The sequence below is a fragment of the Sinohyriopsis cumingii genome, chromosome 7, assembly GCF_028554795.1.
Source record: "Sinohyriopsis cumingii isolate HCF-2022 chromosome 7, ASM2855479v2, whole genome shotgun sequence".
Lineage (NCBI taxonomy): Eukaryota > Metazoa > Mollusca > Bivalvia > Unionida > Unionidae > Sinohyriopsis > Sinohyriopsis cumingii.
In genome coordinates, this window is record NC_142967.1 from 71,665,488 (window position 1) to 71,737,576 (window position 72,089).

At 35.8% G+C, this 72,089-nt stretch overlaps 1 long non-coding RNA gene across 1 annotated transcript; it reads left to right on the forward strand.

Moving 5' to 3' along the window:
* Nucleotides 1-44,415: 44,415 nt before the first annotated feature.
* Nucleotides 44,416-46,532, forward strand: LOC149795497 (uncharacterized). Its single transcript, XR_016422115.1, has 2 exons — nucleotides 44,416-44,492; nucleotides 45,552-46,532. It is a non-coding gene; the product is annotated as an uncharacterized LOC149795497 (long non-coding RNA).
* The last annotated feature ends 25,557 nt before the right edge of the window (nucleotides 46,533-72,089 follow it).

Below are 72,089 nucleotides of genomic sequence, written 5' to 3' on the forward strand. Positions count from 1 at the left end.
AAGAAATTCTCGTGGTGGTGCCAGTGGTCACGTGGACTTATCGCGTACGATACCCAGTATGTTCCTGGACCGTCACTATTATCAAGATTTATTATACCTGTTTCTTGATGGTTTGGTTTTTCCGGTAGTTGATGTCTTATAAATACGCCTCTGAAGAATTTTATTTTTAGTTTTTTTAGCGGCGTTGGTTAAATCAAAATTTGACATCGGCGAGATACTTTGTTTTAAAAACGTTTTGGGTACCACGATGGAGGCGTTCCTGGTAGTCGAAGGCCTTTTCCGTACCATGATGGCGGGGTTACCGGTAATCTTAGGCCGTGTCCTCTTTTTTTACCGTATTTTCCTCCTGTTATTTTTTCTGCTGCCTTACTACCAGCGTATCCAGCAGTACCTAATGCAGCTGCCTTTCCTATCATTGGTGCAGCAGCGGCTATTTTTGCAATTAATGCTGGTAATAAACCTAAAAGTGTGAAAAACCACCTATTTTAATCATATCCTTGACGGCGCCCGGAGAAAGATCAATTTGAACCCCAGTATTTGCTGATTTGGCTTTAGTAAATTTTTTCTATTAAGTTTTAGTTAGCGATAATTTATTTGGACCACCGTTGGAAATTTCATCGTGTTTTAATATTATTTTTACTCCACAAATTTTTGTTGTATTTGATTGCAGCTTTTTCACCTGATTTAAATCAATCTCACATTTTTTCCATTAGAGCATCAATGATTCTCATCCGTCCACCGATACCTTCTAAAATCATAGTTCTGTCGCTGAGTAAAACAGCATTTGCCCTAAAATTAGCAGTACCCAGATTACGTATTCTAGCTTTAACATGTATGTCAACGACGGATTGTTTCGTTAAATCAATATGTTCTAATGAAAAATAATAAATCGGATATAATGCTGATAAATCTAATTGTGATATTTGCAAACCAGTATCAACATTTTGATGAGATTTCGATAAATGCTAATATCCATGATACCACCCTGAAATAATCTACGGCAGATATCAGTTGCTTCATTAATTATTTCTGGTGAATTATTTCCACCTCGCTTTCCTCCAATAAGAACCTCTAATCGTGATACATCATTAACAACATTATCGGCGCAAACAGAATTATTTCCAAAACCACTACCGGTAGCACCAGAGGATTTTGGTGTATCATAAAATTCTTCTTCTGGAGATTGTGCTCGTTGAAATTATTTTGCTCTCATTTTTTCCACATTTTTTTAAATTTTGTATATCCCGGATCTCCATCATTAACAGGTATTTTTTTAGAAGCAAAATATACAAAAGAAGGCCAGTTTTCATATTTTACTTCCCGTCCTGGTTTTAGATATTTATTTCTATCATCATATTCAAATGCAGCAATTTTAGTTAATTTCTCTTGATTTTCAAAAGTATCAAGAGCATCTTCGTTAAGAAATGTATCAGGCGATTGTTTTTGTTTTAATTGTGAAGGTGAAGGAAGTTGATATGAGGGAGATTGTGCCTGTTGTTGTTGTAATTGTGCAAGATATCTATCTATTTCATTACCAAATAAAATAAATCTGGTATCGGTTTTTCTGGCTTGATTAACTTTATAATGTACATAAAATATCCACATGTACAATGTTTCACGATCTACAGCGTTATCAGCATATTCTGGTTTTAAAACCTCTCCTCGTCGATTATGTGACACCACAGCAATTTCAGCTAGTTTATCAACGCCTTTAATTGCTCTTATACCGTTAATACTATCTTCGGTAAATTTTTCGATCGCAGTAACCTTAGCACTGGCATGTCCTGTGTAATCATCAGCTACTATACCTGTGTCATCTTCAGGTGTTTCCTTAGCAAGTTGATCCGCAGCTATGTCAGTTTGAAGATCTCGTAAAATTCTTTTTATATTTTTAGTAATTAATGCAGTTTTTTTAGCACCGGAAGAATACCTCTTTTTCTTTCTTCAGGGTCTTCAATATCTCCCAATAAAACTCTTTCAGTAGTCTTAGCAACTTTTTCAGTAGCTTTAGTTATTGGTTTAAATAATAACTCAGATGACTCCTCAAAACCTTATTTCTCATCTTCCACTCCTCGTATTTTTCGTTTGACAGAATCTCTCAATGGAAGATATTTCTTTATTGCTTCTAGTCGTTCTCGTGCTAATCTAGCAGAATTGATTTTCCTATGTCCATTTGTTATTGATATATTAATAATTTTAATTTATAATAATAAAAAAAATTCACAAATTGGTCTTAACAAAATATTTTAACCATGTAGAGCAGCAACAAGGGTTCATCTTAGTTATATTTTCAGATTTGTTTTGCTTCTGCTTAAATATTTGATCCCATAAGGAAGCCTCTATTTTAGAAAATAAAGCTTTTTCTCAACAATGTGTTAGTGGAAGCTTTCCTTTTAATGAAATAAAATATTTCAATTACAGACTGTTCACCCTCCCTGATGCTGCAGGTCTTCCAACTATTTGTGGCATTTTTTTCAGTGTTTTATTTGTTTTTTGTTTTCGTTCCACAGGGCCTAGAATAATTGTATTTTTGCAGACACTGTCAAAAACTATATATATATATATATATATATATATATATATATAAATATAAATATATATATATATATATATATATATATATATATATATATATATATATATATATATATATATATATATATATATATATATATATATATATATATATATATATATATATATATATATATATATATATATATATATATATATATATATATATATATATATATATATATATGTATATATATATATATATATATATATATAACGTTATATTGGCGCCGGAATCTCAATGGCTATTTAAATAGACAGATGATGCTTCTTTTTCAAGGTACTGTTTAACGTGACACGATTAGTGGCATTGTTGCAACCAATTTTGATGTTGAACCATTTCAAGAGGTAAGATCTCCAAGAAGGCAATGCACAGTATGTGTTTTACTCTTGCCAATTTGTGTCTGGAAATATTGTTTTTTTTCTTTAAAAAATCGCTTCTATTGTAACATAGAGTAAATTTAAATAGGTATGTGAGACATGGACCATCCGTCATGAAACCTTACTCGACTCCAAACTTGACTCTAATATATTCTGACAAATGAAAACTCTGATTTGTTGTTCATTTTCTGTTGGGTCTTTTTATATGTTTGTTTGTTTGTTTCGGATTGTGTTGTTGTTCTTATTGTTTTTAAATAAGATTTTCCAGTCTCAAGTAAGATTTAGTACTCAAAATGCTTTGTGAAATTCCATGTCGAAAGGACTTGCAATTGCACATATTAATAAAATGCTCTCGTGAGTTGCCTCCCTTACAATGCTGACTCGCCCCTACGTGCTAAATGATTGGCGATTATACTTTTTGTCCAATTTCCGAAATGCTCTTCATGGAACTTGTTGAAACTTCCGAATAAAATGTACCGTATAAAATTGTTTAAAATTTGGGTCTGTCGTCGCTTAACAAGAGCAAACCTCCCCATTCTGGAATAGCCAATAGGTGTGGTAGTGACCGTTTCGCATATGTTGGGTTTGTAAGAGTAGGTTATGATCGATAGTGAAGGTACGTGATTTTTTCTTAGGTGTTACTCTTGATTACTCTAATATAGCAAACCTTTACACCTTTAACCAGTATTCTACTTGAATTGCTAGCAGCTGCATCGTTAGCATTTAGTCTCAACTTTCCACCAAATGATATGAAAAAATAGTACGAATAATCATTACATTAGTTCAGTGTTTGTTCAGATTTAATGCTATTTGGAGCATACCTAATGCCATGATGTGATCTGTTAGACCAAGATGTGATCTGCTGGACCAAGGTGTGATCTGTAAGACTATGATGTGATCTGTAAGACCTTGATGTGATCTGTAACACAATGATGTGATCCGTAAGACCTTGATGTGATCTGCTAGACCACGATGTGATCTGTAAGACCATAATGTGATATGTAAGACCATGATGTGATCTGTAAAACCATGATGTGATCTGTAAGACCATGATGTGATCTGTAAGACGATGTGATCTGTAAGACGATGATGTGATCTATAAGACTAGGATGTGATATGTAAGACTATGATGTGATCTGTAAGACCAAGATGTGATCTGTAAGACAATGATGTGATCTGTAAGACTATGATGTGATATGTAAGAGCATGGTGTAATCTATAAGACCATGGTGTGCTTATTCTTGCTTTTATAAAATAATGTATCTACCATACCATCACATTTTCATGCAAATGCTATTTATTAACAATTTAAACTTACAAACTCTACAGGAAGAAAAACACGAATGTCTATTACAACATCAATAAATATATACGACTCTAACTAGTAGGCTGGCAGAACTCATCAAGTTTTGATTCTCTAAATTAGAAACATAACGATAATTACAAAATTCATAGGAAAAGCATCATTCAAACTATTGAAGTACTAAGCAATTGATCGCTTAACCTGAGATTTATATGACCTAATGTTTATTTCTGTTCGGTGTATAATCGGCAAGTTTCTTTTCAAAATTTTCAGTTGTTTGTTGTATCCTTTTGCTTCCATCGTTGCACAGTTTGAATAAATAATATTTTAAAAAATATTACTTCATTACGTCTTCCAACAATTAATGTCATGTTATACTGCCACGCCTTACTACCATCCTCTAAATTTTGATACTGCTGCAAAAATCTAAATCTAGAAGCATGATAAGTATGTGGGGGGGGGTCTTTTCGATTATGTATAAGTTATGTTGACTGGTGGCTTTAGTGATATGAGAGTCAGCCTCGGATGCGGAAGGTAACAGGTTCAAACTCCGGTCGAGTCATAACAAAGATTAAACAGATGGTACTAGCAGCTGCCTCGCTTGACGTTCATTTAGTGGTCAGAGTTAGGAACGGTCGGCCTGCCAGGATAATGTGACTGAATGGGATATGATGCCACATGTCTGCGGCACAATGCTCCAGTGCTAGACATCAGTATAAACTGCCACACTGCAGACATCGATATGACTGAAAAATTGCTAAATCCAAATCGCACATATACTAAGATATTTTGTCTTTCGAATCATCAGAAATATTGTAAAAGCTCACAACAAAAACATATTTTTACTATTTCGTTTCAACTCTTCACAGCCTTGCCTGGCAGTGTCTTGTCGTTCAGTGTTAGACATATTACCTCCGGTGGAATTCATTATCATCCCTCTCTGTCATATACGTCATCTATCAAATTTCATTTTTTCTGGTTAATTTGGTTCTCGCTTATTGTCTTACTGATTGTAATAATGTTTAGTTTAATTTAGTAATAGTAGGAGTTATCATATCTTCATGTTTCATAGCTTAGTTCGAAATCAATTTTGCTTGCTAGCAGCAAACCTAAGTGAAGATATTGCAAATCCAGTCAATGCTACAGGTAAAAAAAAATAACTGCCGTTGATAATCCCGCAATTACTGACCTAGCGGCTTCTACACTCATCTCACCTGTTATGGTGTACATGCTAGCTTCTACACTCATCTCACCTGAAATCGTGTATAGTCTAGCTTCTAAACTCATCTCACCTAAAATGGTGTACATGCTAGCTTCTACGCTCATCTCACCTGAAATGGTGTACGTGCTAGCTTCTACACTCATCTCACCTGAAATGGTGTATAGTCTAGCTTCTAAACTCATCTCACCTAAAATGGTGTACATGCTAGCTTCTACGCTCATCTCACCTGAATGGTGTACATGCTAGCTTCTACACTCATCTCACCTGAAATGGTGTACATGCTAGCTTCTACACTCATCTCACCTGAAATGGTGTACATGCTAGCTTCTACACTCATCTCAACTGAAATGGTTTACAGTCTAGCTTCTACACTCATCTCACCTGAAATGGTGTACATGCTAGCTTCTACACTCATTTCACCTGAAATGGTGTACATGCTAGCTTTTACATTCATCTCACTTGAAATGGTGCACATGCTAGGTTCTACGCTCATCTCACTTGAAATGGTGTACATGCTAGCTTCTGCGCTCATCTCATCTGAAATGGTGTACATGCTAGATTCTACACTCATCTCAGCTGAAATGGTTTACAGTCTAGCTTCTACACTCATCTCACCTGAAATGGTGTACATGCTAGCTTCTACACTGATCTAACCTGAAATGGTGTACATGATAGCTTCTACATTCATTTCACCTGAAATGGTGTACATGCTAGCTTTTACATTCATCTCACTTGAAATGGTGCACATGCTAGCTTCTACGCTCATCTCAATTGAAATGGTGTACATGCTAGCTTCTACGCTCATCGCACCTAAAATGGTGTACATGCTAGCTTCTGCGTTCATCTCATCTGAAATGGTGTACATGCTAGATTCTACACTCATCTCACCTGAAATGGTATACATGCTAGCTTCTACACTCATCTCACCTGAAATGGTGTACATGGAAGCTTTCACCAAGTATACCCTGATATGATGACCAGTACTTTGTCTCCTCTCTTTATAACGTTCGGTATCTATAACCATGTCGTACTTAATTTGGCTAATATTTTGCAACCTAAACTTTATATCATCGTCTGTGGAAATTGTCGATTTCTCTACCATTTATATGAGTACATTATTACATCTATATATTTTTCAAAGTTACAGTCTACAAGATTGAATGAGCAGGACTAACTGCCTGATAAATGAGCTGATTATGTCGTTTCCATCGCTCATGTATTACTGTCAAAAGACTGCAACTCTCATAACATTTTTTAAATTGGGTTTGGTGTTGATTTTGATGTTTTGTTCTTGATGTGTTGATTGTTTTTGAAATTGTTTTTGACGTACAGGAAAATTATAACTAATATAATAATAACATCAATTATCAACTAATGCCTCTACCTGTCGGAACTAATATTTTTCATCCTAATTTGTTTTGGTTTATCTTGTTTCATCTTAAGTCTTTCTCTGTTTGGTCCTTGAAATTCAATCTAAGTTTCCTTCCAAGTTCAACTCTACGTAGATTGCACTTCCTCTGTAAAGTGAAATTTTTGAACGTGTCATTCAGGCTTATTTTCGTCTATATTCTTACTTTAACCATCTCTTGTTATAGAGCCCTGGACTGAATGCTATGAAAATTAAGTTAATGAAAAATCTCACTAAGAGCAGCAGAGAGGGTGAACAGACCAATTTTTATAAGGTCCATTTTGGAAATCTAAGGCTTCCTAGGAAAACGAAAGAAAAAAAAATACGCCTATAACGTGAAACCGAAGCCTCTAACTTTCCCAGAGTGAGTCTCTCCACCGAGTTAGTTGTTTTTGTTACTTTTTTTCGCGCTAGTGTTTTTTGAAAAGGTACGCGCGCGAGTTTACCCACCGTGACACATATCCGTGGCTGCACCCTCGTTGCTGCTATCCAAACATTTTATCAAGGCCTATACGTTATCGTGATCGGGGGTCATGTAAGTTTATTGTTATAAATCCATGCAGGGTTGACTGGGCCTGACTAAATACATTTCTAACTTAATTATAGCCATATCACTGCCACAGGATGAAACCGGGTTGGGACTGGATTAGGGAAGACACCAACAGCAACTGCGTTTAAAGATGTTTATTTATAAATGCAATTTAAATATAAACAAATCTGACACCATTATAAACAAAAAGATAATGAAAATTATAAAGTTCCTAACATGGAACTATCATCAACAAAGAACTCAACGAGAGAAAAACTCAACATTAATTTAACGAATGGAATTTCAAAACAAACGTGAAATCCTATCACCGATCAACAAAATAAAAGTGATCTACACACCAATATAAAGAGTCTTGAATGTATCGTTCAAATAACGATTTAGAAAAGATGTAATTACGGATGTATTGTTCAAATAACGATTTAGAAAAGAATGTAATTATGAATGTATCGTTCAAATAACGATTTAGGAAATAATGTAATTATGAATGTATCGTTCAAATAACGATTTAGAAGAGCAGGTAAACTTGAACGTATCGTTCATAAAACGAGATTGAAAAGCAGTGTAAATTACGAACCTATCGATCGTTCATATAACGATGGGAATGAATGAAATTATGAACCTATCGATCGTTCACATAACGATATAGCAATAGGAATGAATCACATTATGAACCTATCGATCGTTCACACAACGGCATTGCAATACGAATGAATAACATTATAAACCTATCGATCGTTCACCTAACGATATAGCAATAGGAATGAATGAAATTATTAGTCTATCGATCGTTCACATAACGATATAGCAATACGTGTAATTATGAACCTATCGATCGTAAACCGATAATGAAATAGAAATATGAATGAATGAAATGATGAACCTATCGATTGTTCATATAACAACATAATAGGAATGAATGACATTATGAACCTATCGATCGTTCACATAACGATATAGCGAAAGGAATGAATGAAATTACGAACCTATCGATCGTTCACATAACGATAGGAATGAATGAAATGATGAACCTATCGATCGTTCATATAACGACATAGCAATAGGAATGAATGACATGAACCTATCGATCGTTCATATAACGACATAACAATAGGAATGAACGACATGAACCTATCGATCGTTCATATAACGATAGGAATGAATGAAATGATGAACCTATCGATCGTTCATATAACGACATAGCAATAGGAATGAATGACATGAACCTATCGATCGTTCACATAACGATATAGCAATAGGAATGAATGACATGAACCTATCGATCGTTCATATAACGACATAACAATAGGAATGAATGACATGAACCTATCGATCGTTCATATAACGACATAACAATAGGAATGAATGACATAAATGCAATTGTGGAAATAACATGGAACACTATCGTGGCGCCCATTTGCCGACCAAGATGTTAACTCCGGTTCCATGCGCTCTAGTAAATGGCCAGAGAAGCACCCATGCATGGTCCGCTCCTCTCAGTCTGCTGAAGGATCCCTCACATCACAGACCCGTTGGTCGCGAAGCCCTGGTCCCTCGCATCGAGAAAACCAGTCCACTCTTCCGATCCAACGTCACCAAAACACAACGTATACGTCACACGAAACCCCACAGAATTCTGTGACTCCACATCAAACGATGTACAAGGCATGGCAGGCATGTATAAAGCAGCTCTACAGCTGGTGACTCCACATCAAACCATATACAAGGCATGGCATTTAGGCAGCTCTACAGCTGGAGATTTGCTTCTGTAAAGTGGTAAGCTTCCTGACAAGACTTGGCGTAATGTGATTTGCTTATAGAGAATTTGCTCTATAAGTACACTAGCTGTGACAGATATGCGCAGCTAGGTACTTAGTTTCCCCGCTGCAGGCAATTAGTTCGTGCAGCATGGTCTGAGTTTCGCTCAGGATTTCGAAATAACTAAGCCAAAATAATATACCACCCTCGGGTGACGCTGTACGCGGCAACGAAACCCGAGTACATTTTTGACAACATATACATATTGATATAACTCCTACACAATTCCGTGACAATCAACGCTACACCAAGTCTTTTGAATATTTCTCAACGTATGCGTATCAACTCCGTTAAGCACAACTAAAATATTACAGTTGTCTCTGATCACTGTTAAATTCGTATGTGTTTCTTCATCTCCTTGTTTTGGAAATCAGAGCAATTAGACTTTTTCTCATCTGTCTTGCTCCACTGTTTTTCAACAAACCGTGATCACGTGATACACGCCAGTCAACCCGTTTATGCTACGATGGACCCTCATTAATTGCTTTAAATGATCACTCTTTGGCTCTCCACACTACATTGTGCTCTAGACTAAACGAACTGGGACTACATTCATCATTACCTAAATGTAAACAGAAGCGAAAAAAGAAACGTTGTTTCAAAGCTGGCCGGCGTAGAACACGAAGAAGAAGTCCAGTTATCTCCTTTATTTCGGCTCAACAATTAAAAAAATATTCGAACGTTAATTTACATAACCTAATTAAAATCCCTATTAATTCGTCAACCCTTGTTTCAACTATCCAGGAGATACCTCTGCGTATTGCATTTTTCAATGCCCAGACAGTAGGACCACCAGAAAAGCGCACAGAAATAGTTTATTTTATCAACGACCAGAATATTGACCTATTTTTCCTGACATGGCTAAAAATATCAGGCGATAAGCCCAATTGTGCGGATTTAACACCCACTGGTTACTCCATCAAGTCGTTCCCCCGTAATTCTCGCGGAGGTGGAATTCCTGTCATCAAAAAGAACACCATGATAAAACGTCTTAACCACACAACAACATTCAATTTCGACCACACATCGTTTGAACTAGTCCAAACCACACTCACACTGGAGCAAATCTCAGTCCATTTTTTCTGCCTATACCGCCCTCCTCCTAGTAGAAAAAACAAGCTGGCTGACTCTCTCTTTTTGGAGCAGTTTCCGAATCTCCTGGACTATGGAAATTCGATAGGTGGCAACCTGATTATTCTTGGAGATTTCAACTTTCACTTTGACTGTCCCGGAAACCAAAATACATCAAAACTCATAGATTCCATTACAGTTTTCAACCGAAACAGTCAGTTAACCAACCCAACCATAAACACGGTCGAATTTTAGACTGGATTCTTCATAGACCTGATGATAATATTCTACGGTCCTCCCTGGGATCCCATGACCTTGCATCAGATCACCTCTGCATTCTATGCCATCTGGACGTATCAGTCCCTAACCCTCCACCTTTATCTGCTACTAAGAGAAACCTCCGTATGATAAATAGAACCAAAATAATGCACGACATCCAAGCTAACCTAACAACTTGCTTACCTCCTACCGCAGAACAACTTGATAACTGCCTGAGTTCATTGCTTGACAAACATGCACCAGCCACCAAGTGCAGAGTATCAATTCAAAAGTGTTCTCCATGGTATAGCAGTGTTAGGGACCAGCTTCGCACTGCTAAAAGAGACCGCCGTAAAGCTGAGAGGCTTGGTTTTCCACCATTCTCACTATTCATAAGTAAATCTATAAAGCCTCTAAGAAGAATGTCACAAATATAGTTCATGCAGCGAAATTAGCCCACTACACTACTAAGATGATGGAAAGTTTCAGCTGCCAGGAGCTCTTCGAGATTACTAACAAGCTAATGTCAAGGAACAAATCTACACCACTTCCAACTATCTTCTCTCCAGTCGACCTTCCCGACATGTTTGCAAATTTCTTCCGCGACAAAGTACAAACCATTAGAGATAAGCTTGACACCATAATTTCAATTGACTCTTCGTCACCATACAGATGGGATACAGAATTTGAGCGGCAACTATTAGCAGCATTTGAACCTGTCTCTATGGATTTCGTATGTACAATCCTGATGAAGAGTGCACCACAGTCATGTGAACTTGATCCAATTCCAACATCACTGCTGCGTGAGTACTTAGATCCAGTATTGCCTTCACTAACTGATGTTATTAATACCTCTCTCTCATCCGGGTAATTCCCGTCATTTTTCAAAACTGCCATTGTAAAGCCTCTGCTTTAGAAACCAACACTAGACCATAACGATTTAAAGAACTACCGCCCAGTTTCTAATCTCCCATTCATATAAACAATCTTAGAAAAGGTTCTATCCCAGCTTGTATCTCATCTAAATTCAAAAAGTCTTTTTAGCAATGTACAATCTGCATATCGCCCTTGCCACAGTACTGAAACTACTCTTCTAAAAGTAGTTAATGACATTCTCTCTACGTTGGATAGCGGAAAGATTACAGTCCTCACCCTCCTTAATTTGTCTGCAGCATTTGACACAATAGACCATGATATAATACTTCACCGTCTCCAGCATGTATTTGGCATTCATGATACAGCCTGACTGTGGTTCAAGTCCTACTTGGTCAACAGGACACAAATTGTATCTGCAAATGGAATACACTCCCGCCCAGTTGATCTATGTTGTGGTGTTCCACAGGGGTCTGTTCTTGGACCTGTTCTCTTCATTCTGTACACTCAGTCGCTCTCAGGTGTCATAGATCATCATCCAGTGTCTCACCAATTGTACGCTGATGACACCCAAATATACAAATCTAGCCAGCCAACTGAAGTTGATGCTACCATCCAAGGTGTAGAGAGGTGCATATTCTGATGGGAAATCATGGATGACATGTAACAAGCTGCAGATGAATGATGATGAAACTGAGGCCATTCTGATCACAACACAAAGTCTTTCTCATTCACATCCTTTACCTCAAACAATAAATATCAGCAGCACCAACATTAAATTCACACAATCAGTACGAAACCTAGGTGTTACTCTGGACAGTACTCTCACATTGCACCAACATGTCATGAACATATGCAAGGCTGCATATCTTGAGCTGAGACGCATCAGCTCAATTCGCAAATATCTTTCAGTTGATGCCACTAAAACACTTATGTGTTCATTAGTACTTTTAAGACTGGACTATTGTAACTCAATTCTGTCTGGTTCATCTCAATATCCAAATCCAGAAACTATAACATGTTCAAAACACAGCTGCTCGGATCATACTTAGAGTACCACGATCAGAGCACACCTCCCCGCTGCTCTGTACCCTAAACTGGCTATCCATTCGATTCAGAATCAAACAGAAAAGTTGTTCTCTGTGCTACGTTTCACTGACGGACTCTAGTCCAACATACATATCCAACCTCCCCGAAGTGTACACACCACAAGATACTTACGCTCCTCTTCTGACAATCGTATACTCATTATTGCCACTATGAAAACAAAGTCATATGGACAGCGTTCTTTTGCATACCAGGGCCCGGCAACGTGGAATGAATTGCCCACTGAACTTAAACACAAAGACACAGTGATCACATTCTAGAGGGCTCTCAAAACTCACTTATTTCGACTGCAAGAACAAACTTAAAGACCTAATAATGTTTCCTACCTTAAATATTCTCAGCATGTTTTTTAATGTTTTCTTACTTCATGGTGTTTGTTTTTGTAATGATATCATTATATGTTTTTTATCTTATAGGTCTTGTCTAATGTTGTAAAGCGCTTAGAGCTTCTAACGATTAATCGCTATACAAAGTCCTCATTATTATTATTATTATTATTGTTATTATTATTATTATTATTATTATTATTATTATTATTATTATTATCTACAACTAAATTGTTAATATATCCATCAAGGTCATCTACAAATGGCGCTTCATTAATATCAGCAATAAATTCAATAACGTCTTTGTTTAACAACTTTGCATTTTCATTAAAATCCTTAAAGTACTTCGTAACATCTCTGATCATCAACTGACGGAGAAACTATATATAATTTATCCCATTTGATCCACCTCATTATTAATTTAAGTAACAGTTGTGTTTTGCAGACCCGGATGGGCGGATTATAATCATTCGGACAGAATTTGGTAGCGCTGGATGATGCTTGACCTGCTCTTGCTTTCGTGTCGCTAAGAAATCAATTACATCCATGATGTAGAAATATAATAAATAACATGGATTTATATTGTGTGAAATGCAGGACACGTACCCCCACAAGTTGACTAACAAATATTACAACAAAAAATAACAGATCAGCAGTTACAGGTAAGTGTGAACGATGTGGTACAAAACAACGTAAGTTTATTTCAGCAGGCAGAGTTATCAAAAAAGGAGGTGATATTGCCGCGCAGTTAACAAAGTTACCAGGAACACCATGTGCTAAGTACCCAGGAGAAAAACACCTTCTAGGATATAATTACTGTGGTCCTAGTACCAGACTTGATATCCGACTTGATAACCAAGATCAGCAAAGACCCGGTGAGTATCAAGTAAACGCTCTTGATAAAGCGTCTCACGCTCATGATGTAGCTTATAAAAGTAAAAACCTACAAGATAGACATGTTGCAGATGTGAAATTAATTCATGCGTTAAATTTTAAAAAAAATAGATCTTTCAAAGAATCATTAGCTAATTGGTTGGTTAGATCTGCGATGAAGGGTAAACTAGCATTAGGAAATAGAAAATGTATCGAGCTGGTAATGAATCAACCGATTATTATTATAATGGAGTCGATTTATTATAGTCCAAGGGGATATTGGAGGGGTAGAGCAGCGATTAGTAAACTCGCTGAAGGAGTAACTGTTACACGTGTTGCTACTGAAATATGGTTAGCACGACAGGCAATATGACAAATTTATGTACCACCACCTAACAACATTCAGCATACACATTTTGATGTTAGCGTGCCAAATGAAGTTCATCAGGTAGATATTTTGTTTTTACCACATGATACTATCAAAACACGTAAACGTCAATTAACATACAAATACGCGCTAACTGTCGTTGATGTTGCAAGTAGATACAAGGAAGCAGAGCTAATATCAACAAAGATTATGTTATGTTCCAATCTTGTTAGATACAGACAACATCATTGATAAAAACAACGGACACAACTATGCCGCGGATATGTAACGCGGTTGATAGAGCTATCGTCGTCCTTGACTCACGGAGATAGATTTCATAATACTTTTTTTTATTTGTTTGTGCTTAATTCTCTCTTCTGGAGTTTGTCTCCGGAGTTTTTCTCCGGGTCATGCACTCCTTACATCCCAGAATCTAACAGTTGAAAAAGACAATCTGGAATACTGTAATGTTAATTCGACAAGCCGAAATTGAACGCGGAAGTAGATAACTGCAGTCTGTCGAGAGCGGCTTAATCATCCTGTGTTACACAAGGAAGTACAAACAACAGTATCTACTTGAAGCGTTGACAGTTGTCTCTGTTGTTTTATAACATTCCTCCCCCCCCCCCCATTTTATCAAGGATTTTATCAAGGACTGTCAGTGAAGGTAGGTGTAATCGTTTATTTAAGATAAATGGAGTTCTTTTAAGAAACAATATTCTCGTTTTACTGAATCCGTCCGGTTTCCTGGTTCATCTGTATTTTTCTACGATTATATTTAAGAAAACATACAAATACAAACAGCAAAAAAGCCACGACCATCGCTTAAGCTATTTTCGAACTTCCAAGTATCAGTTACCTTAAATACTATACGATCCGTTCTATCATTGGGGGCCCGCCCTATATGCTCGATCTTCAAAAGACGAACAAACACCATCCCACCATGTCACCACGTGGTGGGTGCTCTTTTGCACGCTCCCGGGGTTGATTTCCGGGGAGGGTGTGCACAAATCTATTGAACACAGAGAATGGCTCCCGTGTATGTTGTGCTGTCCTTAGATAAGACTTATGAATGTCATATGGCAATCTAGGATTTCACATAGAATTGCAAAATATTTTTCTTTTAAACGTATATTTAGTATATAATGAACTATGAAAATATCAATGATATTATTTCTACTATTAAAAAATTAAAACATGACGGCATAAATATATCTGATGAACTAAATCCTGAAAAAAATTATTTCTAATTTTGAAACATTACAAGAACGTAAACACGAAGTAGGCTACACACTACCATCAGAATACAAGTTTGTGAAGCGAATTCAAGGGGTGTTTCAATCGTTGGCTACAGTAAAAGAAACTGAAGTAGGGGAATTCGTGTCTCTCTCTCGCGCGCGCACAATAGAAAAAAATTAGATTAGAACTGTCTCGTGAATACGAAGCAAAAAAAAGACAATTAAAACTAGCATAAGACAATTAAGAAGAATTATGTCAGAAACTGTCAGTGGTAATGAAAATGAAAGTTAGAGTCATTTCGTGAAAATGAAAGTGAAAGTATGTCACATTTTAGTCTTTCTCTCACTGATTTTAGTCGAGTAAAACAAATGCCCATTTGACAGAGTAAAGGATCAAGGTGGGGTATTATTATGCATTTTTTACTCCTGTTTTTCAAGTATGTGCTGGTCTTTTGATAAATTAATGGACAGAGTCAAGGATAAAATCAAGGAATCTACGGTTAAAAATCTTTAAGATTAAAAATCATTAAGATTGAAAATCTTTAGGATTTCACATATAAATTCAGACTTATAACCTCTTCACGCACACTGGATTGATCAGTTCTTGCACAATCAGATATCCGGGTGATACTTTCGGTGTAAAAGTATATAAGATATATCCTTGCTGTGCTTGATATGATATTTCAGTATTTGTCTGATAGTGCCATCGATTACCTCACATACAAGACTGAGCGCGATCGTTGAGGTTATATTTACAATTATGTCAGCCTTGACCGTGTTGATTAGTTTTGTATCTGAGAATACTTGGTGGTGTCAGTGTTTTTCTCCATTGTTCAATTATTTTAGGAAAAACCGCATCAATGATATCGTCGACGGAGTTTGTTTTAACCCGTTTGGGTTATATCCAGGAAGCTTAAATGTAGGTAGCTCAGATTCATTTATAGAATAATGCATGAGAAATTCTAGCTTGGGTTTTTCTTCTGACTTAAGTATAGTTTTCACAAAACTTTCGTGAATAAATTTAAAATCAGATAAAATTTGATTTGATATTTCTATCTGTTCGATGATTTCTTTCCTCTGCAATGACAAATCAAGAAGATATTCTGTAAAACTATGTCGTATTATTTCTTGATATTGTTTGTGTTTTTCCTTAATTTCACCGAGTAACGTGTCAAAACTTGATATACCACCACCCTCTGTATGGGTGCTACCATCAGTAGTAAAATAACTGTACTCCCAATATAAGGTACCCGCCGTGAACGATAATTTACCGTTACCATCAGATTCATTAATTATTGCTTTACGGTAATGCTTTATGTAATATTCTGGAATAGTTTCCCAGTACGAGAACTTGTCTGATGTAACATGGGCCCGTGTAGGTTCAGGTATCAGTCGAAGCATCGCCGCAGCAACCTCAGGCCATCCTAGCACTGATCTGATCGATGATTGATATATATCAACTGCATAATCCGGTGAATTTATCTCTATCGCGGCTGATAGCATTGGTTCATTTACTGTTATGGCTATCATGGATTCCCGGCCCGTAACAGATTTAATTCTAGCCTGAAATTCATCTTTGATTTCTTCGATGTGATAACTGCCGGTCGGTATTCCAATGACCTGCCAATCGGGTGTTCATCTGGTTTATTTTTATTTGCTAATACCAACGAATTATTCGATTGTAGACCGCCGAATGATCTTGACCGGATACTTAGCCAACTGTAGTATATTTGCAACTGAGCAAGGGCGATTTCTTTTACTGGAATCGCGATTGGAAAATTAATACTGAATTCAGGGTTGGTTGAGCTTACTGATATCATAGTCGTTACCAGCGGACTTGTATGTGCGACTATCTGCTGAAGTAGTTCTGTCATTATTTAAACCTGTATGATTTAAATCATGGTTTTCTAAATCAATTACTTCATTGTATTTCTTAACCATTATATCAAATTCAGGATGTAATATTGTCGTATCGTCGAGGCTTGATGATATCAACGACGACAATGTAGCGCATGCGTACGCTGCCGTGTGTAATCCCACAGAGTAATCGTGCAATTTTATGCTCGTGCACATGGATATCGTTTTTCGCGATAATATTAAAAACCTCAGCAATTGTTGCTGATGATGAAACACATATTGTCATAGCGACGCTGTGGTCACTGGTGTTAGCGTGATAATACCACGCTGGTGGACGCAACGAGTGTAGATACCGAGTATACAACAACATCAATGAGAACTGCATGTCTTCGATACTTTTTTACTTTCGTTCTATAATCGTCAATGATGGTCTTTAGCGCTGTGTGCCATTCACGTACTTGATCATATCTAAATTTTGTAACGTCCATTATATTTTACTTAATAACCAATTGAGGCGTTTCAGCAACAAATTCCAGAGACCACCTGTAAGGTGCTGCGGTTAATTTCTTATCAGCTGATTCCAGTATAAATGTTTCTTCGTCTTCGCTATTTAACACAATAGACAACCCCGGAAAACTTATCGGTTGAATGACGCCTGGGATATGTAGTGTATATACTAAATTTTTGCAGCGCTGAACACAAACAACCTGTACACACCATTGACTTCCGCGGTATGTTTGATAGTATTATGTTGCTGTGACCATGTTGAAACTCCTGATCACACTGTGTATACTACATTGACGATCTATTTGTGGGGAATTTTAATCAGATTAATTTTGTTAACGATATGAGGAATTCCACTTACGACATCTTCTAGTGTTTTTTAATCGTTTCAATATTCGTCTTTACATCACAGAGTTACACATCAGCGGTCAACGGGGTGCCAAAGATTTCATCTGAGATTTCATTAAGTTTTCTAAAGTTTCCACAGAGATTTGTAAACGCACCTACGTGAACATCATACTCGGTTCGCAATAATATAATTTACCTTCAACGGTGCTGTAGTTAACTTCTACATATTTTTTTGTTGCGGCATCTTCGTCAGATGTTGGATCTCTTAGCACGACTATTTTATTTCAGTTCATGTCCAGTTTACCTGTCATTGTGTCGCCGGTATTCTTCAAACGATTAGCAACGCTTCTTGCAATTTCATCTCTGATGGTTATAAACAATATATCTGAGTCTCTGATTCTACCGCCGTCAGTAAAGACAGGGATGTTATCCGTGGTAACACCGAGAACTCTACGAATTATATCATTCCATTTGATATTGCTCGTTATTAAAATACCGTATTTATCCTGAAAAACAGCTTCATCTCGGTCAACTCCAGAGAGGTTCATGATATCAGTGAATTCGTCTTTAGTCGCGTAATTTCACAAATCTATTTTGTCGAACTTTTTTTTTACTCTTGGTAGTATCACCGCAAGATTTTCCGTAAATATCTACCATTATTCACAAACGACGCACTTGCATAATTGTGCACAACTTTGTGAGGTGGTAACGGTGGCTCTTTGAAATAGCGTCAAGGACAGCAATTGCTTCACGGCCGCATATTGGTGGATCGGTTACTGTTTGTAATAGTAGCGTTGAATACCAAACCGAGGTTTTGTACGGCGTGACATAGCTGATGAATTCCTGTGGTGGAGCTAGCCCATACTAGTCAAAATAAACAATTCCACGGGGATCAATCGCGTATGCTTCCTAATGAGTTCCTGCAAAAGTACTATTATCAAGAATAATAATAACTGTCTCAGTGTTGTTTGGTCGTTGCGGTAACTGTTCGCGCATAAAAATGCCGTGAAGTATTTTATTTTTAATTGTTTAGCAGCATCAAGTAAATCAAAATTTGACAACGGCGAAATCAATGAATTGTTCCTGGAAGTCTTAGACCCTTTCTCCGAGGATGAGTTCCTGGAAGCTTAAGCCCTTTCTCGTTGCTTCCTTAATGCCATTGCAACAGCCGTTCCAAGAGCACCTAATGCAGCTGCTGCTGCAATGGCTAGAGCTACAGCAACTATCAGCGCTGATATTTCCGCGAGTAACGGAAATATACCTCCGGTTTTAGCGGCGTCGATGATGGCTCCGATGGAAAGTTGAAGTCGTATTCCAGTTTTCGATTGTTTGGCTTTATTAAGATGTTTAAACTGACATCCCATCAACGATAGTTTGTTATCACCGCCTCTGTCTTTATTGCTTTTTAACGTTATTGTGGTTCCGGTTTGTTTTTGTTGTTTTTAATGAGGATTGTAGTTTTTTAATCTGACCAGAAGTCAGACTGACAATAGCATGATGGTATGATGACATTTATAAAATACTCGTGTTTTTAAAAAGTTGAATGTTTTCCACTGGTGCATCAATAACTCTCATTCGACCACCAACACCTTCAAGCATCATTGCTTTGTCGCTAAGTATGCCCGCGATTGCTCTGCCACAACCAGGAATAGCCGATGGACCAACTACTGCCGCTGGTATTCGAGCTAAATGTCAGATTTTCTGAATAAATCCAAGTGTTCTAACGAGACATAATAGATTGGATACAGTGTTGTAAAATCGCGCTGAGATATCTGCAAACCAGTGTCAACATTCTGATCACGCACTATATAAGACATCAATCGATCATATACATGTGCAACATGATTGTGTTCAAAATCTAGCAATATTTCTTCCGAAGGTTCTTAATGTCCTTTAATCCTCAAAGCAGCATCAGAATATCCAAATGAGTCAAATACCATTGGATTTCCTTCCTGTCTGTTTACTCTTACATTTGCTTGAAGCGCGATAGATATATCTCGAGGTGCTATCACTCCCTGCTGTGATGCTATTTGCCTCGTAAACATCCTAGGGGCGTTAACGGGGACACTATCCGTGGTCATTGTAAGCCATGATAACAACGACTTAACCCCTGTGTTCATGAAAGAAAGTAATCGCTGTTCTTCAGCAAGCGATGGAGTCATTACTGGCATCCATAGCGACAGTTTTGTTAATATTACTTTACCAGGGTCAGCACCAGCAGGACACCATATTGCATCATTGTCAGTGGATTTTCTAACAAGTATCACTGTGTGTTTAGCGCCAAACATAACCTTTCTAACATTTCTGCAGAATCCAAAAATATGAGACAGTGGAATTGCGCATGAAAACTCGCTGGCGTTTAACATTGCCCGACGGGCAGCAAAACCCAGGTTGAATTATGGACTAATATTTATGACCACAGGCTCTACATCTGCATCATCGGCGGGGACAGTGTGCTTTTGTGGTCGTCTTATAGTATATTGATTACCATTAGGGAGGTCAGTTGTGTCTTTTGCAAACATCATCATTGGTCTGGCCGATCTCGTGTAATCGTCGGAGTACCTTGCAAGTCCAAGTATTGTCCTGGCAAAGTCAACGTGTTCAAGACACGATTCAATATTTTTTCCGTCAATCATATATGTAGCACTCTTAAATAACGCCATTATTCCGTTGTTAACAAAAATAATTCGATCTCCAGCTCCGTATGCTGTATCATCTGTTTCTAAAAGTCTACCTTCAAATTCGATAAATGCCTCCGAGGGTAAGAAGTATCTACTTGTATCATGAACCTGTAATTCGATTCTTCCACGTGCATCAGGTACACGCGCCTCATAAGAATAATATTGATCATTGCGCACAGACTCATCTTTGAGAACTGGTGCGTCCATGTCAAATGCTGTGTCGGATATGCGCTTGAACATTTTTATTATAGTTGTTATCGTCTAACAGGAAGACAACTTCCTGTTATCAAACTTGCAGTCATATTAGTTTCTATATTTTGGGATGAAGGTACACCAGCCAATTCTGCTAGTTTTTGATTTGCGCCTGATTTATCATTTTACTGACATCCGCGGACATAACCTCAGAGCTTGGTAATTTCACTAGTTGTGATTTTTATTATAGTTGTTATCGTCTAACAGGAAGAACCCTTCCTGTTATCAAACTTGCAGTTATATTATTTTCTATTTTTTTGGATGAAGGTACACCAGCCAACTCTGCTAGTTTTAGATTTGCGGCCTGATTTCTTACTTTACTGACATCCGCGGACATAACCTCAGTGCTTGGTAATTTCACTGGTTGTGGTTTTCGTCGTATTAATAGTACTATTCTGTCTTTGATTGCCATGAACGCTTTACCAGCAATGTCGCTGATTGCACCATGAGCTTTTTCACGAATAACGTCGATGGCTTTCATTGATAATTGTTTCGCGATTGTTGCTGCCTTTGGAACCATCCTTGCAAATAATCCCTGAACAACATTACTGATTCTATCTACGTAATACGCGCTGTAAACGGGTAATCGTGCGTTTACTACTCTGACAATCACGGGTCTGCGGTGACTGTTGTTGTGTATGATCATCTTATTTGTTATTTATTCGTTTAATCGCTGTGGTAACCGCCCGCGAATTCATCAGAGTTCCCGATGGACATTAATATCCATAATACCACCTTGAAATAATCGTCGACAAATATCAGCTGCTTCATAAATTATTTCCGGTTCGTTTTCCTCTATGAGAAAGTCTAGTCGTTGCACGTCATCGAGAATATTATTAGGACAACCAATAAGACCACTTCCCGTAAAACTGCTATCGGTAGGCACATCATGAAATTTTTCTTCTTTATCTGGATAATGCATTTCTTCTTCCGTCTGTTGCAGAGATGGAGAGAGTTGATAGGAAGGATCTTGCTGGTGTTGTTTGTTTTCGGTCTTCTTGCTTTATTTTTTTGTGTCTGTTGTTCTCGTTTCTGTTTTCGCTGTTCTCGTTCTTTTTGTTTCTGTTGCATCTCATCATGCAATGCTACTCCGCCTAAAACAATGTCATAAATATTGTCTTGTTTGGATATCCTACTAATATCCCGGTTTATTTTATACACCCAATCAATCCATGTATTACGACTTACATTTTTAACATATTCAGGTTTTTAAAAATTATGTCTTGATTGATAACTTGCAGCAGCAAACAAACCAAACTCCGCTACATCCTTACCATTTTTTAACATGCGCCTTTTGATTTCTCGTGTACCACCAGCAGTAAATTTTTCCGTAAAACCAATTTCCATTTTATGTTCTTCTTTACCAAGATCTTTATCCAAGACAGGGTCAACGACAACATTTTGTGGTTGGGGTTGAAGTTGTGCGACGGATATTTCAGTTGGAAGTTCTCGTAAAATCATTTTTGTTTTCTTAGTTCTCGCTGCTATTTCTTCAGTTTGCGCAGCAGTTTTTTGTACAGGCACAAGTAGACCTTCAGTAGCTGTTGCAACTCTTTCAGTAACCGTCGTGACAGGTTTAAACAATTGTTCTGCACCTTCTGTCAATTCTACCTGGGATTCTTGACGCGCTTGTAGTTTTTGTTTAACAGCATCTCTCAACGGAAGATATTTCTTATTTGCTTCGAGTCATTCTCGACCAAATCCAGCTGCGTGAGATTCCAGCGCTGGGGACATTATCTGATATAATTTTATTTTAATTGATAGCAGTAGCGAGGGTGCAGCCACGGATATGTGTGACGGTGAGTAAACTCGCGCGCGTACCTTTTTAAAAAACACTAATGCGAAAAAAATTAACAAAAACAACTAACCCGGTGGAGAGGCTCACTCTCGGAATGTTAGAGGCCTCGGTTTCACGTTATCGGCGTATTTACTTATTTATTTATTTATTTTTTATTTATTTTTTATTTATTTATTTATTTTCGTTTTCTTAGAAGCCTTTGTTTTCCAGAATGAACCTTATAAAAACTGGTCTGTTCACCCTCTCTGCTGCTCTAAGATAAAAATAATAATCGAACTTGCATGTCATGATTCAAACTTTTTCCTGCATTAGCTAAGATCATCAAATCAAATATGAATGTTAGGTTTTTCATTGGATAAGTACTAGATAAATGAAATCTAATAAAAACTGACGAAGAGTTGCTAATGCAGAAAACGAACAAATTTACCGCCTTTATTATAAATCTGTAAACAAAAAGCCGTCTAAAGCAATCACAAGAAAAGTTGAGGTTAGTTTGGTAGTACTGGTTTGTTTGTTAATAGTTATAAGTGGAATATCTTTATCAACAAAAATATTTCGTTCACAAGATTCCAAACAGAAAATGTAAGCGTGTGTTCATTTTGAGCCCCACCACCGAATCGTCATTCCGATATGGTGATGCCACCAGCTAAGTAAAGCAAGCTCAATATAGCATTCATGCGATACATGTATTTTGGTAACTAAATGAAATTTTCTTTGCTGTCGGTCAGAAAGCAATCGTTTAGTAGTTGACGACGAATTGCATTTAAATATTTCATTTCAAATTTACGAATCCTTTAGCTGCATTTTTGCTGAATCATCAACTAATGCATTCTCAAAACAGCCATTAAAAATCTTTAAAATGTGTTCACAAAGGTACTCATACAATCGGTTAGGCAATTTAGAAGACAGTGCTTCACCATTGAATGCAAATGATTTCCACCGGCATGTAATTTATCCTCAGCATTGGCAAATATTGTCCTTAAACTTCAACTATGTAGGTAGCATTGCAATGGTTTCCCATTTGGTAATTTAACAAGTTGATTTATCGTGAAAGAGGAAATGGAACTTTCGACAAGGAGCAGGAAATAAGCATACACAGCGTGCGATAGACATATAAAACAATTACTTGTTATCAGAGAATTACATAACGTATTCCGCGCTTGTAAAACGCCATTCAGTAGTTTATGACCTATGAAGAGCACTTTTCTGGGTTATCGGTTATGTGAAAGATTGCATCTATTGAAGTATCGGAAGTCAAAAAAGGCACGATTCAGTAAGATAACAAACTTGTCAGTTGCTTTCCGGTTTTAATTGTCATCGCGTAAATTTGTCATTTAGATGACATTTTAAATACTAAGAACAGAAGATAACTTTTATTGATTAATAATTCACACGTTTACCCAATGTTGTGTTTTAAGTGAAAATTTATAATGAGCTTGGCAGACCGGATATGTCACTGGTAACTATTGGCATGATGGCTCAAACATTTTCGATTAGATGCCTCATTGATGACATTGTGACTACCTATGCGTTATTTTTATAAAACGTTTTTAATTACATTTATATACAGCTGTGCGTGTAATATTGTTGAAACTTCTCTTTTCCCTTTCTTTATTTAAATTCTTCTTGCATAGCTTGTTTAAAATGTATGAGATCTGCGACTACAGAGAGAGATAGGGTATCTTTGTTTTCCTCCATGATTTTAACACTACCAGTCACAAGGTAATGAAGGATGAGTTTTATTCGAAACCTGTCAAACATTCATTCAGTATGTGTCTCAGAGTTATACTCTTTATATATCGGATTGTTGCAATCACAAAGTGTCATGCCTTTTTGCATACTTCAAAATCAGTCAATTTAATTATTGCCAAATATTAAAGGATCTTAATGCAATCTTTCTAAGATGCACCGGATCTTTGAGAGATCATTTTCATCAAGGAAAACTTATAGTGGAATTAACATGACAGAGCACTGTGTAGCAAGTCTGTGAAACTGGCAAAGCGGTGTGGAGATCTACGGATCACTTTTTCAAGGGGGACGATGCAAATAAATAACAATTACAAACACAAAACCGTAAATAAAATATACATGTCCATACTGTTGAATCATTGTAACCAAAATCAAAGAATAAAATGCTTATACATCAAGAGAAAAACGGACGTACTTTGATCTTTTACATTTACATTTGATCTCTTACATTTTTCAGATCAGGTATTTCAATTTTGCAAAACTACTCCTCTCTTGTGGCAGACTTGCCCGAACGTAACATGTTATGACAGTCATGACCATGTAAGGCCACCGAAAATGTATCGCATGGTCATAATCCAAGGAGTTCAGATAACGCACTTCCAAAATTCAAAATGATATGACATGTATGTAGCGTTTATCGGCACGTCAGGACAAAAACGGACATATATTGTGCCAGTTAAAAGTAAAGCTCCAAAACAAATGTAAAAGTCAAGAATTGTTTAATATCCATAAGAATATGAACACTTCTAATTCAATTTACAAATTTACACATGAAGAGGAAACAGGGATTCTAAAGCACATCCAAATTTAAAAACAAGATAAAAACTATATGTGTATACACCTTTGCATCATGATATTTATATGGTGACAATTAAAAGAGAAGTTTCAAATATGTAGAAAACAAGAACTGTTCAATAACCTAGGAAGGTAAATCTTTCCAAACAAATGTATGTATGTATGTGTGTGTGTGTGTGTGTGTGTGTGTGTGTTTGCACCTCAGGGCAACAATACCTATATAGGGCCAATCAAAAGTAAAGAAGCAAACGTGTAAAAACCAAGAATATCATAAACACCCTAGATGTTAACCCTTCCAAACAAATGTAAACATTAAGATAGAGACAGGATGTATTGCCAACTGATCTGAGAATTCTGATTATTTGCCTTTCTGGTTTTACGACTGATTGTTGGTTATTCCAGTCAGGATAATCTCATTAAAATATTGGCCAGTGTAAGAGAAGTGTCCTGCAACGGGACTTGTATCAAAGTTTTGGATTTGACAGTCGGATCTATGCAGATGAATCCTTCTGTCTTGTTCTTTGACTTAGAAATCTTTGACGCATCATCTGCGTCAGAACGCTGTATTAGTGAAATTTCATACCATTGAATTGCCTATTCAAAAGTGAACGTAAATGATCTCATTAAAAAATATAACTTCAAGGGAATGTTATTACCGTTGTAAGCTAAATCTGGCAATATAATGGAAAGATCGATGAAAACTTTGGTATCTTATCAAGTAAATGAAAACATGTAAGCCTTCACAGTAAACTTGCTGTATAATTTAGATTAAATGCTCTATCATTTACAACTGTGTGTTACAAGAAATGAGTTTATCATGATAGGAAGATCATACATTTACCGCCCCTCTAGATAAATAATTCGAAAACGAAATGCTTGTAGATACGGTTCTTTTATAGTCTCCTACCTTGTAAATGTAATCATTAAACCAAATAACTACATTGATCGGATCAAGTCTCGTACATTCAACCTCCTTACCTAAAGTTCACATACTTCCTACGCTGATGTTCCTACCAGTTTCAACTTGTGAATTGCATAAATTGTTTGTTGTCTTTATTTTGTTTTGTTTATGTTCTTTTTGGCTGTTTTCGGAGGTTGCGTAAGTGATACTTGCTTCCTGTTGAAAATTCTCTCTCTCTCTCTCTCTCGTTTTTGGCTAGATCTGAGAAAATTGGTGTAAACAGCACGCTTAATTTGTTGCATTTTCATCTGAATTAAGACAAATTTCCTTCAAGTAGTAAAGAATAAATAGTACTTGTCAATGCAAGAAAGATTGATGTAAAGAACCCGTCATAATACACTAAGTAACAAGTTTGCAATATACAATTTAAAAGAAACAAACAGCGAATTCAATAAGAGTCTTAAGTTGCTGGACGATATTTAGTAGGTAAGACATTACGTTGATAAATGTCATCAAAAACTAATATCATATGTTGAATAAAAGGCTTCCTTCTTCGTGTACTTTTTCCATTGTGTAAAATAGATTTATCGTTGTGAAGGATGACAACAACAACAAAAAAACATTTATCACTTTCTGTAACAGAATACTTTATTAAAAGTAGATAACATCCAAAAAGAGGCCTGTGAGAACTAAATAATGCAAGAAAACATTGTATCAGGTAGTACTCATCCGGTTACAAGCACATCAGATGTACTCATCCGGTTACAAGCACATCAGATGAGGCTGGAGGACACTCACTTTAATATGTTTATTTTTTGTTCGTTTATGGTCTTTCCACGCTGAAATCGTAGCATTTGTTGTGTATAATATTTTATGTCAGCAAATTTGATTAAAGGGAAAATCAAGCCTTCAAACGTTACATTAATCGTCATTAAGCCCTTATTGTACCAAGTTTAAGAAATTGGGATAATCAGGTATTCAAAACATAGGCCGGGATTTATGTATGACTAATATAAACCAGATACCCCCAAAAGAACTTAATAAATTCCCTTTTTCTTGCCGTGACGTTGCACATGCACATCTAACTGTTGATAATACTAATTTTACACGATTTTATACAAGTCAGCTTTCCTCACAGCGCTTCTGCACTTTTGTATTTACGAAATTCTTGCACGCTACATTTATTACGGGGGACATTCAATAATTCACACAGACACACACACCAACTTTTACAGAAGACATATTGACATAAAACCTTTCCATTTTGCACAATTGATACCAAGGCTTCCATCACTAACAAAAGTATAAATGTTAAATGACAGAAAGGATTATACTAACCTAGATTTGTTATCCAAAAGGCATTCCATGTTAACAGTGCTGATCTGCCTAACAAATCGTTATGGCTGGATATATCTGACTAGGATAAGAAAATTGACTTTATTTGTGCAGTAAAAAATATTATCTGTTTACTATAAATCTTACTCAAGCGACAACTTACTGCTGATGTCATAGTCATAACTGCTACGATGTTTGCCATTTTTACACTCAAGTTTTTTGTAATCATATCAAAGAACTACCATTACATTGTGATATAATTTGTCTTTTTTCTTTTCTTTTTCGACAGGAACGATAAAATAGTTTCCTCAGTCTAATATTTGCACGTGGACAACCACAGGAATAGTTATATGTTCAAATTTAATCCGGAAAATGTTAAATAAAGTAAACAAATATTTCTCAAATACACTTCATGTGCATACGAAATCTAAAGTTCTGTTATTTACTGGTAAATTTGTGGTATCTCAAAAGCAGTTTGATAAATTGATTTTCTACCGGGATTTGTCCTTACCAACCGCAGTTACCAGGAATTTAGCTTTTCATCAATCTGGTTTACTGCTTAACGCTGTGACGATATTTACGTCAGTAGCACTTCATATTTTTATTAGTAATAGCGATAATAAACACCAATCTTGCACACATCCTCGAAATTGAGTATGGCTGCTACTAAAATTCAGGACATCTGTTTCTATATAGATTCAATGGTTTTTGCATTAGTTTGTACTTCACCTAAAACCATTAGGCTTTTACTGAGATTCAAAACGTTCTAAGACAATTGGTTTAAAGGTAAGCCATTTTTCTACAATTTTCAAAACTTAAGGATCTCATACTACATTTTTAGAACTTCTGATATTCCCAGGTAGAAATTTTTGGGGGAACTCAATGGTAAAGTGCGACGTTAAATGTTAAAAAGGAATTCAAAAGTATTGTGAGATTTAAGAAAAATATAGGCCCATAAGTGATATAGACATTTCCTTTATGTAGAAAACCTTTCACATAGGCCCATAAGTGATATAAAGATTTCCTTTATGTAGAAAGCCTTTCACATAGGCCCATAAGTGATATTGACATTTCCTTTATGTAGAAAGTCTTTCACATAGGCCCATAAGTGATATAGACATTTCCTTTATGTAGAAAGCCTTTCACAATCTTGAACTATTCAAGTTCAATATTTTTTTGTTGTTCTTCCCATTACAAAACGTTTTATGGCAATCATGGATATTTAAGAAATTAAACAATTTATTGCATTCAAAAGATTTTTCCTTATTAAATCTATCAGATATTTAATGATTCACAGGACATACATTTTAGATTAGGTTACAAATCATTAGAGTGCCGAAGGAATTGTATCACTGGTGTTGCCAAAGATATTTGCTGACAGAAACTATTTGAGTAGACAGATAATGCTTTATCTGTTTTATTATTTAGTCTGTGTAATTCGTACAAATAGAGAGCTTTTCATATGGCCGTTAAATATGCTGTTTAGGTCTTCGTTGGCCATTTGGATGGAAACTGACATATGTGTTCAATTTTTTGTCGTCATCAGTGAATAACCGGCAAGGCGAACTATATCATTTAGAATTTTCCTAGCATGCATCAGAAGGTGAAAAGAACGTTAATAGATGCAGCTACTTTGTGGTAGCAAAACTGAGGTGTAACGAATTTGAATTATCTACGTTGAATTTTAATGTAATTATGGTAGGGTTTTGTTGCTCTCTTTGTAACTGCGCGTACAGCATTACTTGTTATGTATGCTCGAATTATATAAACTGTCAGGACGTATGTTAGTTTTACTCCCTCAGTTGACCGAGTTTTAGCCTCATGCTCATTGTCTGCATCATGCTCTCACTTACCTCAATGCATATATTTTCTCCGTGGTACATGTATATAAGACTTGAATGTTTTGCAATAAGTACATGAATGATACCTTATCAGGATGTAATCTTCATTACGACATTACATGTCTTTCAACTGTAGAGCTTATGTTCTTTGAGGCGTCTAGCCAAGCAAAACTGGTAATAGAGTGTTGACCGTATGAATGTGGTTTTGTGGTTTGCATGTATGAAGGTAATTTCAGACCTAGTAAATCTCAGTATAGTATGATGGGTGAGAGTATTGACATCATACTCTGCGTGGAAGTGTGACCTTGGAGATGATAAGGAGTAACGTATTTGGATTCATTCCGTGAATAACTGACCTACTGACGTGCAATTATGTATATCATGTGAATTGCGCAATTGCGTTTTTCCTGTCCGTTATTAGTAGGTAAAATCTCAAAATTCGTGTATGTTACTGAAGGACATAATCCAGCAATTTCATATGTGTTGCATGAATAGAATTATATCTCACAGCTGATATATGAATAGCATAATTCCTTGCTTTGATGATTTACATATACATCATACTTCTGTAATTTCATGTCTGATATGCATACAGCATACTACTGTAATTTCATGTCTGATATATGAACATCATAATACCGTAATTTCATGTCTGCATACATCATACTACTGTAAATTCATGTCTGACATATGAACAGCATACTGTTGTAAGTTCTTATCTGATATATGAACAACATGCTACTGTATAATTTCATATCTGATATAAATACAGCATAAAACCGTAATGTCATTTCTGAGATATGAACATCATACTACTGTAAGTTCATTTCTGATATACGAACAGAATACTATTGTAATTTCATTTCTGATTATTGAATAACATAATACCGTAAATTCATGTATGTTATACCAACATCTTGATTTCACAAATTTAGTCTTGTTACTTTATATTTGTTACACGTACAATCTTACACATTTGTGTGTATTGGATAATTGCCTACTATTGGATAAGAAAAGTATAATCAATGTGTTGTAGGAATGTGTAAATAAAGCAGTAGCTTGTGCAATACTTTCATTGTTACGAGGATACGAGGTCACCATCTCGGTACACTAAGAATCAACTTAATCACTAAAGACCTTTTATGTTCGATTAACGGTATACTGATTTGTAATTTACACAATATGTCAGATATTAATTTAATTAAAAGCAGTTTAATGACTTTCCCTTCCCATCGGAATTTAAAAAAACGTTAAAATACACAATGCAGTCGGTGGAATAGACGTAAGTAGTGAAGTGGGGCGATAGGGGTACCATGGGAATTAACATTACAGACCCCACCCTGGGCCTGTATAAGGACAAGATTTATAGGGACAATGGGAAAATACATCACAGACCCCCCCTTGGGTCTGTATAGGGACAACATACACTGAGACATGTATTGGGAAAATGGGAAAATGCAGTCAAAAACATAGTGGGCCTGTATATTGACAAGGGAAAGGTAGCGACTGACCTCACGGTAGGGGAGATTGGTAACAATGTGGCAACTAGGGGAGGTGACGTCACAGTACTGAGCAAAGAGCGGGTGTAAAGAGATAACACAGACAAGAGACAAACACTTTTTTGGGAGGCAAGAAAGCAATTTCTTTTCGTAGCATATGAGGGTCCTGAAAAGGGCCTTTGGGTTCTTTTATTTTCTTAAAGTCTTCAACCATCTTCTTACTTTCTCCACCATTCCTTTCTTCTTCTTTATCTCCCTCTCTGGCATCCATTCGGGATGCCCCATGGCTCTAAATTTCTCTTGTATTCTGATCTAATTGTTATTCAACTGGTCAAAGGCCTCTTTCTTCTTTAAGTTTTCCTTGTCTTTTCTTTCTTTACTCCATTTTTTCTTTATCTTCTTTACTTCTACCTCCATCACCTTCCTCATAAGTTCTTCAGCTTTCTTGAGCTTGTCCAGACCCATTTTGACAAATGGCCACTCTGACCATTTCACCATACCTTCCAAAAAACACCTTACTTCCATAACATTATCCAGAGCCTGTTTCAACGTTCCCACTCTGACATAGGGTGGATTAATCAACCCTCTCAACTTCTTCACTTCTTCTTCTCTGATCTCCTCTATCTTCTCCCTGGCTACTTATAGTTTGCTAGCAAAGTTCAGGCTGTTTCTTATCCTCCATTCTCTTTCAATTCTTTCCACTACATATTCAGCAGCTATCATCCAATATAACTATCCTTCAGGTTGTTGAACAGGTCTGAAGCTGCTCCCATCTTGTTCATTCGGTTATTCCGCAGAATGGCGCGAATGACGTTTGCTTTGAGTTTTATTTGTAAAGCACGGACTTGAAGGAAAACATCTCCTATTTTTCTCTTCTCATATTGTCTACTAACCACACAGAGTTGAGGAGACAAATAACTAACCACAATTATACTATCCACACACGGAAAGGTGCCATAACTAACCACATTATCAACTATCCACACACGCGAAGAAGCCAAAACATAACCACAAATATACTATCCACACGCGGGAAGGAGCAAAAACATAACCAAAATCTACTATCCACACAGGCGAAGAAGCAAAATCTAACCCAAATCTGCTATTCACACAGAAGGAAAGTTAAAAACCACACACTCTACTATATACACAAACGTACATGAGCGCTTAAAAACCCCAATAATCTTTTATCCACACACGGAATGGTGCCATAACTAACCACATTCTCTGCTATCCACACACGCGAAGAAGCCAAAACATAACCAAAATATACTATCCACACAGGCGAAGAAGCATAAACATAACCAAAATCTACTATCCACACACGAGAAGGAGCAAAAACTAACCACAAATATACTATCCACTCACGGAAACAAACAAAGTCTAACCCATAATATACTATTAACACACGAGAATGAGCAAAAAGTAACCACATATATACTATCCACACACGGGAAGGAGCAAAACTATAGCCAAAATCTACTATCCACACACGCGAAGAAGCAAAATCTAACCCAAAATCTACTATCCACACAGAAGGAAAGTTAAAAACCACACACTCTATTATCTGCACAAACGTACGTGAGCGCTTTAAAACCCCAATAATCTACTATCCACACACGGAATGGTGCCATAACTAACCACATTATCTACTATACAGACACGCGATGAAGCCAAAACATAACCAAAATATACTATCCACACACGCAAGGACAGAAAACAAACACCAAGCATACTATCAACACAGAGGGGATGGAAAACAAGCCCCAGATATACTATCTACACAGAGAGCAGGGAATTAAACCAAATCCCATATCTACTATCCACACAGAGGTGAGAATTAAACAAACAAGCCCCATATATACTATCCACACAGAGAGAAGAAGACAAAATAACCCAATATACACTATCCACACCGAGGGAAGAAGAAAAAACCATATTATACTAACCACACATAGGGACGAGACAACCATTATATACTATCAACACAGAGCGAAGAAATAACCCATTATATATAATATCAACACAGAATGAAGAAAATAACCCATTATATACTATCAACATAGTGAATAAGAAACAATTTGCTTGAAAGCACCTAAGCCCTCACCTACAATGACCAACTCTACCATTCACCCACACCTACCCACCCACCCACACACATTCCAAAATCCATTTAACCCATTATTCTATAGCGTCAGTGTGTCGTTTTAGGAACAATCAAGACACAAGATGATGGATGAACAGACTGACTATTTTACCCATTTGCATGCCTAAAGTGTGTACGTAAAGAAAAACACCCCTTCCATTTCAATTCCAACTAAACAATGACCCAGAGGGATAGAGAGATGTGAAAGAGCACATATTCATGCAGTGTCAATAAAAACAAAGCATGCCATCCTTATTATAAAAGCTAAAAACCAAGAGACCTTACGTTTTCTTTCTGGTCCATTCTCATTTAGAAGTTAGTATGAAATTTCACATCAGGGCCAAAGCATCGGCTCAAATTGTCAATTTTTTCATTTCCATCTCTTCACTGGCACAAGTTCTTCCTCATCTTCAATTTCTTCTTGTTCTTAGTCCCTCTCCTCTTTCTCCTCTTGTTTCTGTTTCTTCTCTTTTTTCTTAGGCTACACTGAAGCCCAGTGTCCTTTTTTCCTGACAACGACAACAGGTATCTTGACTTTTGTTTCTCTTTCTTGGACGAAGCAGGTATTTTGGAGACAAATTCCCATTTACATTGCAGCTATAGCAAACCTCATTAGCACTTATACACTTTCGTATGAATCTCATCAAATCAACGACCAGAAGGGTAAGTCTTTTGCCACTCTCGCATGCGAATTATGCTTTATTACGACTCTTAGCAAATATTTGACCAGCAGGTCGATCTGTGCTGATTCTTCCATCTTCTTGATCGTTTGAGAGTTGAATTAATACTGTTCTGACTCTAAGACACTTTCCCCATATACAGTGACCTGCTGCGTGTGAAACCTAGTCAAATGAAATTTTGCAATAAGATGAAACGATTTCATTGAGAAAGTAAGAGGCAACGATGTGCCGTATGAAGTGTTAGCTCTAATCCGTGCCAGCAATCTCGAAGACGACATAAGTGAGCTTGAATCAACGCTCTCCACTATGCCACAAAACCAAGAGTCTTGATTCACGCCAAAAGAAATTCGTTCCGTCCATAAAAATATTACCACATTTGAGAAACGCAAAAATAAACTTTCAAAAAATTGAGAACGACGGCTTACATCTACAACGTGAAATGTTAAGAGTTCAAGTAGTGTGTAAAACTTAGTCAAATTAATTCTTTTATAATGAAGACGAAACGATCTAATTTCCAAGGAGAAAGCAAATACCAAGCGACAATGCCGATCCGTGTCACACACCACATTTCAAAATGTGTTGGTAGAGGTTTGTGCTAGCGATTTTGAAGATGATAAAATTATCTCATTTTCAAAACCATTTCATTTGCATTTGGAGGACATGGTCAGGTAAATTAGGGACATAACATATCGAGGACAAGGTAAGATAAATTAGAAATATAACATTTAGAGGACAAGATCTGGTTAAATAGGGATACTGTATATGGAGGACATGGTCTGGCAAATTAGAAATATTACATATTATGGACAAAGTCTTGTAAATTAGAGATATAACAGTTGGATGACGTGGTCTAACAAATTAGGGATACCATATAGAGACATGATGTTGGTGGTTCCCATTTTTTCCAAGGACATCGAGACAAGTATTGTTGTCCACTAAGGTTCTTAAACACGCAAATACAATTAATAATTAATCTCTTATCAACTAATGACCACGCATTCACGAGACCCCAATTTCACAATTACATGTTTTTTCTTGCTTCACATTCGTCGAATTTATCATAAGGCTTTTCCAAGCCTTTCAGACAGGTATTTCATGACACGTACTTCAAATATGTCCCAGACACCCAATGCCTAGAATTTTCATTCAGTGAAACACTTTAACGAGCAAAATAGGCAGGGTTCATTTTACGAAACTAATCGATGCTACTATAAATACCTGAATAATCTACATTATGAAGTTTGCTGCAAGTATTTGTATAATTACGCGGTTCGAGAAATATCTTCCTAATACTGACTCTTCATAATCCAACAAAACAAATCTAGCAATGATATCATATTGAGGCACTAATCCACACGGCACATGTATTCAGTTGCTTCCTAAAACTTCATTCCCACCACACGTAGACATGATGATTGATTTGATAAGAATGATTCTGTCATACAGATAATCCTGGATGGAAAACATCCGCCAGAAAAGACATTTTTAGACGATAGTACATCAACATCTAAGAACACAGCCACCGAAGACATAAAGAGGAATGTCCAATTCAAACTCAAAGAGTTGCAAGACTCATGACTGGAATGATAATGCAGAACATCTAGAATACTTTGTAGACAATCTCAGGGACAAGGTCATAAGGAACATCTCCTACACTGAGTGCTGACAACCCAGCACTGCTCACTAACAAACTAAATATTATTTAAAGACGGCCAGAACAATTTATCAACATCCTCCATCTACAATCACATGTCTCATCGCAAATCACCTGGAGCGGATTCTATACCAGTAGAGGATTACAAAGCCGAAAGCTCGTACATGGCATAGAAACTGAATGAACTCTTCCAGTCAGTGTTGACTCAAGGAACTTTACCCCAGGAATCAAAAGATGCATTCATCCTCAGCATGTGCAAGCGGAAAGGTAACAGAGAATCCTACGTCAATTATCAGACCATCTTTCCTCGCCATGGATTTCACATTGATCAGGGGCTCCGGTTTAATGTGGCTTCCGGAAAGGAGGAGAGATCGTTGCACAAATTTAGTTCCCAGAACACTTCATCATAATGGTTCGACAATTCATGATGAAATGCTTGCTTGTATCCTGGCCGATAGTAAGTCATCTGAACCATTCCCAGTTGCCATTAGAGTCAAGCAAGTCTGTGTGTTAGTCCCAGCCCTTCTTCAGAATGGTGTTATCCGACATACTTACTGATACCTTCTGTGACTATGGCACAAAGATTGACACCAGAGACAGGACAGATGTCAAGATCTTTAGTCTTAGGAGACTACAGACAATGACTAAGTTACAGGATGCGACTGTAAGTGATATCGAGTTTGCTGATGATTGTCTCTTGAATGTTAAATTAGCGTCGGACATGTCACAGAGTATGGACAATTTCTCTTCAGCTTGCGACGATTTTGATCCCAAAATCAATGTCAAGATGATAGAGGTGATGAAACAACCTGGACCAGGACAGCCTTGCATAGTAAGTGGCGAGCGGTTCACATCGACGATGAAAGCAACAACAGAATTGTTAAAGAATGTGTGGTCTTCGGCAGACTCCAAGCAAATGTGTGGGAACGCAGAGGTAAAAGTCCTACAAACAAAACTGAGTCTTCAAAGCCGTTGTGTTGCCAACCATGATATTTGTTTGCGAGGCCTTAAAGGTGTTCAGAATGTGTCAAGAATATGAAGTATATTCGCATTGGATGCCTGAGGAAATCGATGATAACAAGATAGCTAACGCGGACCCATACACTGACGTTCTCACACAGGCAGACATTAAAAGCATCTACACTATGCTGATGAAATCACATGAGACCACAACAACAATGCGTCCTCTTGCCGAGTCTCTCTCTCTCTCTCACTCTCTCTCTCTATCTCTCTATCTCTCTCTCTCAAGCACAAAATTCAAGTGCGAGCACTTGTGATACATTTTTCTAGTCCGACTGTGTATGTTAATATTACTTATTTTCTTCAAGTAATTTCGTACTACTACGAACGTTCTATAGATTAAACAGTTTACTGCGCCAGTGAATGTTCATTTCTATTGTATATTCACATAAAAGTATGCTTGTCTGATCGTGTGAATAAAATATGATGCAGTTTGGTAAATTTTGTTTGTAATATTTCATTATTCTCTAATACGAATGTCACAGCGTAAGAAATATTATACTATGTGGAAACTTTAACATTTAACTTTTACCTCATAAGTTATACAGGGTGGTGAAATACAAACATGTTCAGAATGCTATCAATCTGATATCCATACTACTGCCGATTTCAAGAAGGCTCCTAATGAAGAGAATTCAGAGTTTTTATTCTTCTCTATGATGCAAATGATTGAAATATATTATTTCTCTAACTTTTGTTTTCATTCTACTTTTGTTTTGTATTACATTAACCATTGTAGTGAACTAGACTATTTTCTCCCAAGTAAGATTCCAACTAATTAAATACATCCAATTATGTAACTTAATTAGAGAAAGAGATAGAAAAAGAATTATATTTAGAAACCAGCAATTTTTTAATTGTGAAGCGGAGTCCAAAATAAATAGAAGAAAAACGGTCCGGAAACATTAATATTAGGAAACAAAGATATACACAGTAAGTCAGATGTAATTTCCCTTCTTCCAAGTACTCTTAAAATCCTTAATCACTTGAGATACAGCGTAAGATGAATCAAATGTATATAAGTGAAAGAACCAGCTACTCAGTTATATAAACACACATCCATTCAATTTTTTTATTGTGAAGCGGAGTCCAAAATGAATACAAGAAAAACCGGTCCGGAAACAATTTATTCATTAATTACATTTAGTGTCTTTGAAATAAGTATTATCCAGAATTTTCTTAACCAGTGTAATCATAAAGGAAATCATAAGCATGTTCCAAGTCAATAAACATGAACTCCTGTCTGTGCACGTGCTGTCGAGTAAACGTTTGTTTTGTTCATTTCCCGTTTATGAATATTTTTAGAATATGTTATTTTAGTGTGTTGAAAACTAGATCAATCAGTCCAATATATGTTGAGTCAATCAGTCGAAGATCTGTCGCTTTACTACACATATAAATAAATAAAAAAATAAATAAATAAATATATAAACGGGAAATGAACAAAACAAACGTTTACTCGACAGCACGTGCACAGACAGGAGTTCATGTTTATTGACTTGGAACATGCTTATGATTTCCTTTATGATTACACTGGTTAATGTATTTCTATAGTCGTTCTCTACCTTGAAAAATATGTAAATACTATGGATTATACATGTATCAATTAATGAAACATCATCAACTTTAAACAAGATAAAATAATTAGTTTTGTTACAGATTTTTGTGTACATTGTGGTATTGGTTCATTCGAGGAGTAATTAAAAAGTTGTAACATTATTCCGTGCAACGTACACATAAGGCAGAGAATGAACAATGACAATAATAATAATAATAATGACAATAATGTATAATGAAAGATAGACTCTATGACAAAAACTATTGGCACATGTACATGTACTTGGAATGTACACTCAATATATCTGTGAAAACCCCACTAAGATACTTACGTCCAATATGCTCACATTTGACAATGCAATTTATCAGATATGCAACAAAAAGTATTTATGTCCGACAAAAGAACAGAATGTGATTGTTACACGACAGAAAAATGTTCCTGATACTTATGTATCTTGACCGTCATTTGTATAATTGAAAAATATTTAGAGGAACCTACTTTTCCGTCATTGGTAAAAGAAAAACATTTTAATTTGAGAGTGATATATTTGTTCTTGTACACAACAAGTCAAGATATCACCGTGGCATATACATATTTATATGCTAACTTTGTCTTAAAGAGGACGAAAAACTACATTTCTGCTAGAAGTCTGAAGCACATTAACGTTCTGTATGTTCTATAAACGGCATGTTTTATCACTTAATAAGTGACATTTTTCTTCAGATTTTAAAACAGATCAATAGACTTTATTTTATCGAAGAAATTTGAAACTTTATAAACAAATAGCATTTGATATTTTCACGTAAGGATCTAAAATTAGCGTGAGATGTAGGCCAGAGCCAGAATTAGAACATTAAGTTTTCCTGGACATGTTGTTCAGTTGAGAACCGAGCTGATAGTATACTACTCGCCACACATATCAATGGTACGTTTTCCTCCTACGCAATGACATATATCCGGCATTAATTTAATACAAGCTATAGGGGCATAGCGGAATGTGCAGCATTTGAGTAGGTCTTTCCTTCTATTACATGTTTCCATGTATAGGGATACATATGAGTGGGTGACTATTTTTAACTCACTTTTTAAACTTTTTGAACAATTATTAAAACAAACCATACAATAATGGTTAAAGAAATTCTCTATCCAGCCACTTTCAAAGACCTATATAAACAATCACATTCCATACAAATACATGAATAAATGCAATCCTAGAAAAGGTGGTGATCTTCTAACAATAAAATTCACCATTTCTTGTTTTAAAAGTAAATGTTGGACAGTGCTGCAAATTATAACTTTAGGATAACTTTTTGTAAACACACACACACATATATATATATATATATATATATATATATATATATATATATATATATATATATATATATATATATATATATATATATATATATATATATATATATATATATATATATATATATATATATATATATAGGCAGGTAGGTAGGTAGGTATGTATTCGGCTCGTCCTCACGCCTGTTTCATTCAAGTACGATATCCGCCAATTAGAAAACCGGTCGCTGGTTTCAAAAAAAGAAGATTAGTAGCTAACATATCGACGATATCCCAAAGCAGGGTGAAGACTACGGTAAACCGTTTCCTTTTATATTATAACCCTGTCCTTTAAATTTATTAAACTAAAATTTAATTGCTTGCGATATGATGTCATGTACTCATATCTTTAGGATAACATTTTCTGATCACATACAAACATAGTAATACTCAGAGCATTATCGATTGAATAGACGAGGTATATATTTTATCTATGTAAGTGCAATTAATGTATTAAAACATTATTTGTCTATCTGAGCTGTGAGGCTTCTCTAAAGTGATAATTTTTCAGCTTTTCCAATTCCATGGACAATTCTGAAGATTATGTGCTTCAAACTAACCAAATTGTTCAAAACGTTTATGTCAAGAATCTTCAATTCTTCCTTCAATATCCCCATTGCTTTGTTTATTGTTAATTCGACTACATATCTATCTCTATCTCTCTCTCTCTCTCTCTCTCTCTGTATATATTATATATATACAATCATAGAGGATGGGCGTTTACTTAATTTGGGGCCAGATTTTCAGATGTGTTGAAATCATTCTCACACCTGAAATGAATTTATTTCCTTTGATTTAATGCCTTGACATGATGTTGTGGAATATAAAGATAACCGAAACAATGAATGATTTGTTCATTAATTTCCTGAACATGCATAATTGACACGATCTTGTATACAGAGGAAATGTCTGATATAATTATCTAGCAATACAATAGGAATATGAAACCAAGGCTTATGAAGCAAAATATCTGACTTCAGCATAACGAAAACACATTTTATTTTTATCCTATTTAAACATCTTGATCTAATTAACAAATCAAATGATTCAAAGGACAAATTAGAGAGTTCAGCCAGTTCTCCTTTATTTTGGTAATGTTTTGCTTTAGACATTTTAATTGCATCCATTAACAGAGCTTATTACTTTTGTTACTATCGTCATACAATAGTGTCTACCGCCCAGTTATAAACAGTTCGAACTACTATCACTATTTGTGGTAGACTAGTTGATTCTAAAAACCCTCTTTGTTATCGCTCTTCTTCTTTCTTTGAACTCGTCCTTGTTCTCATAATGACAGTCGACAAAAGCAATCAACTGTGATACTCTACTATACTATACTGTGTGTACGATTTGACTAAGTGATTTTAATCAGTTATGATAAATACTTTATTTTCAAAGAAATAAAAGAGGAAACATCAGGGGAATTTCTGTCCCTTTTAATAATCAAAGGATTTGGCAGTTTAAAACAATTTCCTCATAACATACATGTATGCTGCTCTTTTCAACACAACGTAGTTTTGATGGGGAAAATAACATTTTACACTGATATCGAATGGAGTAAGGATTGTTCTTTATCGACAGTAATACGAATGTGCGAAATATTGGGCCTGTTTGTTTACAAGAATGTTAGAAAAATTAAACCAATACTGGCTAAGGTAGTACAAGGTTGTATCCCTATAATATTATTCTAAAATAAAAATATATATTCACTGGCGCGGTCAGATTCCAATGTATCATTTAATTAACATCGATATTAAATGGCACAGAAAGACTATGGACACAGTTAGCGATATAAATACTTAATACCAATTTGAACTGTATCAATAACATCCCAAAGATCCATTATGCTCAATTCAACAGTTGTTGTGCCGGTTATAGAAATGAAGCAACTATGTTGGTATGTAGAGATAATGCATATTTCTTAATTCGACGAGATAAAAGTTGTCAACGTTAGATGTGCTGAGGAAAACGAATCCAGAGGATACAATTATTACTTTGCTGATTTTTATGAAGAATACACCCAAATGTTGAAGAATTTCGTAAAATTATACCGTTTAAGGAAGGGGGGAAATTATGTATATGATATGGGAAAATGTACAAACCTGTAATCTGTTAACACCAAAATACACATTCAAGATCAATTAAACTATTCAAGGTTCATGTATAATCATTACGTAAGACTAAAGATATAATTTATAAAGGCCAGGATCATGTAATATAGATTGTAACACGGTCTGGTAAATTGGGAATATGCCATATAGAGGTAAAGGTCTGGCAAATTAGGGATGCAGCATGTGGTTGACATGGTCTGGTATATTAGGAATAAAACATATAGAGGACATGGTCTGGTATATTAGGGATATAACATGTTGAGGACATGGTCTAACACATTGGGGATATAACATATAGAGGGCAATGTCTGATGAATAAAAAAAACAACACATTGAGGACAAGTTTGGATAAGTTAGAGATATAACATATTGATTACTTCGTCTGACAAATTAAGGATATTTTCTTTTTAGAGGACAAGGTATGGTAAACTAAATATAGACCATTTTGAGGAAAAGGTCTGGCAAATTAGATTTAACACGTGGAGGACAAGTTGTGGTCAGTTAGGGATATACCCATATAGAGGACAAAGTATAGTAAATTGTATATATAACATACTGACGACATCGTCTGACAAATTACGGATATACCATATAGAGGACAAGATATGGTAAATCAGATATATAAAATATTGAAGCCAAGGTCTGGTTTCAAGCAGTGCTACAGGATATGATTTTACTATAGCAAATTCCTTCTTGTAGAGTCTAAAATTCTCAAAGGCAAAATGTAACATAAATAAACAAAACTATTCACGTGTATGACGCTCTTGAAGAAACATTATAAATTATTGACAATAAAAGTTAATGTTGTACACTATCACCCAGTTGGATTACTGAAATATTCTCAAGATAACTTATTTAGGACAAATTATTCTCTGCCTGCTTTCTTTCACTTTAACCATCAGTCATTTAATATATCCTTACTACGCTACGGAAAGTCATAGTGCTTATAAAAATATCAATCAATTCTGGAAATTAATTAAATGAGACAAACGGAATATAAAATGCAGTCAATTGAAGGAATATTCAAATAGCTACACGGTATAGAAACAATAGGGAAAAATATTCCTATCTTCTGTACAAAAAACGTTACCGATTGTCACGTGAATAACCTAGTAAATGTAGATAAGGTCATGTTTGTTTTTAGTTGTTTACGTGCAGCCAAACTATACAAGGTACCACCAAGCACGAAAAACAAAACACAACTATTTCAAAACCCAAAAATGTTAATTTTCAAGAGAAATAACAATGTAATAAAAAGAGAAACAAAAATAAGTCATCGTCTTCAAATTTATGTCACGTCTGCTCAGTTCGATTACAAATTCTATCCAGTTTTAGTGCTGTTCTTGTGAAAGAAATTACCAGTTTGATAATAAGATACAGCCAATAAGATACAGCTGTTTCATTCAATTATCACTAATTAGCAGCATCCTCAGATTTTAGCAAAAGTTAGTGTCATTCCTTATTGTTGGTAGAGTTAATGCAAGTGTGAATTTAGCAACTACTATACACTTATCATCACCGAAATTAAGTTCTGCTCTTCCATTACGATTAAAGTCGGAGTTTGCCACACAGTTTCAAGTCCGAAAATAAACCCCATATCTTACATAACACTAACAGATTTAACAATCGTTCGACCCTTTTAGCTTAATACAATTTAGTCAAAATATACGTAGACCAATATCGAATCAGAAAATCTTGCTTCTCATCAGTTCTTTTTTCTTTTTTTTTTTGTTCAACTTACATGATGAACGTTCAAGATAATTTAAAAATGTGTACATTATGTACGAGGGAAACAACCAAAGTTATGCCTAGTCAACCCCAATACAGAAACTTAACATACCCAGGTGTGCATGAAAAACACAAATCTTATCTTTAAAGCTCAAATAGAATCTAACTAATAGAGAATCTTTTATATTTATTGGACTTAAGATGTATTACCTAATGTGTCTAGAGGTAGCATTAACAAATGTCAGAAGAATGCTGTTTTTACGCGTAAATAGATGGTTTACTTGGTAAACCTTTTTTCGTTACCGCTAGACTAATAATTAAATATCAGCAGCAAGAATCATTACTAGAGGAGCAAGCTACGCATCTAGCAGTTACATTTATCTATTCAAATTATGGTATCCAGAAGGAACTTAAGAAAGATACAACTAAATATTAATAAACTTATAGAATTATTACAGAGAAATTACTTCAGAGTACAAAAGGAAAACAGATAAGACATCTGATAATTTGAATGAAAGAATGCGATAACAAGATATCATTCCTCATTACTTGAACAACGTGGATGATATTGATTTATCTATATACTCCGACTCAGAATGCCTTAGGAACTCGTTTTGCACGACCACGACACATATGCTCACACTACAGAATTTAATAATTTATAAATCAATGTTCCCTACATATTCTATCTACTTGTGGTTGGTATTGGTGTGATTGTTGTTAGCAGGTTTCTTTACAAAAGGAAACAAATCGTTTGCGATAAAATAACACAATGTTACATAAATAACAAAACTAGAAATTTTGAATAAATATACAAATCTTCAATTGAAGCAAAACACCACAAGGAAATTCAACTCTTTAGTCCAAAACTTTGTTCTATGACAAGCGCACAGATTCCATCTATATGATTAAAGTATTTTCTAAACCTTTGCTTCTCTTTTCTATCTTTCTTCGTTTTTTAGCATTATATGGATCTTATTTGATATCCAGCGAGTTTCTAATTCATTACAATTCCAAATATAGGCGTGATGCTAAAAATAGTTACATCTCATTGTCTAATCTAATTATAGAACAAATAAAAAATACGTATTGTACAGCCATCAATGGTAGATCAATTTTGTGAAATACCTTCATATACATAGTAGCTAAGAGGGCATTTCCTTTTTCCGAGTGATCTTAAAATAGACAATCGCGGAAATAAAATGTAGCGTAGGATGAATCAATTGTATATAAGTAGCACATTCAGCCGTTTAGAAATAAAAAGTTTCATTCCAGATTTCTGCATCAGAGAAGGAGCTTGTAGCACAGACAAAATGGTTCGTTTGCTTTCATTTCTATTTTGCTTATATTATTTCTAATTGATTTTATCTTATTTTATTTTTATTTTGCATGCAATTACGGTAAAAGCGCGATTCAATGAGATAATACATGAATAAGTGCAATATTTGTACCCTTGATGGCATCAGAATAAACATAGAAGTACGTAACAATGATCATTTACATTATTTAAATAATCCAGTATTCCAGCATAATATACAGCTTTCTTATATACCTAGAATGAGCCTGATGCCCCATGTTATTAACACTAGTAATAGTAAAAATGAATGAATGTCGTTACATAGATGTTTGATTCCTACAATTGATCTTCATCCCCATATCAGCTGTTCAAAAATTCAATTCGGTTTATGACTTAAGATGAAGTGCGAAACAGAAAGGTTGAAATGCAAAGCAATTTTATTTTCTTCAGTTACGCTTTGGGAAATCGGAAAATTACTAAGCATATATTAAAAAGAAATTCATTATCATAGTAATTCGATCTTGAACGTCGGATTACGTGTTGTAGACAGCATCGGAAAATTCAGATCACGACTCGATGTTTCGCGTCTCGCAATGATCACGATTTTCTGATGTAAAACTGTAAAACACAATGTGATCTAGCAATCAACCTTGGATTCAGGTGATTACTTATATATATATATATATATATATATATATATATATATATATATATATATATATATATATATATATATATATATATATATATATATATATATATATGTATGTCTCTTTGTGTGTATGTATGTATGCATGTATGTATCTATGTATGTATGTGTGTGTGTGTGTGTGTGTGTGCGTGTGGGTGTTTTAAGATTATACTTTCAATAGTATATTTGCAATATATTACTGTGAGATTACCACATCTCTCGTCTGAAAAGGTTCGTGCAATGGTTTTCTGGAGTTGGAATCAACGCCTAAAAGTAACTTATATTCCCAAGGCGGTATTTTCAGGTGTATTTTGGTGAATCCTTTTTATATTTTTAACATAGTATTTAACTCTAGCACTAATGTACGTTGATTTTCGTTTTATACAGACGATGTCAAGCTCACAATCAGTCATCGCAAGATGTATTTTCCTTTCCTTGATCAGTATACTGTTATTGTTGACATCAGTGTCTGCACAGGTAACCAGTCCTCCATCACAACGATGCATCTACCAACCCGAAAAAGGAGCATGTGTTCCACGTCGTGTACTTAGACCCGACCTGCCAATGATCAGCAAGAGAATCAGAGAGTGTGATGGAACAGTTCTCATTTGTCAGGACCAACGATGTGGTTGCATTAATAACACACTACTGGAGACAATTTACTTGTAACATTTCTTACTATTCATCTGGACAGCTCCGGTGGCCTAGTGGTTAGAGCGTTCATCTTGGAAGCGGGAGGTCGTGGGTTTGAACCCCAACCGAGTGATACCAAACTCTTAAAAAATCGGTACTAACAGCTCCATCGCTAGGCGCTCAGCATTAATTTGTTAGTGTTACGATTGGTCGGCCTGGTGTCAGGATAATGTGACTGGGTGGGACATCATGCTACATGTCTGCAGTGTAATTCCCCAGTACTAGACATCACTATAAACTGCCACACTGCATACATCGTAGCGATATGACTGAAAAATTGTTAAAGCTACGTTAAAAAATACAAATCACACACACACACACATCTCTCTCTCTCTCTGTCTCTGTCTGTCTGTCTCTCTCTCTCTCTCTCTCTCTCTCTCACACACACACACACACACACACACACACATTATTGATATGTAAATTGATTATTTGTAACCTGCATGGTTGTGACTCAATTTGTATCACATAATAGATGTTCAAAATATGGTATTAATATTTAACGCTGAGATTGATTTAAGCCAATGATTGTGTAAAGAAATGTTATATTTAGTTACTTTTTGGCTGATACATTTATTTTCTTAGGATTATTGTATTACAGTAGTTGTTTCATTCCTAGTAAACTCTGTCATTGTTTTATTTCGCTGTATTAGGATATAGATACATGTTGCTCAATTTGATGTGTTGTTCTCTTTTTGAAAGATGAAGTATCCTTTAATTGGTGTAGAGTTGTTTGTGAAAAGTGTTGTTGTCATATGTATGTCTGTCAGATAAAACAGAGAATGCTCTGCCCAATAACAAATAACATAATTTCTTGAAAATGAGGCAGTTTTTCTCATTAACATAGTCATGGTGCATGACAAAGAACTTAAAAACATGAATGAGAACTTTCATTTTATGTGCATCGTGTAGCAAAAGCGTTATAGGTGACTAAAGAAATCTAGTACGACCGCTTGATGAACTGAAAACCACGGAATCGGGTTGTAATTATGTGAACATTCACATCTTACCAAGGGATCTGAGTTGTCTGCTGGCCTTTCGAATCCGTCATCAAGCGCATGACAGTTCTAGAGGTGATCCTGTTTTCTTTTTGGAAATTATGTACACCAGCTACACCTTGTAGCAGTGCAGCAACTAACACTAAAAGTTATATTTACATACAAACCATGCGTCTAGGGATAGGACAAGCAATTGTTATAAAAACTCAATGAGACTGTTGTACAGTCTTCATTGGTTTCACAACAACCTAGTCGTGTTACAGTGCAACAATACTAAAGTAAAACAAACTGGAAATTTCTAACGAACAATTCTGGTTTGAGTCAAAAACTAAATAATTGTTGTCAAAAGAAACAAATCTTTTGTCGTCTCACTGAATGAATAATTATGATATTACCAGTGATATATATATATATATATATATATATATATATATATATATATATATATATATATATATATATATATATATATATATATATATATATATATATATATATATATACAGAGAGAGAGTCAGAGAGAGAGAATTATAAATATACAATAAACAGAACGAAAAGTGCTATCCCTAGACTCTATAAGAGAATGCCTGATGACAGTAGGCAGAATTAATATTTAATACAAATAATGCTATCATACGGGTTAGAGAATTTTTAATTCGTTCTCTACAGAGATTCGAACCCAGGTCCGCGGGTAAACGACACCCATCGCCTTGCCTGCACAGACGAGCCCATATTCACTTAGTCGTGAAGATTTCTGGAACGAAGAAAATACCTATGGCGTAAACGATTATCTTTCAAAGCAGGTTTAGCTGACGTGAAAAAGCGCATAGTCTGTTCACTATGTTTTTCTTCTTTCACAACCCGCCGTGGTGAAAGGTCAACATCAAGATCACCTTGGGGTCCGAGTGCGTTTAGTTATTAAAGTTCTTTTCTAGCCAAATAATGCACCCATTATTGAAGCTCTGCTGTGGGTTTTAATAGCAGGTCAGCAGCAGGGAGTGTGAACAGTCTCTAATTGAAATTTTTTATTTCATATCAAGGAAGGCTTCCCCTAACAAATTGTTAAGAAAAAGCTTTATTTTCTAAAATAGAGGTTTCCTTATGGGATCAAATATTTAAGCAGCAGCAAAACAAATCTGAAAATGTACCTGAGATGAAAACTTGTTGCTGCTCTACATGGTTAAAATATTTTGTCAAGACCAACTCGATATCGTGTTCGTGGGTCATGCAAATTTATCGTTATAAATCCATGTGGAGTCAACTGAGCACGACTAAATAAATTTTTAAATTTAATAATATCCATGTCTCCAGAACACCATGTTTGGTGAATATTCCTCAGCGTGTGCGTGTCAACGCCGTTAAAAACAGCTAAACTCTTGCAATTATCTCTAATTACTTTTGGAATTTGTGTATACCGTTGAGTTACATAAATAACGTCAGTATCTTTATGTCTGCCTCGAGAAAATATCCTTGCAGGATTTGATTGTCTAACATCACGTCATCGTACACAACTAAATTATTAATGCTCCCATAAAGATCATCAACTGATGGTGCATCATTAACATCAGTGACAAATTCAATAATATCACCGTTTTCATTTAACAGTGACGCATTTTCATTAAAATCTTTTAGTACTTGATAACATCGCTGATCATCAACGGATGGTGCAACTAAATATAATTTATCCCTCTTTAGCCATCTCATTATCAAATTAAGCAATGACTGTGTTTTCCCACTACCAGATGGACCTATTATTATCATTCTGATAGAATTTGGCAACGTCGCATGATGTTTAACTGGTTCCTGTTTTTTGTAGCGGAAAAATCAATTACATCCATGATATAATTATACCATGGATTTATATTGTGTGAAATGTCGCTTTCGTACTCAGACAACAGGCCTAACTACGGTTGTTACGCGCAATAATACATCGGCCGCGACAGGTAGATATGCGAAATGTGGCACAAAGAAATTTAGATTTATTTCATCTGGTCAACAAGCAAATTCGGCCAAAATAAAATCAATTAAAAAAAAAAAAAAAAAGGCGGTGATGTTGCAGCGCAATTAGCAAAATTACCTGGTGTTTTTGGGGCTAAGTATCCTGGAGAAAAACATCTTTTAGGATATAATTATTGCGGCCCTGGAATCCGACTTGATATTAGACTTGACGATCAAGATAAACCAAAATTAAATGAAGATCCCGTAAATGCCATAGACAGAGCATGTTACGTTCATGATGTTGCTTATCGAAGCAACAATCTACAACAAAGGCACCTCGCGGATGTAAAATTGATTCATACAGAAAATTCTATTCCTGGTAAATCTATCAGAGAAAGATTAGCTAATTGTTTGATAAAATCAGCGATGAAAGGTAAATTAGTGCTTGGTGCCGGTAATTAATATTATGGAATCGATTTATTATTCTCCGGCTGGGTTTTGGAACGGTAAAGCGACAATTAATAAACTTGCTAAAGCTCCTCGAGTAAATATTCCCACTGCTACATCGTCGTTATCCAAACAAGCAGTATGGCAAATTTATTTACCACCGCCGAAACAAATCCCGTTTGCGCATTTTGACGTTAGTGTCCCTAATGAAGTTCATCAAGCCCATATTATGTTTTTGCCGCACGATATTATTGGTCTAAAAACATACAAGTACATGTTGACGATAGTTGATATTGCAAGCAGATATAAAGAAGCAGAACCGCTAACAACAAAAGCTGCCGTTGACGTCGCGGATGCATTTAATAAAATTTATCAACGAGGACCTTTAAAATGGCCAAATTTACTCCAGGTTGATCCTGGTAGAGAATTTTTAGATGCGGTATCATTTTTGATGAAACAAAATAACGTTAAAATACGGTGAGGACACACTGGAATTCATCGCGATCAGGCAATTGTTGAGCGATTTAATAAAACACTCGCTGAGAGATTAGTTGGATATCAGTGCGCAAGGGAATTTATTCAGGATTCAAGATCATACGAGTGGGTCGAAAGATTACCAGATGTAATATCAGCAATAAACAGCGAACCAACACGAGCAATAAATATGAGACCGGCCATTGCGATTAAAAGAAAAAATTATACCGATAAAACGGCGCGATTTTTCAACACAGCCGGTGCTAGGAAGTATCATCGTGAGATATTTATATAAACCAGGTGAATTTGAAGGTGGTAGAAAAAGAGCGACGGATCCTATTTGGAGTATTACAACACATAAAATATCCACCGTGACAAGATCAACCGGTAGACCGGCAATTTATGTACTTGATTCACTTGCTCCTCAACGCGGTTTTACCCGTCAAGAATTACAAATAGTTCCCACAGATACTCAATTACCACCTAAATCGCTCCGGTAACAAGTCTTTTACACTCCAAGCACGCTAATGTGACATTTTCTCGTGTATGACCGTAATTATTATCTTTCCTGTCAACGGTAAATTGTCTTGAATCATTTTCTCGATATTTCCATAACATTATACAAATACAACCCGAGCAATGATTATTTTGCCGTTGTTTCAGCGATATTACAAACTCAACACCTAGGTCAATTTTGTAATTATTTTTTTTCTCAAATTGTTTGTATCTGGATATTTTTTCTTTATTATATCATCGTAGGTTTCGTCGTCAATTATCAGCGAATCTAAAATAATTCGTCTCAATTGAGATATTTTTCTAACTCTAGACACAGCTAAACAAACTAAATTCGACCATTCTATGCGATTATCAACAATCCAAACAACTATATCAGAAATTGTTAATCCTTGCGACGAATTAATTGTCATTGCATATCCTAGCGTCCATGGGGATTTATCCATATTTAGTGCTTCAACAACGAAATTAATATCAACGGCAACAATATCATTAACACCAAGTTCTTTTTTCCTTGTCCCGGTTCATCAACGTCAATACTTTGTCGTCGCGTATCTGCTGGTCGATAACACAACGGTACCGGTAATAATGGAAATTTCTCTCGTTGCAGTTGAGATAATTCCCGTTGAAGCATATCTCTAACTATTTTTCTACTAGCAACTATTAAATCATTTGGTTTCCATTGATTTAAAAAGTTTTTATAGATGTTACTGAAATTACTTCTCGCATAATTTTACACTGAATTTTATTTGGTTGTAATCGAATTAATTTTTTAAATTCACTTAATTTTACATCAAGTGATCTGTAATCGGTATCAACTTCCTAATAATCAACAAAATTCTTCAGCCAGATATGAGGAGGTTCCCCATCAATAGGGTTAGGTTGACCATGATCACCGCACATTATCACGGCGGTATTTTTTAACAATAACCAATCCAGAAACCTTTTTTAGTACCTCCAACGAAACAGTACAAATTTCATCCCAAATAATAATTTTATTAATATATTTTTCCCCCATCGGCGAAGATGTCCATGTTCCACCGCTATATTTGAAAAAACTGTGATAAGTACACGAATTAACTCCTCGCTGCTTCATTTCTTTCGCTAGTCTGTGTGTTGGCGTTAGCACAACCACGTCAGAGTTTTAAAATAATTCTATAACTCGCGTCGTTTTATCTGAACCTCCCGGCCCGTTTACGTATACTGTTTAATATTGCGATATTGGATTGTGCACGGACGGCGACGAGGAAATTTCTTATATTTCATCGCGATAACAGTTATCGCAAATTTCAACATCAGCTGATTCACAATAATCAAGAATATTTTCGTCCTTAATTCTCCTAGTGCCCCATGAACCATCGCCGGTTAATTTTGATAGCGTTTCTAAGTGTTTTTTATCAATATAAAATGAATCAGTAGCTACTCTAACTGCGTCACAAGGGAATTTATTTATCATTGATAGTAAATTTATACTTACGTACGCGAGCATTGATGATCTTAAATGAGTATACTGTGGAGACTCCCTTTCGATGTAGCTGACAACGGTACCTAATTTTGTTCCGTCAGCAATGTAAACATCTTCTCGATTACAAAATATAGCTCTCGCAGCGGTATCAGCAATTATAAAATCTAATTCAGCATCATCCATGATTAATCTAGAATGATTTCGTTGATGATCATATGCGCCGCCTTGAGTAAATTTACCAATTATTTTTCTACCGAGATCTTTTGTTGTTTTTTCATTATGATCCATTGGCAACCAAACTGATGTTTGTTTTTTATACGATATAATTGCTTCACTACTATCAACGACGTTAATATTGCAGAATCTAGCATATATCGCAACAGCGCTGTATGAACCCAACGTCGCTCCGAGAAGTGTTTTCCAAACCAAATATAACAGATCTTATGAAGATTTTTAACAAATTCAAATGATACTACACGAGCAAATCCCGTTAACGGAAAATCTGGCAACGGACCATTCATTGCTACACGAGTCATTTCAGTGCTAAGATGTCCAAATTGCGCAAAATATTTAGAATTTAATCCTAAAAAACGTTCAGGATAACAAGTGACCATGTCAACAGATATCATATCGGCGCAAGTATATTTAGTATTCCATAAACCGCCATGTCCATATTCGATACAGCTTTGTTGTACATCTTTGAGAAACTCACTTTGCGTTGGTTTCCACAAGTTTTATTTCCCCTAGCAGCGTGAGCAGCAACAGATGGAACAGTAAAAAAATTAACTAGTAATTGTTCAGAATTTATTGAATATTTTTCTGCTAGATCTTTCATCTCGCCATATAATGATTCATTTCTGTATAATTCACCATTAGGTCTTACAAACTGATCGCATTTGTCCTCGCAGCTTCTAAATAGCCACACTGACACCGGATCGGATTTACTTATTTTGTGAATAAAATCAAACATACTTTCAGAATTTTCCACGTCAGAATTTTCCACGGGATAAAATTTAACAATACGATCTCGAGGAAATATTGTTACTGCAGATGTCCACGCATGTGAATTATGATCAACAATTATAATTGGTGTTCCACGAGATTTATTTACTGACTCCTATAAAATCTCCCCCGATAACGTCTTTACTGTTATTGGAAACTTTAATTTACTCGACAACATAGCAACATCATTTACTGATGCTCCTTCAGCAACTGATTCAGCGCACGTAGCTATCTTCTTAAGCCTTAAACCGGTTAAACCTGATCCGCGTTTTGTATTTTTCAGATGCTCTATTACTCGCTCAGCTACACAATTTATCCCTAAAGAAAGTTTCATCAGAGTGAGATTTGTAACATCTGGTTTATTATTTAACCGATAAATTCCATAAACAACTGCAGTTACAGGATAACATCGAACATAATATGGTTTATCTATTCAGGTCAACAATCCTGGCTTGGAATTGCCAGACAAAATAACAGTTTTTTTTCCGCCAACCACAGGATCACGTTTATCACGAATAATCCATACATCATTGTCGGTCATTACAATAAATTTTATTCCAAAGATAAATTTTTCATCGCGATGATGATCACCGATATAATCGATTATTTTTTTCACTCGTGTATCATTCATAGTATTATCAATATTACTTGTTTTCCACGTCAACCACACATGAACTGCTCCATCATCGTAAAACTCTTTCTTGGCTTTATTTACTTCAGTTAAATCATGTTCAACATCATCGAGATCAAATAAATTCATGTTATATTTAAGACAAATATCTAATATAATAATGAACCAATGCAAGTGGTTGATGGTTATTTCGCTGACTTGTTGCAATAAATCATGCAAAAGTGAATTCTGCGGGGAGCATTTACAGTCTATTCGCAACGGTAGTCCAGGACCAACTCGCTGCATAAAATGTAGTATTGGAATTAGAGGAAAAAATTCTCGTATATACACAAATTGTGGTGGAAAACGCTACCGAGAACTTAAAAGATAATATGACCAAAAAAAAAAAAATACCGACGGTGACAGCGTCATCAAATCCGAGGAGGATTATCTAACTAGGTTTCCAAGCAAATTTTGATTTACACAAATGATAATTACTATATGAATACAATATTCACAAAGCATCCAATTACTGAAAATTATAAAGCATCTTGCGATGGTGTTGTTAGAAACTGCAAATTAAAAAATCCGGTTGGTAATATTAATAATTCCGGTTATTTAACATTTAATACCGGAGATAATAAACATTATTAACCGGGCTTCAGTGCGACATGTTGCAGAAAATATAACCAGATCAGCGTTTTTAGTCAAATGTGGAATCTGGATTTCGTTCTCATATGTTCCTCTGATACTTGATGACGATAACTAAAATCAGTCTTATTTCAGTAATTAATCAAATTATATTTTTTTTTACTTTAGATATTTTGTTTTAGGCATAAAATATTTAGTATATGAACAACGAAAATATCAGCGACATAATTAATGCAATTGAAAAACTAAATTTATCAGGAATAAAATTATCAGATGAGCTAATTCCTGAAAAAATAATTCCTCATATCGAATCAATATTACAAAATAAATACGACGGTAGATTCTATCGTCAGAATATCGACTAACAAAGAAAATTCAATCTCCGGTTTATAGAGTACTGGCCACCGTAGACGAAACACAAATAAAAAAATTTATTAATTTATCTCGTGCAATCGAAAAAATTAGATCGGAGTTATCTAACGAGAATGAATCAGCAAGAACAGTTCGTGTTCGTGTAAGACAGCTAAAAAAACTGATGGACAACGAAGAAGAATCAACAACGGTCTAAAATTACTTATTTATTTACTGAAATTATTTATTTATTTTACTGAAATTATTTATTATTTTTAATTTACTGAAATTAGTAATTTCTTTTCTTTTTTACTGAAATTTCAGGTACTTTGCACAATTTGCCTGATTTTGAGTACCAAATACCTCATCAGAAATTAAAAATCAAACAGTTTTATAATTTTGACTACCAAATACCCCATCAGAAATTAAGAATCGAACAATTTTATGATTTTGAGTACCAAATACCCCATCAAAATTAAATATTTCGGTAAAAAATAAAAAATAAATCATTTCAGTAAATAAAATAAATAATTTTCAGATTATTCTGTTATTATGTAAAAATAAATTATTCTGCAAAATTCAACGAATTGCACAATTTTGAGTACCAAATATCCCATCAAAAAAACAAAATCATCCAAATTGCTTAATTTTGAGTACCAAATACCCTATAAAAATCGTTCACTCGAATACTTTTTAGTAAAAAAAACCTAACTATTTATTATTTTAGTATTTTTTGCTAATTTTTCCAGGTTTTTATTTCGGATTTTTTTGTTTTTTTGTCCGTAGAGGTTTAAGATTTTAAGTAAATTTATACTTAATGTTTCGCCAGGTAAATCTAATAAATTTCCATCTTGATCTGTTAATTTTAAGTTCATCCTTGATAATAAACGATTATAACATCGCAAATAAACCGGATTAATCGGTTCCTGCACAATTAAAAACCCCGGTGGTTCTTTCGGCGAAAACGAGTAAAGAATAAAATCCTGATTAACTTGAATTGATAATACCGTATTTGCGCTGTAGCTACCTTCGACGATATCGCACGTTAAATTGACCGCGACGACGGTTGTAATATTTACTGTTTCTGGTGAAATATGTCTGCCGGTTCCATCTGGGTTATTGTTATGTTTAAGGATACTCGCTGGTGGTAGCGATTTTATCCACGCGGCGTGCATCCTGGAGAAATATTCATTAATGACGTCGTTCATTGATTTTCTTAATTCGTCTGCGTTATAACCGGGAAGTTTAAAATTTGGCAGCGTCGCTTCTGTCAACGAGTACTCTTCTAAGAATGTTGATTTATTTCTAAAAATAGCATTAATTACTGACCGAATTAATTTCTGGTTAAAATATTCCATGTCGGATGCAAGCTGATTTAGCACTTCTACGCGTTTGATGATCTCGTTACACGAACTTGATATACTAAAGACACAATCTTGAAAATACTGTCGCAGTAGCTGTAGTTGCGTTTGGTGTTCTTCATTTATTTCTCTGAAATATCTAGTAACTTGATGCATTACAATAATTACACTTTTTTTCCCCTGATCTTAAAACTTCTTCGCCATAAAAAGTCCACGACTTACTGCGTTTATCTTCGCCGATAGACGCACCCAAGTAGCCAAAATAATCAATTGAGGTTAAATGTTTTATCGTAAGCAAATGTTCCTTATATGATATATTAACATCATGATATGATTGCCCGTCTGTGGTATAATCGGATGTTTTAGGTTCCGGTGGCGCTGGTGGTGTTGGTGGTTGAATTTCAGGCCATCCTAGAATGGTTCTGATTGATGATTGATAAATATCTACGGAGTACCTCGGTGAGGTTATCTCGATGATTGAAGATAATGTTGGTTTGTGAGCTGATACTTTTATGCCGGATTCTTCTCCGGTAATGTTTTTTTATTCTAAGTGATAATTCACTGTTAATTTCTTCTATCTGATAACCACCGGTTGGTTATCCAACGACAGTCCAGTCGGGTGTTCCGTCTAGTCTGTTTTTGTTCGCGAACACGATTGAATTATTTCACATCAGCGTACCAAATGATTTAGATCTAATATTAGGCCAGCTGTTATATACTCGTAATTGTGCTAACGCGATTTCATTTACTGGAACCTCGATCGGAAAAATTAATGCTAACTTCTGGCCTAGTTGAGCTTGCAGAGATCATTGTTGTTTTGTACGGAACCGTGTTCGTGACTATCTGTTGGAGAAATTCTGTCATTATTATTATTTATATCTTTAATACCAGCGGAATTGTACACGGTGATCATTTCTAAAAACTCAACATCGGATATAATTCCATCACTGAGGCTCCTCAATAACAACAAAGATAATACTGAATAAGCAACTTTTGCTGTGTGTAATTTTATTGCGTAATCAGATAATTTTTCTACCGTGCAGGTACATATTTTTTTATATTATATTAAAAACACCAGCAATTGTCGTTGTTGTTGAAATGCAGATCGTGACAGCTACCGGAGCTAACATTGTTACCGTGGATAATATAACACCTGCAGCAACAACAACCGCGGATACCGAGTTGACAAGTACATCAGCGATGACTAGTCGTCGTTGATATTTTTTTATCTTTATCGTGTACACGTCGATGATATCCTTTAATTTAGTTTGCCACTCACGTGCTTGATTGTACTTGTACTTTGATGCACTGTCGCGGGCGGTCATTATATTTTTTTCTATGATTTAAATGATTAAGATTATGTTTTAGCAATAAATTCTAACGTGTACAAATAAGATGCTCTAGATAAATCATCGTCGGCTAGTTGTAATGTGAATACTTTTTCAACGACTTTGTGTAATTCGACAGTAACCGTATAAAGAGACTCACTAGTTACACCTGCTGTGATTATTTTAAATTCTACAGACCTAATCACGGATAATCTGTATACGCCTGCAATTGTTGGGGTATATTTTATGGTATCATCTGTTTTTGTCCATGCTGCGGATCCAGATGATACTACATGAACTATACTAGTAATACCAGAGGTTAATTCGGTTAAACTTTCCGTGCAGATCTTAAGAAAATTAATATCTTCAACACCTTTTTTAATCGTATTAATACTGGTTCTGATTTCTGTAAGTTTTGTGCCAGCTTGAAGCTGATCTCCAAAGAATTCTTCAGAGACTGTTTAATCTTGAAAAATTTCTTCGGACGTTTGTAAACGCGGTTATGTGAACATCATACTCAGTGCGTAACGTAGCTAACTTAACATCTACGTCATCGACATGCTTTTTTGTTGCGGCGTCTTCTGCCGTTGTTGGGTTTCCAAGCGCAGATATTTTATTATTGTTCATGTTAAGTTCTCCTGACATTGTATCGCCGGTGATTTTTACGCGACCAGATACTGATTTATTAATTTCTTCACTGATAGCCGCAGATGACATTTTTGAGTCCTTAATTTTACCATCGCTGGTAAAAACCGGGATATTGTCCTCGAGTGCATCTAAAACCCGTCGAACTATATCATTACACGAGATATCGCTTGTTACTAATTTACCCTGTTTGTCCTGAAATATAACAACCTCATCACGATCAACACCAGCTAGACCAATAATACTAAATAATTCATCTCTTGTTGCGTATTTTGACAGATCAATATCTGTTCCTTTTTTCTGTAATCGTGATGAGAGGGATCTTCCGTAAATGTCAACCATAATTTATTAGTGATTTATTCAATTTATCAGACGTGTACTCGTGAACAACTTTATGACGCGGTTTAGCTGATTTTGATAGTTTATCAAGAACATTAATTGTTTCACGGCCACATATTAGAAGATCGGTTAGTGTCTGTGTTGGTAACGTTGAATACCAAATTGGAATATTTAATTGTTTTGCATAATTAAGAAATTCTCGTGGTGGTGCCAGTCCGTACGAGTCAAAATAAACAATTTAACATGGACTTATCACGTACGACACCCAGTATGTTCCTGGACCGTCACTATTATCAAGATTTATTATACCTGTTTCTTCACGGTTTGGTTGCTCCGGTAGTTGATTTCTTATAAATACATCTCTGAAAAATTTTATTTTTAGATTTTTAGCGGCGTTGGTTAAATCAGAATTTGACATCGGCGAGATACTTTGTTTTAAAAAACGTTTTGGGTACCACGATGGAGGCGTTCCTGGTAGTCGAAGGCCTTTTCCGTACCATGATGGCGGGGTTCCCGGTAATCTTAGGCCGCGTCCTTTTTTTACCGTATTGTCCTCCTGTTATTTTTTCTGCTACCTTACTGCCAGCGTATCCAGCAGTACCTAATGCAGCTGCCTTTCCTATTATTGGTGCAGCAGCGGCTATTTTTGCAATTAATACTTGTAATAAACCTAAAAGTGTGAAAAAAAACACCTATTTTAATCATATCCTTGACGGCACCCGGAGAAAGATCAATTTGAACCCCAGTATTTGCTGATTTAGCTTTAGTAAAATTTTTATGTTGAGTTTTAGTTAGCGATAATTTATTTGGACCACCGTTGGAAATTTGATCGTGTTTAAATGTTATTTTTACTCCACAAGTTTTTGTTGTATTTGATTGGAGTTTTTTCACCTGACTCGAGGTCAAAGTCACACTAACATGATCGTATGGCATTTTTATAATAATGCGATTGATTTAAATCAATCTCACATTTTTTCCACTGGAGCATCAATGATTCTCATCCGTCCAGCGATACCTTCTAAAATCATAGTTCTGTCGCTGAGTAAAACAGCAATTGCCCTAAAATTAGTAGCACCCAGATTACGTATTCTAGCTTTAAAATGTATGTCAGCGACGGATTGTTTCGTTAAATCAATATGTTCTAATGAAAAATAATAAATCGGATATAATGCTGTAAAATCTAATTGTGATATTTGCAAACCAGTATCAACATTTTGATCTCGTCCCATAAAACTCAACAACCGATGATATGCACGCGCTACTGAATTAGTTTCAAAATTTAACGATATTTCCTAGGATGGTTCTTAATGTCCATTTATCCGCAATGATACCTCACTGGCATCATAATTATCGAATACTATTGGATTAAGTCTTTGATCATTTGATCGATCAGCACTTGGAAGAGCAATAAATGTATGTCTAGGTGCAGAAACACCTTGTTGTGATGATATATGCCAATTAAAAATATTATCTATGGTGGAATTAATACTGTCGGTGACCGTTGTTAACCACGACATTGTTGATTTACCACCTTGATCCATAAAGGAAAGTAATTTTTGTTCTTCAATAAGTGACGGGGTCATTATTGGCATCCACAATGTAAGTTTAGATAATTTTACTTTACCATTATCAATACCAGGAATATCTTTTTTCCAGATAGCATCATTGCTATTATCTTTTCGATAAAGAACTACTATGTGTTTGGCTCCGAAAATTACTTTCCTGATATCTCTGCAAAATCCAAATATATGAGATAACGGAATTGCACATGAAAACTGTCTACGATCACCCTTTGACATATTTTTACGTGTAGCAAATCCCAGGTTAAAATCAGGATTAGAACTTTGCAGTACTGAAAATGCAGCACCTGGCTGAGCTATCGTTCCAGGTCCCGCAGCAACCGCGGCATTTTGAGCTAATTGTACTCTAAGAAACGGTTTGTGATCGGCATTATTAAAATTATCCTTGGCAAACATCATGCTTGGACCAGCTGGTCTAGTAAAATCATCTGAGTACCTTGCTAGGCCTAAAATTGTTGTAGCAATATCAACACTGTCGTGAATTGACTCAATTTCTTTTCCATCAACCATGTATATGGCGCTCTTAAATAACGCCATAATGCCGTTATTGACAAAACCAATTTTAACATTGTTTCATATGCTGTATGAGCGAGGTCGTCCGTTACAAGCTCGCCTACAACCTCGATAAACGCCTCACAAGGTAGAAAATATCTACTTGTATCATGTACTCGTAATTCAACTCGCCCTTTTTTATTTGGATCTATTGCATCATATGAATACTATTGATAATCACGAACCGAATCATCTTTATTTATTGGTTCATCCATGTCAAAAGCAGCGTTGGATACTCGCGTAAACATTTTATTATAAAGGTTATCTTCTAAAACGAAGACCACTTCCCGATATTAGACTCGTATTTATTTGTTCGGTTCCTTGATTTATCAACGATGCTAGTTTTTGATTTGCTGCATCATTTATTACCTTACTGACATCGTTAGGCATCACTGCGGTGCTTGATAATTTGACCGGAACAACAACCGTTTTTTTTTTGTCTGCGTATTAAATTTGCTATTCTATCTTTGATGGTATTAAACGCTTTACCAGCAATATTACCAACAGCAGCAGTGGCTTTATCACGAACAAAATCCATCGCTTTCATTGATAATTGTTTTACAATGGATCCCGCTTTAGGAGCTATCCTAGTGATAAAACCCTTAACAACATTGCCAAATCCATCTCCGTAAGTGATTCTGTACATAGGTAACCGCGCGTTTACTACTCGAACAGGCACAGGTTTACGATAGATTTTGTGCATGATCATTTTATTTAATTATTTATTTCTTCAACAACTAGTCACTGTAATCATCAACGAGTTCATCAATGAGATTTCGATAAATGCTAATATCCATGATACCACCCTGAAATAATCTTGGGCAGATATCAGTTGCTTCATTAATTATTTCTGGTGAATTATTTCCAGCTCGCTTTCCTCCAGTAAGAACCTCTAATCATGATACATCATTAACAACATTATCGGGGCAAATATAATTATTTCCAAAACCACTACCGGTAGCACCAGAGGATTTTGGTGTATCATAAAATTCTTCTTCTGGAGATTGTGCTCGTTGAAATTATTTTGCTCTCATTTTTTCCACATTTTTTAAAATTTTGTATATCCCGGATCTCCATCATTAACAGGTATTTTTTAGAAGCAAAATATACAAAAGAAGGCCAGTTTTCATATTTTACTTCCCGTCCTGGTTTTAGATATTTATTTCTATCATCATATTCAAATGCAGCAATTTTAGTTAATTTCTCTTGATTTTCAAAAGTATTAAGAGCATCTTCGTTAAAAAATGTATCAGGCGATTGTTTTTGTTTTAATTGTGAAGGTGAAGGAAGTTGATATGAGGGAGGTTGTGTTTGTTGTTTTGGTAAAAGTTGTGCTTGTTGTTGTTGTTGTAATTGTGCAAGATATCTATCTATTTCATTACCAAATGAAATAAATCTGATATCGGTTTTTCTGGCTTGATTAACTTTATAATGTACATAAAATATCCACCTGTACCATGTTTCACGATCTACAGCGTCATCAGTATATTCTGGTTTTAAAACCTCTCCTCGTCGATTATATGACAATACAGCAATTTCAGCCAGTTTATCAACGCCTTTAATTGCTCTTATACCGTTAATACTATCTTCGGTAAATTTTTCGATCGCAGTAACCTTAACACTGGCTTGTCCTTTGTCATCATCAGCTACTATATCAGTGTCATCTTCAGGTGTTTCCTTAGCAAGTTGATCCGCAGCTATGTCGGCTAGAAGATCTCGTAAAATTCTTTTTATTTTTTTAGTTCTTAATGCAGTTTTTTTTTAGCACCGGAAGAATACCTCTTTTTCTTTCTTCAGGGTCTTCAATATCTCCCAATAAAACTCTTTCAGTAGTCTTAGCAACTTTTTCAGTAGCTTTAGTTATTGGTTTAAATAATAACTCAGATGACTCCTCAAAACCTTATTTCTCATCTTCCACTGCTCGTATTTTTCGTTTGACAGAATCTCTCACTGGAAGATATTTCTTTATTGCTTCTAGTCGCTCTCGTGCTAATCAGCAGAATTGATTCCCCTATGTCCATTTGTTATTGATGTATTAATAATTTTAATTTATAATAATAAAAAAATTCACAAATTGGTCTTAACAAAATATTTTAACCATGTAGAGCAGCAACAAGGGTTCATCTCAGGTATATTTTCTAATTTGTTTTGCTGCTGCTTAAATATTTGATCCCATAAGGAAGCCTCTATTTTAGAAAATAAAGCTTTTTCTTAACAATTTGTTCGTGGAAGCCTTCCTTGGTATGAAATAAAAAATTTCAATTACAGACTGTTCACCCTCCCTGCTGCTGCAGGTCTTCTAACTATTTGTGGAAATTTTTTTCAGTATTTTATTGTTCTTTTTATTTTCGTTCCACAGGGCCTAGAATAATTGTATTTTTGCAGACACTGTCAAATATATATATATAACGTTATATTGGCGCTGGAATCTCAATGTCTATTTAAATAGACAGATGATGGTTGTTTTTCAAAGTACTGTTTAACGTGACACGATTAGTGGCATTGTTGCAACCAATTTTGATGTTGAACCATTTCAAGAGGTAAGATCTCCAACAAGGCAATGCACAGTATGTGTTTTACTCTTGCCAGTTTGTGTGTCTGGAAATATTGTTTTTTTTTTTTTTAAATCGCTTCTTTTGTAACACAGAGTAAATTTAAATAGGTATGTGAGACATGGACCATCCGTCGTGAAACCTTACTCAACTCCAAACTTCACTCTAATATATTCTGAGAAATGAAAACTCTGATTTGTTGTTCATTTTCTGTTGGGTCTTTTTATTTCTTTGTTTGTTTGTTTCGGATTGTGTTGTTGTTCTTATTGTTTTTAAATAAGATTTTCCAGTCTCAAGTAAGATTTAGTACTCAAAATGCTTTGTGAAATTCCATGTCGAAAGGGCTTCTAATTGCACATATTAATAACATGCTCTCGTGAGTTGCCTCCCTTACACTGCTGACGCACCCCTACGTGCTAAATGATTGGCGATTATACTTTTTGTCCAATTTCCGAAATGCTCTTCATGGAACTTGTTGAAACTTCCGAATAAAATGTACCGTATAAAATTGCTTAAAATTCGGGTCACTACCACATCTATTGGCAAACCTCCCCATTCTGGAATAGCCAATAGGTGTGGTAGTGACCGTTTCGCATATGTTGGGTTTGTAAGAGTAGGTTATGATCGATAGTGAAGGTACGTGATTTCTTGTTAGGTGTTACTCTTGATTACTCTAAAATAGCAAACCGTTACACCTTTAACCAGCATTCTACTTGAATTCCTAGCAACTACATTGTTAGCATTTCTTCTCAACTTTCCACCAAATGATATGAAAAAATAGTACGAATAAGCATTACATTAGTTGTCAACGTAATGATTATCATGTGCAGAGTTTGTTCAGATTTAATGCTATTTGGAGCATACCTAACACCATGATGTGATCTGTTAGACCATGATGTGATCTTTTAGACCAAGGTGTGATCTGTAAGACTATGATGTGATCTGTAAGACCTTGATGTGATCTGCTAGACCACAATGTGATCTGTAAGACCATGGTGTGATCTGTAAGACCATGATGTGATATGTAAAACCATGATGTGATCTGTAAAACCATAATGTGATCTGTAAGACCAAGGTGTGATCTGTAAGACCATGATGTGATCTGTAAGACCATGACGTGATCTGTAAGACTAGGATGTGATATGTAAGACTATGATGTGATCTGTAAGACCATAATGTGATCTGTAAGACTATGATGTGATATGTAAGAGCATGGTGTAATCTATTAGACCATGGTGTGCTTATTCTTGCTTTTATAAAATAATGTATCTACCATACCATCACATTTGTATGCATGCTATTTATTAACAATTCAAACTTACAAACTCTACAGGAAGAAAAACACGAATCTCTATTACAACATCAATAAATATATACGACTCTAACTAGTAGGCTGGCAGAACTCACTACGTTTTGATTCTCTAAATTAGAAACATAACGATTATTACAAAATTCATAGGAAAAGCATCATTCAAACTATTGAAGAACTAAGCAATTGATCGCTTAACCTGAGATTATATGACCTAATGTTTATTTCTGTTCGGTGTATACTCGGCAAGTTTCTTTTCAAACTTTTCAGTTGTTTGTTGTATCCTTTTCCTTCCATCGTTGAACAATTTGAATAAATAATATTTTAAAAAGTATTACTTCATTACCTCTTCCAACAATTAATGTCATGTTCTACTGCCACGCCTTACTACCATCCTCTAAATTTTGATACTGCTGCAAAAATCTAAATCTAGAAGTAAGATAAGTATGTGGGTGGGGGTCTTTTCGATTATGTATAAGTTATGTTGACTGGTGGCCTTAGTGATTTGATAGTCAGCCTCGGATGCGGAAGGTAACAGGTTCGAACTCCGGTCGAGTCATAACAAAGATTAAACAAATGGTACTAGCAGCTGCCTCGCTTGACGTTCATCATTTGGTGGTCAGTGTTAGGAACGGTCGGCCTGCCAGGACAATGCGACTGAATGGGATATGATGCCACATGTCTGCGGCACAATGCTCCATTGCTTGACATCAGTATAAACTGCCACACTGCAGACATCGATATGACTGAAATATTGCTAAATCCAAATCACACATATACTAAGATATTTTGTCTTTCGAATCATCAGAAATATTTTAAAAGCCCACAACAAAAACATATTTTTATCATTTCCTTTCAACTCTTCACAGCCTTGCCTGGCAGTGTCTTGTCGTTCAGTGTTAGACATATTACCTCCGGTGGAATTCATTATCATCCCTCTCTGTCATATACGTCATCTATCAAATTTCATTTTTTCTGGTTAATTTGGTTCTCGCTTATTGTCTTACTGATTGTAATAATGTTTAGTTTAATTAGTAATAGTAGGAGTTATTATATCTTCATGTTTCATAGCTTAGTTCGAAATCAATTTTGCTTGCTACCCAGTAAATGCTACAGGTAAAATAAAATAACTGCTGTTGATAATCCCGCAATTACTGACCTAGCGGCTTCTATACTCATCTCACCTGTTATGGTGTACATGCTAGCTTCTACACTCATCTCACCTGAAATCGTGTATAGTCTAGCTTCTAAACTCATCTCACCTAAAATGGTGTACATGCTAGTTTCTACGCTCATCTCACCTGAAATGGTGTACGTGCTAGCTTCTACACTCATCTCACCTGAAATGGTGTACATGCCAGCTTCTACACTCATCTCAACTGAAATGGTTTACAGTCTAGCTTCTACACTCATCTCACCTGAAATGATGTACATGCTAGCTTCTACACTTATCTAACCTGAAATGGTGTACATGCTAGCTTCTACGCTCATCTCACCTAAAATGGTGTACATGCTAGCTTCTACACTCATCTCACCTGAAATGGTGTACATGCTAACTTCTACACTCATCTCACCTGAAATGGTGTACATGGAAGTTTTCACCAAGTATATCCTGATATGATGACTAGTACTTTGTCTCCTCTCTTTATACGTTCGGTATCTATAGGCATGTCGTATTTAATTTGGCTAATATTTTGCAACCTAAACTTTATATCATTGTCTGTGGAAATTGTCGATTTCTCTACCATTTATATGAGTACATTATTATATGCATATATTTTTCAAAGTTACAGTCTACAAGATTGAATGAGCAGGACTAACTACCTGATAAATAAGCTGATTACGTCGTTTCCATCGCTCATGCATTACTGTCAAAAGACTCCAACTCTCATAACATTTTTTAAATTGGGTTTGGTGTTGATTTTTATGTTTTGTTCTTGATGTATTGATTGTTATTGAAGTTGTTTTTGACGTACAGTAAAATTATAACTAAAATAATAATAACATTAATTATCAACTAATGCCTCGACTTGTTGGAACTAACATTTTTCATCCTAATTTGTTTTGGTTTATCTTGTTTCATCTTAAGTCTTTCTCTGTTTGGTCCTTGAAATTCAATCTAAGTTTCCTTCCAAGTTCAACTCTACGTGGATTGCACTTCCTCTGTAAAGTTAAATTTTCAACGTGTCATTCAGGCTTATTTTCGTCTATATTCTTACTTTAAAGTCTCTTGTTATAGAGCCCTGGACTGAATGCTATGAAAATTAAGTTAAAGAAAAATATCACTAAAAGCAGCAGAGAGGGTGAACAGACCAATTTTTATAAGGTCCATTTTGGAAATCTAAGGCTTCCTACGAAAACGACAGAAAAAAATACGCCGATAACGTGAAACCGAAGCCTCCAACTTTCCGAGAGTGAGTCTGTCCACCGAGTTAGTTGTTTTTGTTACTTTTTTTCGCGCTAGTGTTTTTTAAAAAGGTACGCGCGCGAGTTTACCCACCGTGACACATATCCGTGGCTGCATCCTCGTTGCTGCTATCCAAACATTTTATCAAGGCCTATACATTATCGTGATCGGGGGTCATGTAAGTTTATTGTTATAAATCCATGCAGGGTTGACTGGGCCTGACTAAATACATTTCTAACTTAATTATATCCATATCACTGTCACAGGATGAAACCGGGTTGGGACTGGATTAGGGAAGACACCAAAAGCAACTGCGTTTAAAGATGTTTATTTATAAACGCAATTTAAATATAAACAAATCTGACACCATTAGAAACAAAAAGATAATGAAAATTATAAAGTTCCTAACATGGAACTATCATCAACAAAGAACTCAACGAGAGAAAAACTCAACATTAATTTAACGAATGGAATTTCAAAACAAACGTGAAATCCTATCACCGATCAACAAAATAAAAGTGATCTACACACCAATATAAAGAGTCTTGAATGTATCGTTCAAATAACGATTTAGAAAAGAATGTAATTATGAATGTATCGTTCAAATAACGATTTAGAAAAGCAGGTAAATTTGAACGTATCGTTCATAAAACGATATTGAAAAGCAGTGTAAATTACGAACCTATCGATCGTTCATATAACGATAGGAATGAATGAAATTATGAACCTATCGATCGTTCACATAATGACAGAGCAATAGGGCTGAATGAAATGATGAACCTATCGATCGTTCACATAACGATATAGCAATAGGAATGAATGACATTATGAACCTATCGATCGTTCACACAACGGCATTGCAATAGGAATGAATAACATTATAAACCTATCGATCGTTCACCTAACGATATAGCAATAGGAATGAATGAAATTATTAGTCTATCGATCGTTCACATAACGATATAGCAATACGTGTAATTATGAACCTATCGATCGTAAACCGATAATGAAATAGGAATATCAATGAATGAAATGATGAACCTATCGATTGATCATACAACAACATAATAGGGATGAATGACATTATGAACCTATCGATCGTTCACATAACGATATAGCGATAGGAATGAATGAAATTACGAACCTATCGATCGTTCATATACCTATAGGAATGAATGAAATGATGAACCTATCGATCGTTCATATAACGACATAGCAATAGGGATGAATGACATTATGAACCTATCGATCGTTCACATAACGATATAGCAATAGGAGTGAATGACATGAACCTATCGATCGTTCATATAACGACATAACAATAGGAATGAATGACATAAATCCAACTGTGCAAATAGCATGGAACACTGTCGTGGCGCCCATTTGACGACCAAGATGTTAACTCCGGTTCCACGCGATCTAGTAAATGGCCAGAGAAGCACCCATGCATGGTCCGTTCCTCTCAGTCTGCTGAAGGATCCTTACATCACAGACCCGTTGGTCACGAAGCCCTGGTCCCTCGCATCGAGAAAACCAGTCCACTCTTCCGTACCAACGTCGCCAAAACACAGCGTATACGTCACACGAAACCCCCACAGAGTTCTGTGACTCCACATCAAACGATGTACAAGGCATGGCAGGCATGTATAAAGCAGCTCTACAGCTGGTGACTCCACATAAAACCATATACAAAAATGGCATTTAGGCAGCTCTATAGCTGGAGATTTGCTTCTGTAAAGTGGTAAGCCTCCTGACAAGACTTGGCGTAATGTGATTTGGTTATAGAGAATTTTCTCTATAAGTACACTAGCTGTGACAGATATGCGCAGCTAGGTACTTAGTTTCCCCGCTGCAGGCAATTAGTTCGTGCAGCATGGTCTGAGTTTCGCTCAGGATGTCGAAATAACTAAGCCAAAATAATATACCACCCTCGGGTGACGCTGAACGCGGCAACGAAACCCGAGTACATTTTTGACAACATATACATATTGATATAACTCCTACACAATTCCGTGACAACCAACGCTACACCTAAGTCTGGTAAATATTTCTCAACCTATGCGTATCAACTCCGTTAAGCACAACTAAAATATTACAGTTGTCTCTGATCACTGTTAAATTCGTATGTGTTTCTTCATCTCCTTGTTTTGGAAATCAGAGCAATTAGACTTTTTCTCATCTGTCTTGCTCCACTGTTTTTCAACAAACCGCCATCACGTGATACTCGCCAGTCAACCCGTTTATGCTACGATGGACCCTCATTAATTGCTTTAAATGATCACTCTTTGGCTCTCCACACTACATTGTGCTCTAGACTAAACGAACTGGGACTACATTCATCATTACCTAAATGTAAACAGAAGCGAAAAAAGAAACGTTGTTTCAAAGCTGGCCGGCGTAGAACACGAAGAAGAAGTCCAGTTATCTCCTTTATTTCGGCTCAACAATTAAAAAAAAATTCGACCATTACATAACCTAATTAAAATCCCTATTAATTCGTCAACCTTTGTGTCAACTATCCAGGAGATACCTCTGCGTATTGTATTATTCAATGCCCAGTCATTAGGACCACCAGAAAAGCGCACAGAAATAGTTAATTTTATCAACGACCAGAATATTGACCTATTTTTCCTGACAGAAACATGGCTAGAAACATCAGACGATGAGCCCAAGTGTGCGGATCTAACGCCCACTGGTTACTCCATCAAGTCGTTCCCTCGTAATAATTGCTGTCATCACAAAGAACACCATGATAAAACGTTTTAACCACACAACAACATTCAATTTCGACCACACATCGTTTGAACTAGTCCAAACCACACTCACACTGGAGCAAATCTCAGTCCATTTTTTCTGCCTATACCGCCCTCCTCCTAGTAGAAAAAACAAGCTGGCTGACTCTATCTTTTTGAAGCAGTTTCAGAATCTCCTGGACTATGGAAATTCGATAGGTGGCAACCTGATTATTCTTGGAGATTTCAGCTTTCACTTTGACTGTCCCGGAAACCAAAATACATCAAAATTCATAGATTCCATTAAAGTTTTCAACCTGAAACAGTCAGTTAACCAACCAAAGCATAAACACGGTAGCATTTTAGACTGGATTCTTCATAGACCTGATGATAATATTCTACGGTCCTCCCTGGGATCCCATGACCTTGCATGAGATCACCTCTGCATTATATGCCATCTGGACGTATCAGTCCCTAACCCTCCACCTTTATCTGCTACTAAGAGAAACCTCCGTATGATAAATAGAACCAAACTAATGCACGACATCCAAGCTAACCTAACAACTTTTTTACCTCCTACCGCAGAACAACTTGATAACTGCCTGGCTTCATTGCTTGACAAACATGCACCAGCCACCAAGTGCAGAGTATCAATTCAAAAGTGTTCTCCGTGGTATAGCAGTGTTAGGGACCAGCTTCGCACTGCTAAAAGAGACCGCCGTAAAGCTGAGAGGCTTTGGTTTTCCACCATTCTCACTATTCATAAGTAAATCTATAAAGCCTCTAAGAAGAATGTCACAAATATAGTTCATGCAGCGAAATTAGCCCACTACACTACTAAGATGATGGAAAGTTCCAGCTGCCAGGAGCTCTTCGAGATTACTAACAAGCTAATGTCAAGGAACAAATCTACACCACTTCCAACTATCTTCTCTCCAGTCGACCTTCCGGACATGTTTGCAAATTTCTTCCGCGACAAAGTACAAACCATTAGAGATAAGCTTGACACCATAATTTCAATTGACTCTTCGTCACCATACAGTTGGGATACAGAATTTGAGCGGCAACTATTAGCAGCATTTGAACCTGTCTGTATGGATTTCGTATGTACAATCCTGATGAAGAGTGCACCACAGTCATGTGAACTTGATCCAATTCCAACATCACTGCTGCGTGAGTGCTTAGATCCAGTATTGCCTTCACTAACTGATGTTATTAATACCTCTCTCTCATCCGGGTAATTCCCGTTATTTTTCGAAACTGCCATTGTAAAGCCTCTGCTGAAGAAACCAACACTAGACCATAACGATTTAAAGAACTACCGTCCAGTTTCTAATCTCCCATTCATATAAACAATCTTAGAAAAGGTTCTATCCCAGCTTGTGTCTCATCTAAATTCAAAAAGTCTTTTTAGCAATGTACAATCTGCATATCGCCCTTGCCACAGTACTGAAACTACTCTTCTAAAAGTAGTTAATGACATTCTCTCTACGTTGGATAGCGGAAAGATTACAGTCCTCACCCTCCTTAATTTGTCTGCAGCATTTGACACAATAGACCATGATATAATACTTCACCGTCTTCAGCATGTATTTGGCATTCATGATACAGCCTGACTGTGGTTCAAGTCCTACTTGGTCAAAGGACACACATTGTATCTGCAAATGGAATACACTCCAGCCCAGTTGATCTATGTTGTGGTGTTATACAGGGGTCTGTTCTTGGACCTGTTCTCTTCATTCTGTACACTCAGTCGCTCTCAAGTGTCATAGATCATCATCCAGAGTCTCACCAATTGTACGCTGATGACACCCAAATATACAAATCTAGCCACCCAACTGAAGTTGATGCTACCATCCAAGGTGTAGAGAGGTGCATATTCTGATGGGAAATCATGGATGACATGTAACAAGCTGCAGATGAATGATGATGAAACTGAGGCCATTCTGATCACAACACAAAGTCTTTCTCATTCACATCCTTTACCTCAAACAATAAATATCAGCAGCACCAACATTAAATTCACACAATCAGTACGAAACCTAGGTGTTACTCTGGACAGTACTCTCACATTGCACCAACATGTCATGAACATATGCAAGGCTGCATATCTTGAGCTGAGACGCATCAGCTCAATTCGCAAATATCTTTCAGTTGATGCCACTAAAACACTTGTGTGTTCATTAGTACTTTTAAGACTGGACTATTGTAACTCAATTCTGTCTGGTTCATCTCAATATCTAAATCCAGAAACTATAACATGTTCAAAACACAGCTGCTCGGATCATATTTAGAGTACCACGATCAGAGCACACCTCCCCGCTGCTCTGTACCCTAAACTGCTATCCATTCGATTCAGAATCAAACAGAAAAGTTGTTCTCTGTGCTACGTTTCACTGACGGACTCTAGTCCAACATACATATCCGACCTCACCGAAGTGTACACACCACAAGATACTTACGCTCCTCTTCTGACAATCGTATACTCATTATTCCCACTATGAAAACAAAGTCATATGGACAGCGTTCTTTTGCATACCAGGGCCCGGCAACGTGGAATGAATTGCCCACTGAACTTAAACACAAAGACACAGTGATCACATTCAAGAGGGCTCTCAAAACACACTTATTTCGACTGCAAGAACAAACTTAAAGACCTAATAATGTTTCCTACCTTAAATATTCTCAGCATGTTTTTTAATGTTTTCTTACTTCATGGTCTTTGTTTTTGCAATGATATCATTATATGTTTTTTATCTTATAGGTCTTGTCTAATGTTGTAAAGCGCTTAGAGCTTCTAACGATTAGGCGCTATACAAAGTCCTCATTATTATTATTATTATTTTTATTACTATTATTATTATTATTATTATTATTATTATTATTATTATCATTATCATTATTATTATTATATACAACTAAATTGTTAATATATCCATCAAGGTCATCTACGAATGGCGCTTCATTAACATCAGTAA